This window comes from Indicator indicator, chromosome 18 (assembly GCF_027791375.1).
Source record: "Indicator indicator isolate 239-I01 chromosome 18, UM_Iind_1.1, whole genome shotgun sequence".
Taxonomy (NCBI): domain Eukaryota; kingdom Metazoa; phylum Chordata; class Aves; order Piciformes; family Indicatoridae; genus Indicator; species Indicator indicator.
This window is the reverse complement of record NC_072027.1, coordinates 1,090,700-1,161,096: the sequence shown is the minus strand read 5'-3', so window position 1 is coordinate 1,161,096 and position 70,397 is coordinate 1,090,700. Positions and strand designations below refer to the sequence as shown.

Here is a 70,397-nt window from a genome sequence, read left to right as displayed (position 1 = left end):
GGTGGGGGCAACTCTTGCTAAATGACCACGATGCTCTCTTTTTTTTTCCCCTCTCCAAGTATTGGGGGTGTCCTGATACCTCTGCAAAATGGCTTTGGGAAAAGAACACCCTCAGAAACAGGCTTTTGCAGCCAGAAGGTCAAGGGAGGTTCTCCTTCCACTCTCCTCTGCACTGGTGAGGCCACATCTGGGTCCAGCTCTGAGCTCCCCAGTACAAGACAGACAGGGAACTATTGTAAAGAGTCCAACAGAAGGCCTCAAAGATGCTGAGGGGCCTGGAGCAGCTCCGTAAGGAGCAAAGGCCGTGGGGTTGAGAGCCTAGAGAAGAGCAGCCCCAGAGGGGATCTGAGCAATGCTGAGCAAGAGCTAAAGGGTCGAGGTCATGAGGATGGAGCTCTTTTTGCTGGTGGTCAGCAACAAGACAAGGGACAGCAGGTCCAAGGTAGGACCCAGGAGGTTTCACTTGAACTCAAGGGAAAACATCGGGTGTGAGGATGCTGGAGCCCCTGGAGCAGGCTGCCCAGAGAGGTTGTGGAGTCTCCTCTACAGAGATTCCTTTCCCTCCTTCAAAAATAATGATAACTAAAATAAAACAAACAAAACAAAACAAACAAAAAAAACCCCACCAACCAAAAAAAACCCAAACACAAAACCACAACCCCACCCCCCTAAAATCCTCCTCTCAGAATGCTGAATTTCAGTCTCAGGTCACTGTGCATTTTCTGTTTTGCTGGGAATCAGCACAACAGCAGCTCAGAGCTACCCCTGCTGCCAGCACAGAAGGGTTCTTCAAAGCTCTGCTTTCCTCCTAACGATCCTGCTCAACCCTGCTTAGCTGGTGATATTTGAGGGCACTCCGGGTACAAGCACAGACCATTAATGGTAACAGGATGAGGTTAAAGGCTTTTTGATATCTGCATGCCTGTAACTCCAACCTTCGTTCAGCTATTTCCAGCCCTTCATGCAAATAGAAGCAACATTTGCATTCAGATTGCTCTTACTGCATAGATGTGCTGGGTGATAAATGCAAAGCAGAGTGTCAGGGCAGCACCCATCTGTAGATCAGGTAGATATTGTTTTTTCCCTCCTCAGGTACTGTGGGCAGATGTTCTTTGCCAGGCTTCTTTTTAGGCAGTTGCACTCACTCACCACTGAAAAACAACTGCTCCTTTGGACTGTGAGTCAAACAATGATCTTAATGCTTCCCTGCTGCTCAGGTCTGGAAATCTCCTTCCTTGCTCTCCTTCTGATAGCTTCCTTACCCCAAGGAAAGGTCTCCTCCTTGGTCTTTTCTTCCTGTGTCCTTATGTCCTGAGGAACAAGTGATAGGACAAGAGGAAATGGCCTCAAGTTGCACCACAGGAGGTTTAGGTTGGACATTAGAAGGAACTTCGTCCCTGGAAGGGTTCTCAAACACTGGCACAGGTTGCCCAGGCTGGTGGCAGACTGCCCATCCCTGGAGGGATTTAAAGAGGCAGAGATGTGGTGCTGAGGGACATGGTTAAGCACCAGCCTTGGTAGAGTTAGAGAATGGTTGGACTGGATGATCTCCAAGGTCTTTGCCAACCAAAACAATTCTCTGGTATAGGATCCTTGACCCAAGCAGATGGAAATATCCCCTGGCCTAGGAAGTGAGGTGGGGTCATAATGAGCCTTTTTCTGCCTAGCTGGGTCACAAGACACTCTCTGAAGCACTCCCAGTATCATCCTGCAGACACTTTCACGCTAGTTAGGCTTCATTCAGGGCAGCACTGGCCTGCAGAGTGTGAAAGAGGCCATTTATGCTTCATAATGATGATAATCAGCAGTTGGAGACTGGGAAAAGAAAGGAAAATAAAACCCCACAGACCATTACAGGAAAGAACATTTAACCTTGCCAGGGGGGTGAGGAGGTCAGGCATCTGCTGCTTAGTCTCGCCCTGGATTGCAGGCAGGAATGCACAGCCGCAGAGGTGGAACTCTGCTGGCCATGGGGGCAAGGGATGCTCATAGCCAAAGGGATTTCGGGGTGCCCCAGCTTGCCCCCCACTTGCACAAGACCTATTTTGTTCATGGGTGCAAAGCGGGGTCATTCTGCACAGCCCAAATGCCAGGCAATGAACACCAAGGAGAAAAGTACACCCTGAGAAAGTTTTGGAGATGAAGCTTGAGTAGAGGCCAGCAATGGAATGCTTGTGAAATCCTTCTGAAATAATCCACATTCATCCTGGTTAGTCAGGAAAAAAGCCCAACAAACAGAGCCTTCATCACCAGGTGGTCCCAAACTTCCTAGGCACAGCCTGACAGATATTCCTTTAAAAATGTGTGTTTTGGGAAGCAAGCTACACTTCACCAACTCCAGATCCTTCTCTAACAGCACAGAACCACTGCAAGTACTGAAACTGGGAGAACCAAACCAAGGCAGTGTCCTCCTGTGAGAGCAATGGGGTGGAGAGCTTACAGGGTCAGCTCTCACTCGGCCACATTCCACTGACATAGACACAGTGAGGGAGTCTGCATTTCCCAAAAGCCTGGGATCACAGAATCACAGAATGGGTTGGGTTGGAAGGGACCTTCAAGACCATCCAGTTCCAGCCCCCCTGCCATGGGCAGGGACACCTCCCACCAGCCCAGGTGGCTCAAGGCCTCATCCAACCTGACCTTGAACACCTCCAGGGATGGGACATCCACAGCTTCCCTGAGCAACCTTTTCCAGTGTCTCTCCACCCTCACTGTCAGGAATTTCTTCCTCATCTCCAATCTCAATCTCCCCTCTTCCAGCCCAAAGCCATTGCAGCTCATCCCATCACTGTAAGCCCTTCTAAAAGGTCCCTCCCCAGTTCTCTTGTATGTCCACTTCAAGCATTGGAAGACCACTGTAAGGTCTCCCCAGACCCTTCTATTCTCCAGGCTGAACAGCCCCAACTCTCTCAGCCTGTCCCCACAGGGCAAGCTTTCCAATCCTCTGATGATCTTCATGGGCTCCTCTGGACCTGCTGCAACAGTTTGCTGTCCTTCTTGTGCTGGGGGCAGCAGGTAACCCTGAAGGTTTACCTGCAAGACCTCAGCCATGCATGAGCAAAGGAGCATCTTATTATCAAACCCCCTGAGATCTCACAATGTTTTCCCTTCAGTGCTGCAATTTCAACACCTCCAGCATTTGTTGTAAGCTCTCTCAAACCTTCTCCATGCTCAGCTTATGTTCACCTCCCATCTATTTTTAACAGAAAATAAACTCAGGCTCACGCTGCAGCAGTGCAGTATTTCTCTGGAGTACCATCAGACTGCCTGATCACATCTTTTCCTGGCACTTAGGTCCTTGGTTTATGACTTATTTTGCTATGCTGAGTGCATGGGTGATAGTTTAATGGCTGGAAGTGGTTGCTCTCAAAATAGGGGTGGAGTTGTCATGGTAATACATTGCTAGGAAGATTAAGGCATGCTTAAATGAAGGCATGCATTGAATTCTCAGTTGTTTGAGCTGCTCTTTCCTTGCCATGTTTGGAGAACATCCTATCTAGTGAAGTCCTCTAAGACATCTTACTGGATTCCCCACCAAGCAGTGACTAACCCAGAGCTCTGAGTCGCCCATCGGCCAGCTCTGGGCTCTGGCCAGTCCCGGGGGCAGGGGCTGGCGAGGCAGGGGCTGGCGGGGCAGGGGCTGGCCTCCAGCGCTGCCTGTTTTACAATACCAGGAATTCCTTCCAGCCCCTTTGAACTAAATCCTGAACAGACTCGCACTCCGCCGCGGCATTTGGCTCCAAGATACACAGGAAGGTTGTCAAAAAGCACAGAAAAGTTCAGGCAGCCATGAGAGCTGGGGTCCTAGAGTTTGCTTTTGAGGAGTTTTAGAGGAGTTGGAAGGGATAGGTGGGACCTGAGGAGATCCTCACATTGGAAGTGTTGCCCGGGGGTTGCCTCCACCCGCCCCAAGCAGCAGTTTGTTCGGAGAACATTACCCTGGAGATTCCTATCAGGCTCTGACAAAGGTTTTAGCCCAGCGCCTCGGTGTTTCTGACGAACTGATAGCATTTCTGGCTCCTATCGCCAGAGATCAGCTGCCATCAGCTCGATCTCTGTCATCTGACCAACAGGGATTTTCTCATGCAGCCTCACTGCCAGAGGTGGAGATCCTCAGGGTGGGTGGGAAGAGAGAGGCATCATTTCCCCACAAGCAGCTCCCCGTAACCAGCCCACTCCAGAGTCCTCAGCAGACCGAGTCTGTGCCTCCCCATCTACACAGAGTGACACAAGGACATCACCTCTTCACTTACACCGTGAAAACCTTCCTGTGAAGGGAGCGTTGCTGGCAGTCCCATGCAGGGGCTCCACTCCATGCTGGTGTTTGAAACATGAGCAAAGAGAAACGTTCAGACATTGAAACTCAAGAGAAAAACAATCAAACAAACCAACCCAACAACAGCCACAACAAACTCAAAGTCCAGAGCATGAGCACGTAGAAATACAACCTCCAGAACTGCCTCAAGCAAACAGAAGCCCTGGATTTGTCTGAACATCCTATTGCTGTGCACAAAGCAAACCCACAGCCAGAAGTGCCTGCAAGAAACCCCAATTCCTTGGCAAATCCATGGCCAGGGAGGGATCCCTGCTCACACAGAGGGATCCCTGCTCACTGCAGTCAACACCTTTCTCAAAGCCAGAAAATAAATATTCCCTGCCCTGTACGTGATCCGCAGCTTGCAGCAAAGATGACCCCAAGCACATGGGAAAGGGATCAAAACAAAAGGCACGTGATGGTTCTCGACAGAAACGACCTTAACCATGGAAGGGACAAACACGTGTGGCCTTCAGATCCCTGTGAAACAATACCAGGGCTGCAGCAGGGCTGCAACTGGGAAAAGCAGATGCTGCCCAGTCTGCTGGAGCAGTTTAGCATGCACAGCACATAGCAGGAAATCAGAGTGCTTTCATGTGAGCAGAGAAGAGCTCACTGCAAGCTCATTTCCAGCTAGCATCCATGAACCCCATGACAGAGAGGCTCATCAGGCAGAAATCAGACCAGGATCCTGAGTTCAGTCAGTCCTTATGTCCAGCTTCTTGTGCAGCCAGCTACAGGCAAGACCTGGTTTAAGGTCAAGAGCTGTTGAGCATCATGGAACAGTTGTGCAGCATCTCTTCTTCAGAGACATTCTTACCCCCACTGAGGAGCAGGACACTTCAGCTGCTGCTCATTCCTGGGAAATTAAAAACTCACACAAAGCCTGAGGGTCTCCAAGAAACAGTGGGAGAAGGCAAAGCCCCCCCCGACCACATGTTTTTGATTCCTTCAGTTTAACCCTCAAATCTAGAGCTGCTTCTGCAAATATAAGAAATCACCTCCGGCTTTTAGTAGGTGCCAAATCCATCATCTGACTAGAGAGGCAAATTAGTTTTGGGCCACTGGAGCAGACCAGATGGTTTACTGGAGCCCTCTGGGCACATTGTTCCAGTGCCTCATCACCCCCACAGTGAAGGATGTCATCCTTATATCAAATCTCAACCTACCCTCTTCCAGTTTGAGGCCATCCCCCCTTGTCCCCATGCCTATGTAAAAAGTCCCTCTCCATCTCTCCTGTAGTCTCTTCAGATACTGGAAAGCTGCCATAAGGCTCCCTGGAGCCTTCTTCTCTTCAGACTAAGCAACCCCAACTCTCTCAGCAGCCTCCTAGGGCAGGTGTTCCAGCCCTCTGAGCATCTTTATGGTCCTCCTCTAGACATGCTTGAGCAGGTCCAGGTGGTTTCAAGTCCTCCATTCTCATTCAGCACCAGAGGGTTTGCAATCAAAATTAAGGTGGCAGAGAAGACCAAAGCTTCTCCTTGTGACCAAAGCTTCTCCTCACCTGTCAATATGGAGCACGAGATGGTGAGACTCAGTCCCAGCAAGGAGGTGCAGAGGTGCTGCACCACTGCATCCTCACCCCTGCATCACTCCCAGCCTCCATGCATCTCCCAGGGGATCTTGCTGAGGAACTGCAGTGCCATGTGAGCAGGGCCAGGTGAACATGAAAGGTCAGGCCACAAGTGACCCAGGAAGCAGCTGGGTCGTGCCAAAGGGAGGTGGCTGCAGCCCTGCCTGGGGCAGCCATGGTGCTGTGCAGGGACCTGCAGCAGGTCTGCTGAACCAGAGCCCACATGTGAGATGCAAACATGGTTAGAAAGCAAAGGGAGCCTGTCAGGGTGAAGGAAAAGCAGGTTGTGCCCTGAGGTTCTTCTTCCCCTTTCTAAAACACCCAAAATCTAGCCCCAAGGCCAAAAGACTAAGGACACGGTTTAGTGGGCATGGTGGTGGTGTGTTGATGGTTGGACTTTATGATTGTAGAGGCCTTTTCCAGCCTTAGTGATTCTCTTCTATAGTTCTGTGACATGGGGCTGACCTCTACAAGGACTTTTAAAATATCCTGAGCCTTCTCAGAGTTACCTCAGGGAAGGCTGTCCCAGAAACACCACCCGAGCTCAAAGTCCTCTCCTCATCAGCAACAACAAACATCACTGCTCAGCTAACACAGCCCCGGCACTGGTGTGGAAGCTGCCAGCCAGGGAAACATGCAAAGCAGCCACTTGGAAAACAAAATTCCCCACTTTCTGTGCACGTGGAACAAGCATGATTTATCGGGGAAGGAATTTGCCCTCAGTGTTGATCTCCTTAAAAGAGATGGGAACTAATAAAATAGCTCCAGGCTGCCCCAAAATTAACCACTTGTCATGGGCAGTGACTTTCTGAGCTTTTCCTCTCACCCTCAGCCCAGATTCTGACAGAATTGTTTAGGTTAGAGGAGACTTTTAAGGTCATCAAGTCCAACCATTAACCCAGCGCTGCCAGGTCACCACTAAACCATGGCCCTCAGCACCACACCTGCAAAGCTTTTCAACCTCTCTAGGGATGGGGACTCCAACACTACCCTGGGCAGCCTGTGCCAGGGCTTGACAACCCTTCTGGGGGAGGAAATTTTTCCTGATATCCAACCTCAACCTCTCCTGGTACAGCCACCAACTGGTTTTAACTCCATTCAGCACAATCCTTTGGATCCTTTTTGTCCCAGCATCCCTGTCAAAGCCTCATTAATCCTGTCCTGCAGCAGATCCTGGTGATGTTTCTGCACAGGGCAGAGGCTGGTGTCCCTCTAGGATGGTTGGCAATTCAGTGGGAGAGCTGGCAGCCTGCTGGGGCACAGCCTGCTGGGGCAGGAGAGCCATTCCCAGCTTGGCCCAGGCAGAGAGCTTCCCAGGAGTGGGAAAGGAGAGCAGCTTGGTAGGCAGGGAAGAAGCCATCTGACAGAAATTGTTCACCCAGCCCAACAGCCAGGATTGCCAATATCAGGAAGCAGGATTAGTATCACAATTTGCTGGCACAGATATTGTGGGCTTAATATTGTTTGGGAAGCCTAGGGTGAATTGGTTGGAACCAACCAGCCTCCGAAAGACCTCCCAAACCAAACTGTCTGCCTTCTAGAGGTGCATTTACAAACTCTCCCACACAGCCTGGGACCAAGGCTTGGATCCAGGCCTCAGCCTGGCTCTCATTTACTGGCCAAAACCAACAGAGCAGATTTCTGGGGGTCAGGGCTGGGAAATGTGAGGGAGGTTGTCATCCCCTTGGGCTCCCTAGGCTGGTTTGCTTCCCTGACTGCATCCCAGCTGTAGCTGCCTTTGCATCCCTGTGAAAGGAGGAAGGAAATGAATCCTGCTCATTTTGGAAGAGTTCCTTCCCCTAATGGGCACCCAAGACTGGGCAGAATTTGACCCTAACATCTGTAGCTGTCTGTTACCAAGAAGTGCAATAAAATCTGGAACAGCTAAGGTGGATGGGGCACACCTTGGGCAGGAGTCCTGCTGAAGGCAGCATAGCCATGGGGAAGCTCCAGACAACTAGATGCAGACCCACATCAAGATGTCTTGAGGACCATAGATTCATGGAATGCACTGGGTTGGAAGTGACCTTTAAAAGTCATCTCATCCAACCCTCCTGCAGTAAAACCAGGGACACCTGCAATTAGATCAGGTTTCTTAGAGTCCCATCAAACCTGACCTTGAATGTCTCCACAACCTTCCTGGGCAACCTGTTCCAGTGCTCCACAACCCTCACAGCAAAGAACTTCTTCTTCATGTCCAAAGGATGATCCCAGCAGCAGTGTAAGGATGCTGAGGTACCACAGGATGTAGCAGAGGTGTTATCAAGTCCTTTTCACTCACGTTAATATTCACAGAGGAATCTTTGGTTTAGTCTTTTGCTTAGGAAAAAAACCCAAACCAAACAGGAGTTCCTTGAAGGGTTTAATGGCCCTTTGAAGCCATCACTGTGAAGATTGCTGAATTAAGCTGCCAAAACAGCATTACTGAGCTCCTGGGAAGCCAGGAGAAGGGAAGGTGTATTTAATGCACCTCATTTAACTCCTGCTATTCAGAGCAGTCAGCAGGTGCAGCCCTGAGCCACACTAGATGCTAATGGGGACATTGTGCAGTCATTCAGCCTGTGACTCTCTACAACTGAAGAGAAACAGTCAGGAAAGGAAATACTCTTTCCTCTCTCCCCCCAGATCCCTCCAGAAGCAAAGAGGCTTTTTCAGTCTCTTTGTAAAGATCCACCATTTTCATGTCTCAAGCTACATTCCTCCCCCACTTGCTGTGTGCTTCACTGCAGGCTGGATGCCCCATTCCAGCAAACCACCCTTCATGCCCTGGGGCCTAAATCTAGGGCTAAATATTACCTACTGCAGTGTCAGAGTAAATACTACCAGGTGAGTTCCTGCAATCTCTGCTCTAAAGAGGTGATCATTGCTGTTGTGGCCTCTTGTAGCAGAGCAGCAGAGAGGGACTACATCAAATGGCCATGGAAACAAAACCAGGGTGATGGCAGAGGTGAGACAGGGCAGGGCTGTGTCTGAAGCATGGGCAAGGAGACCTGGCTGAGTCTCTCAACATGCCAGAGGCATCCCCATCTGATCAGTACCCTGCACTTCAGAGCTAGGCTGTGACCTTGAAAACCTCTCCTGCATTGCTTGCTCAGCTGGGGAAGCAGTTTAACACCTCACCCAAAACATGAAATTGTTGCAGCTGAAGAAGTCCTTTAAGATGATCAAGTAACAACAGTCAGCCCAGCACTGTAAAGTCAACCACTAAGCATTGTTCTTCAGCATCACATCTGCACAGCTTTTCAATCCCTCCAGGGATGGGGACTCCACCACTGCCTTGGGCAGCATGGGCCAGGGTTTGACAAACCTTTGGGGGAAGAAATTGTTCCTCATGTCCAACCTAAACATTCCCTGAGGCAACTTGAGGCCATTTCTTCTCATCCTATCACTTGTTACTTGGGAGAACAGATCTACCCCTACCTATCTCCAACCTCCTTTCAGGCAGTTGTGAAGAGCAATGAGGTCTCCCCTCAGCCTCCCTTTTCTCCAGATTAAACAGCCCCAATTCCCTCAGCTGCTCCTCATCAGACTTGTGCTCTAGACCCTTTAGCAGCACATCCCCAGGCACTTTATTCTGCACCTGCCTCAGATTGTGACCATTCCCCTGTCCCCAGCACAGCATCCCCCTCAGTTTGCTCTCTACAGACTCAGCTTCTCACAAGGTGCAAGTCACAGTCTAGCCCACGCTCAAGTCCAGGCTGAATTCCTATTTTTTACATGAAGAAACTGAAAGTTGCACTTGGCCCTTGCCAGGAGGGCAGCAGTGCTAGCAGACCCGCGGTGGCGAGTTGCAAACTCGAGATTTTACCCCTCAGCTGAAGCTGCACAGACAAGCAGCTGACAATCCACTGATGCTGAGAGGAGGATGCTGCAGCATCCCGGACTCAGGCTGGGTGGAAGGGGACCGGTTCTGGTCTTTGCTTCCAAAACTGCTCCATCTGATGGCGAATCGATGTAAAACAGATCCATAACCCTGGAAGTGAGAGCCCGGGTCCGGCAGAGAAGCTGCCCCTTTGCTCTCGCTTTCCAGCACCCAGCTTCTCCGGTAGCATGGCAGCAGGATGCAAACGCTCACAGCCCGCAGCCAGCACACCAAGATGCTCTTATCATAGCAGCTTGAGTGATCAGGAAGGGGACTGCACGAAACTCTTCATCACAGCCACGTCTGGAAGGTGCCCTCCAGACCACCGACTCCTGACCTGCGTGAGACTTGGAAATCAGAGCAATCTCTGTGCCCCCTCCCTGAGCCCAGATCCAGCCTGTGCCCCGTCAGAAGTGCTGTTGGTGAGCCTGAAATTAACAGAACCATCCTTAGGCTTTCTCAAAGGGATATCTTCCCCTTCTAGGCACACAACAGCAGGGGAAAGATGACAGGAGAGCAAGAAAGAGATCTTTCTTGCTTGGCTTTGTGCTTCCTATGAAAAGCATCATGGGGGGGGGGGGGGGGGGGGGGGGGAGGGGAGGCTCTACTCACTGGCCAGGACTCACTCTGCCACTTGCTGTTGGTGCCAAGTGCATGGCAGCCAAGGTCAAGCTCAGCAGCAGAGCCTCACTCTTGTGCTGAGTGCATCCCGACATGAGACAAGGGAGGGAGCTGGCAGAGGTGCAAAGAGGTGCAAAGGGTTATTCTGCTATTTCTCACAGCATGCCTCCAGGCTGCACTAAGAAGAGAGGAAGACACCTTCTGCAAGTGAAGCTGTTTGAAGCAATTTTGCTATTTCCCTGTTTCATTAGACCTTCCTGTTTGACACTGGAGAGGACAATCCTTCCTGGTGTTCTGGCTCTGCACTGCTCAGCAGCCACGTCCCTTTCCCCTTGCTTATCCCCATTCCCAGAGGGGTCTTAGCAGAGCAGTGAAGCCAGCAGCTGAGGGGCACAAGGTCCCCACCCCCTCTGCCCCCCGTTTCCCTCTGTGCTGTGGCTTGCTGGGAAGTAGGCTGGATGGCTCCTGCTTACTAAATCAGATCCAGTGTTCCACAGCACCATTTAAACAACTTCCTCAGGAAATTTCACAGGAGCAGTGGCAGGCATTGATTTCAAGCAGAAAATATCCCAGCAGGAAACTTAAAAAGGAAAGATGTGCTGCAATTATATCTGCTGTGGGCTTGCAAGACAGAGGAAGAGGAGATGTAAACCAAACACATCCACCCCAGCTCTGATGTACAGCCACACTGTAACTAATACAATCAGAGCTTCAGGACACTCCTCTTGCAAGCAGGGGTTTGCAGCCTGAGTGCTCAGGTTCCCATTTGGTTGCTCACATGGTGACAGCAGTGTTGTCACTAAACAGCACAGACCACCTACTCCCATCTCTTCCACAATCCAGGCCATAGAGTCATAGAATGATCTCCAAAGCTCATCCAGTCCAACCCCTCCTGCAGTCAACCCCTCAACTAGATCAGGCTGCCCTGTTGAGCCTCACCTTGAATATCTCCAGGGATGGGGCTTCAACCACTGCCCTAAGCAACCTGCTCCAGTGTTCCACCACCCCCATGGTGCAGAATTTGTTCCTAACAAGCACAAGCCAGGAAATACCTCTGACAGCTTCTGGGTCACCAAAAGGGGCCTGAGATCAAGCCCAGGTTTTTAGTCAATTTCTAGAAATAATAAATGCTTGAACAGAAGAAAAACTGCCTGGCAAATAAAGGCTCTGGGAGGGGCTGAAGCTGCTCCACACTGAATTTCATTTTGCAGGAATATTCCAGAAGTAGATTTTCATCTCCCACTTCTGTCACTTAAAACCTATTTTGACTTTGTCACATACACTCAGGTACAAATGTCACACTTGCTTCTAAGAGGGGAAAACACACCTTGGATTTGACATCTCTCCTCAGAGCAGATTTTACCTGTCATGGCTTGTGAGGGGAAAAGCAAAATAACATAAAAATTAAAATAAATAAAATAAGATTAAAATAAAATAAAAATGAGATAAAATAAAAATGAAGTAAAAATTAAAATAAAATTTAAAATAAATAAAATAAAAACGAGCATTTAAATTAAAATGCAGAATAAAATATAAAACAAAAATTGAAAGAAAATATAAAATAAAATATGAAATAGAAATACAGACAAAGTAAAATACAAAGTAAAATACAAAGTAAAATACAAAGTAAAATACAAAGTAAAATACAAAGTAAAATACAAAGTAAAATAATTTCCACCCTGTTAGCAGAAGGAAATTCAGGCACAACTTTATCACCGGGGTTTGGAGCTCTGCTCTGTGGCTGGGGCGTTGCTGGAGATGCTCCTTCCTCCCCCTTGTTCCACTCCCCTTGTTCCTCCTAACTTGTTCCACTCTGCTCAGCTCAGAGCTGCGGCAGCCCCGAAGCCTCTCCCGCAGGGCTGAGCTGTGCGCGGTGAGCAGCGCAGATATTTATAGCCCCGGGAACAATAGGTGACCTTGGCCCGGGCCGACACTTGGATACCCTGCACCTGCATTGTCCCGCGGCATTCCCACCCCGCTGCCTGCGCTCCCCAAGGCTGCCAAGCCCTTGGACACAGGGTGGGGACATCGCAGAACTCACAAACAAAGCCAGGCTCAAGGCTCAGGGACAACACGTGGAGAGCTGGGCAGAGGTGATCTCTACTCCCCCCTTGCAAACACAGAAGCCTTCCCCCTGACCTCTGTAATGAGAGCGTTTGCTCTGCTATCAGCAACCTCTGCTTCAAAGCAGCCAGAGAGAGACCTTCTGGTGGCCTTCCAGTGCTTATAGAGGCTGATAAGAAAGCTGGGGACAGCCTTTTTATCAGGCCCTGTAGTGACAGGACAAGGAGTGATGGGTTTAAACTAAAAGAGGGAGATTTAGACAGGAGAGAAGGAAGAAATTTGTTAACTGAGAGTGGTGTGGCACTGGCCCTGGTTGCCCAGAGAGGTAGGAGATGCCTTATCCTTGGAATCATTCCAGGCTAGGCTGTGGAGGGCTCTGAGCAACCTGCTCTGGTTGAAGATGTTCCTGCTCATTGCAGTGGGTTTGGACAAGGTGACCTTTAAAAAGGTCCCTTCCAACCCGGATCATTCCGTGGAAGTGTAGAGCAAACTCTTCTTCCTGGCCATTTCCCCCCTTTCTTCCTGGAAAACGAGCTGGTTCCAGTAAGGAAACCACAGAGAGGAGAAGGACACACAGCACTGCCATGACCCCAGAGCCTGGCAGAGCCCCAGCTGGGAGCGTGGTGCAGCCCAGTGGGGTGAGTCTGCTACTCTGCAAGGGAGGGGATGCTGCCAGGCTGGGGGCAGCCTGGTACCTGCAATGAAAGCCTGGATCCCCTCCCACGGGGCTTATCTGCCAGCCCTGGCAGGGCTCGTGGGCTGCAGGCTGGGTGAATCCCCCGGCGTGTTTGCAGAGGCAAAGCGATGTGGTGAGATAAAGCCAAGGCCACTGGCCAGAGTGAGCAGCCAAAAGGGCAAGGAGGAGCTAGAGAGGAGAGGCAGCAGCAGAAATCAGCCCCAAAACAGGGGCTTCCCCTGCTCGCTATGGGGTCACCTGGACAAACCTGCTGGTTCCCAATGCTGCCTGCAGGAAGCAGGTCGGGGGGTGCAGGGAACTGCTGGTCGAGCTGGCCGGAGGTCGAAGCGCTGCTTCAGGCTTGCTTTTGAGCAGAGATCCCCACCAGAGGGACCTCTTGCTCAGAGCTGAGGAAACCAGGCTCCGGCCATCCTTCTGGGCTGGCTGCTGCCCCACTGCTCACTTTCTGCTCCAGAGTGAGCCATGGGCCAGCCAGAGGCAGCTCTCTGGCTGCACTTCCCCTTGGCTTCTCCCTGGTTTAGCACCTGGATCTCCCTGGGTTCAGCTCCTTTAGAGAATTAGCCTGGATTTGCTAGGCAGGGGTGGGAAGGTGATGCAGGCAGCAGCCCATCTCCCTTACCTAGCTGCAGCCCCTCAACACTTGGCCACCACAGTGCCCATGAGGTTATGCTGCTCCCTGGAGTCAGAATTTCCTGCGTGGTGACAGCAAGAAGCAGCAGCCCTCAGCCTGAGCCCAGGATGGGATGGATGTCTCAAGACACCACACTGCTAGGGGAGCACAGCTCTGCTCTCATGCTCTAGGACACGACAGCCTCCTCGCTCCTGCAGCAGCTGCCACTGCTGGGTGAGGAAGGAGGGGCAACAATGACAAAGAGCTTTTGGCTCCACTGCTCAGCCCCTGAGCAGCCACCACTGGGGCATGTCAGCATATTGACAACTTCTGCCTTTCTCCATCCATCCTAAATCAAACCTCCCTGAAAGAAAGCAAACTCATGTGCATAGGCACAGAAGCAAAGAATGGTAGGGAAGGGACCTCTGGACACCATGTAGACCATGCCCACTGCCAGGGTCACCTCAAGCCTTGTGCCACACCATCACAAAACCCATGGGCTGATAACTAGGCAGTGGCAATCCCCTTCCTTTTGCACCTGATTTAGACCAGACACTTGGAATTTGCAGCTTAAATCCAAGGAGGAATCTCACCCCTCACACTAGCACTTCTGTAGGAATTGAATTCAATTCCTTCTGACTTTGGGATTTCCCAACCAGAGTGAGATTATTCTGGTGCATTTGCATAAAAGACCTTGAGAACTGTGTTCCCTGTCTCCCATTAACACCCATTTCATTCTCCTCACCTCAGAGAAGGGACAGAGCACCCACCAAGCCGAGCAGCCACCCACGGTTAACCCCTCCATGGGTGGATGTGAGGCTGCCCAGACCAAGTGGACCTTATCAGAGCAGTTATTTGAGGCTGATTGACTTTCTTCTCCCTCTCATAATAGGATCCTCAGCTGGTACAGAGCCCAGGGCCAGAAGGAACCTGCCAAGGAAGGAGATGTGAGCCCCAGCCACTCTGCTGGAAATTTTTTTCTGTTAAGGCCCCACAACAATTGGATTAGAGGTGAGATTGCCTCCCCAAACCCCCAGAAGAGCAGCAGAAACAGCAAGGGGAGGATCCAGAGGCAGTTTGTGCCAGCACACATCTGCAGTGCGCCCCAAGCAGCCCCACAAGCAGCAGCCAGTGGGTCACATCACAGCAGCCTGCTGGGGGGCCCAGCAGCAGCCACCACCTCCCCTGCATGCTGCCCTGGGCTCTGACCTCAGCCTGGGTTAGCAGAGCAGCCTCAGCGCAGCAATGCTGGGGTGGAATTAATTCCTGACACTGTTTGGAGAAGAGGTTCAGGGGCAAGTAAACACACACAGGCATGAGCAGAAGCCTGAGATTAATCCCAGCTTCCAGCTGGCTTCCTTGGAAAAGCACTGGAATCACTGCTGGAGCATGTCCAGACTTGCCAGTGATGGGTTAATGGTTGGACTTGATGATCTTAAAGGTCTCTTCCAACCATCTCTTCCATGATTCTAACTCAACTCTTGTGCTGTCTAGCCTTAGTTTTCTCCTTTCAGGCACAGGGTGGCATCTCCCAGCACTGCCTGGTGTCCTCCAAACAGCCCATCCTTGCCTAAGCAGTCACTTGGTGCCTGTTCCAGCCTTTGCCTTTCCTGCCTAGCACCAGCCAGGTCCCTCCCAGCCCCACACCTCTCTCAGCAGCACTGTGCAGATGCTGTTTTCAGGGGTGATTAAGCAACTTCTCCCTGCAGTCACCTCCAGGCAGCACCTCACCGACATCTGCTTCCAACCCTCTGTTCCCAGCACCCCAGCCATGGTTCCAGCACAAAGTGAGGGTTCATCATTAGCTTTAAGGATGCTTTAAGGATGATGTGCCTGCCTCCTCCTGCTGCTACTGCTGCTGATTAATGCTCCCCAGCCTTGGAAGAAACAACTCAACCAACCCCAAAGACCTACAAAGAGAAAAATGATTCCCTGTGGCCAAGTTCAGCTCCCACTGAAATGCCTGTAAGTGTTTCCACTGGCTCCAGGGGGAATTGGACCAGTCACTGTCCAGGAGACAACCTATAAATGGATGAGATTTCTGTGTGAGTCATCTATATGTACAGCCAAGCTTAGCTCCTTCCTCCAGTGACTCCTTTGTCTTGTCAGTGCTGTTTGTGTGAGGAGCTCTGTCCTCCTGTCCCTTCAACGGGCATCTGGCATCACACACAGGGTGTTGACCAACATGCTGGGGAGCACAAAGCACCACATCCTGCCTTTCTGCATCAGCATCACTTCATTTGTTCTTTGATGTCAGCATTTCCACCTCCCACAATAAAATTCAGCTCCCTGCATGCTGAAACAGCACAGCACCATGAAACAGGAGGCCTTCAAAAGGGTGCTTTGTAAAGGTGTTTGGTTTGATGGCATTCAAATAAATTCCTGCCCAGGCTCACTTCCCAGGGAGCACAGCCTGGAGCAGTGCTGCTCCCCTGGCATCTCCAGCAGTGCTCTGTGCAGTAGCAGTCAGCTGGCCCTTGCCATCCTCCCTCACAGGTATCTTTATCTAACCAGCAGCAGAAGACATGGAGCCTGGGAAAGGATCTCTGGAAATCATCCTGGAAAGAGGCTTTCAAAGCCATAACCATAAACTCACAGAATCACTTTGGTTGGAGAAAACCTTTAAGATGATCAAGTCCAGCACTGCCAGGTCTCCACTAAGCCATGTCCTCAGCACCACACCTCCAGGGCTTTTCAATCCCTGCAGAGCTGGGGACTCCAGCAGTGCCCTGAGCAGCCTGGTCCAGGGCTTGACAAACCTTTAGGGGAAGAAATTTTCCCTAACATCCAGCCCACACCTCCCCTGGTGCAACCTGGTGTTGTTTCCTCTTGTCCTACCACAGGACCCAGCCATGACCTGAATGAGAAGCAGAGAAGGTTCTACAACACCACCTGTCATAGATCCAGCCAGCAGAAAGGCGTCAGCCAGTAAATTCTGTGGCTGGAGATCCTCAGATGTTTAAAGGAAACACAGAGCATCAGCTGCTAGAAGAGTTTGAGCACACTGAGGCCAAGACAACTCTTCAAGAACACCCAGAGAAAGCAGGCAGCCATGGGAAACCTTCCAGATCCCAACATACCAAGGTCTGCTTCACCAAACTGCCACTCAAGCTGAGCTAAAGGGGTTTGGGAGCACCTGATATGTCTTATGAGGGGATTGCTGAAGACATCAGCAGAGAGAAGAAATGCAGTGAGGAGAGGGAAGCCCTTAAGCAGCAGTGAAGCCTCCCTCTCAGCAGGTGTTGGAGAGAGGGGGACAAACAGAAGCTGTCATTCCTAGAAGGAAACCTGTCCAGAGCCAACAGTTACCCTAAAGGCAGATTTGTACAGCTCAGGCCTGAGGCCAGGCAGCAAGTCCATGTCCCCAGGCTGGCCCTCTGTAAACCTTTCCTGCTAGAAACTGGTGAGACACAGCCAGCTCCACTTTGAGGCACTCTTCTGGGCAGTTTGTGTTTGTTACTGGCATTCAGTGCCCTGCAAATGCCATCATCTCATTTTCCTACCTGTGGAAATGCGCACAAGCACAGAACATCAAAGCCCAAGCCACCTCCCTCCCTGCCCCAAGGCTCCAGGAGGAGCCATGACCTCAAAACCTTGCAGATGCAATGCAGGTGATGACCAGTCCTAGCTCCAGACAGTGTATCAGGATCACATTCAGAAGAGGAAAGAGAAAGAATTGTCTCCTTAGTGGATGTTTTTCCTTCAGGAGACAGGAAAGATGGGTTTGAGTGGCTCCCTCCCCTGCTTGGAACATGTGCAGTGTCCATGGGGACCTGCCCAGCCTTCATTGCCTTCACTACACTCCCACCTTACCTGCCAGGACAGCCCAAGTGTAATCCTAGAAGGTGTTTAAGTCTCACATTTCCATAGGCTGCAGGCAGAGGCTGGCTGCTAACATCTGAGGAGGTCATAAAGTCCTCACCTCAGGCTGCGCAAACAGGCTGTGCCGTGGCTTCGCTGTCACCTCCTGGGATCATCTTCTCTGCACACCCTGGTGCCACTGCCCTGCCCCTCATTTCCCTGTATTACAAATTCAATTGCACTCACTCTGAAAGATTTTTATGGTCTCTGCAGTTGGGAGGCAAAGAAACCACAAACCTAATCTAAGGTTACCTCTGACCGTTGAGCGACAGCTGCTTTCCCGCTCTGCCCCCAAGTCTCATTTGCAACTTCTCCAAATTCCATCTCATTAAATTCATCTATAGCCACAAAAAGGAGACCCCAGATAACTGGGGAAATCTCCTTGCACTTGCATTTTCCTCCTCTGTTTTTAATTGCTTGGCTCCAAAGCCAGCAGAGCTTTCCTTATCAGCTTTTCCACGCTCGCTGTTCATTTTCTTCTCTAATCTGAGCTGCAGACGTCTGGCCCAGCAGGCTTGCCAGAATGTACAGTGGCACCAAGCTCAAGCAAGGATTCCTGCAGCAGCTCAGCAGATTTCAGCCCTGTCAGCATGGTTTTCACATCAGAGGAGCAGGTTGGACAACTCAAATGTCACATAAAAGGTGGGGCTGTGTTTTACCAGAGGAGAGGGCTGGAGGAGCTCAGTCCCTTTGGTATTTCAGCAGCTATAATTCCTTCTCCAAGGCAGGGGAGGGAACTGAAGAAATCTAGAGGCAGAACACTAAAGATCAGGATCTCTCTTCACTTCAGAACTTGGACCAGCACAGGGATGCAGTAATAAGCTTGGTTTGCTCCTTCAGCTCTTACAGAAGGTTTTGGCATCACTGTAACTGGAGCAGAGTACTGATGCATAAGACAGGTCTGCAAAGACTCTTGCAAGCTGAAGAGGAAGCTTGCAGACCTTCAGAAGAGAAATCCATCCTGGAGGCCAACTCCTCAGCTCCTTGTTGATTCTCCAGGTGCCTCATGCAGCCCCAGGAATTCACCCAAGAGTTCTGGGACAAGGCATTTCTCTTAAAATCCTCTCAGCACCCCATTCAGTTCATTAAGTTCATATTTAAGGAAGCTTCCTTTGTCTCTCTCTCTCTGCTTCCTTTCTCCTCCTACAGACTCTTGTTTGAATGTTTGGGGGCAACTAGACCAGGTCCTGCCAATTGACAGTTTCTCAGTTGGTATGGAAGGCTACAGCAAAGGAACATCAGCTGTCAAGAGTCCTTTCTCTCTTTGACCTCAAAGTACATTGTGAGGAACTGCAGAAAACAACCCAAGAGGATCTAGCAGAAACCCAGCACACAGAAGGCAGCAAGAACATAAATTCCTGTAGCCTCCCCCTGGAACAGAAGCACTTCCAACCTGCAATCACTCATGTGGACAAGCAGCTTCAAGAAGACCCTTTAAAGCTAAAGTCCCATTGTTAAAAGCTGAAAGGATTCCTTGCCTTAAGCAAGGTCCAGAGAGAAGTCAGGCAGCCTCTGAAAACCCTCGAGGAGCTCCATTCCTTTGGGCTGCTCTCCTGCAAGAGCAGCCAAAGGCAGCAATGCTGCAGACCTGTGTCTGTCCACACTGGAGCTGGGCTTGTTCCCCACCTTGATGTGCATGGTGCTCCTGAGCTGGTGACAAAGGAAGGACTGCAGAGAATTTTTTTCCACTTCCCAGCCCACACCCATGTTCTTCCCCTGTCCAGCAGAGGAAGAGGAAGGTTACCAAGTCCTGACACTGATACAAATGAAGATCATCTCAGTTACATGGCAATGGACACAGATTTATGCTGGTCCTTAACAGCTGATGAAGAAACAGCTGAAAATGGAGAGAAATGGTGGAGATTTTGGGGAAGGAATTTTAGACCATCAGTGCTGACTCCAGAGGAGGCTGAGTCCCAGAGAGACTAAGACTCCAGTGAGTCTTCACTTCACTACCAGTCATAGCTAGAAATACTGAATTAGGAGCCAGCTGGTGTGTGCATGGCCCATGCCTGGCTTGGGTCTTCATGAGCATTCCAGATGCACAACTGATGGGGAAATAACAAAACCATGTGGAGAGCCACAGGGCCCAGACAAGGACCTGAGATTTTTTGGTTGCAATAGAAAGAGAATATTTTCTGGGTTAAATCAGAGACAAATGCTTTCTTCAAGACCTTAAGGCCATGCTTGGAGTTTAACATGTTGGCTACAACTAAACAGCACATGGCAAGGATCCTAATGAAGGTACTACACTGGCTTTAGCTTTCACCATGAGTTATGGTTCCTCATCACAACACAGTGTAGTTCTCCACCAATTTTTATTGTCATTTTTTCAATTCAGAATTAGTTGGAAAATTGTCAAGTCAAGATGCAAACCATCAGCCACATCCTCTGCTCACTAACACCACATTCAACAGCTTTTGTCTGACATCACTCCAATGACCTCACTGTTTCTCCATCCATTTCTGCTCAGCATCCAAACTCCAATCCCTCTGAACTTCCAACAGTCAGCAAGAAATATAGAGGCTCTGGCAAGAAGAGGGAAGCCTGGGACTTCCTAGAAGGTTGGAAAAAGCTGCCTCAATGTAGAGATCCACTGGGAGCAAAGGGACCAGCAGTGGGAAGGAAGGTGATGCTGGCACAGCCTTGTGCTTGCAAGGTGCAGTCCTCCATTCAGGACCCTCCCAGAAGTGCACAGGAGAGGGATCCTGCAGCCACTGCCTGTCCTTTGAGCCAGCTCTGTTGCCACCACCTTTGCAAAGCCAGGTGAGATGCTCTGCATGTCACACCACAGCCCACACCCAGCCCAGGCTGGTCTCCTCCCTGCTGAAAGGTGATCCCTCTGCAGAAAGGCTGAGGTGGCCTGGGACTGGCAGGTCTTGGGTGAAGGTTCAGTGAAAACCTCTTCAGATTCTGCAGAGCAAAGCACTTGCACTGCTTAGTATGAGACATGGGCTCCTGAGGAAATGCACTGAGATACAGCAGCACATTTAAATCAGCTTTGAAGATGATGAGTGGGCTGCAAAGGAAAACACAGGATCCAATATTCTAGACAATATTATAGCTCAGAAGAACGAACAAAAAAGGCACTAAAGGGAAGGAAATGATTCCTGAAGTCCCTTGGCTGTCTGCGTGCAGCCTGAGCACTGCGAAGCCACTCTGCTCTTCCCAGGACTGAAATATTTCACATGCCTGAAGAAACCTTCTGGAAAGAGGCAAAGAAACCTGCTTACATCTCATTCAGCAAAACAGCCTCTTGCTGGGGGGGGGGGTTCAGAAGGGGACAGAAAAGAGGAAGGGACAATGGGAGACTGTCCCAGGAAAACCAAACAAAATACCCTGACAGGCAGTATTCTGCAGCACCTTCTGGCCCTGCTCTCCTTCTCCAGGAGAAACTTTGGTGCCTGGAAAGAACAACCAGTGCAGAGCAATAGGGATTTCCAAAGAATTCCAGGTCTCTTGCAGCTGTGTGTGGAGCACCCTTTTGATCTCCCTTCCCAAGTGCTTCAAATGAGCATGACCACCAGCAGCTCAAATGGAGGTTCTCCTCCCACCCTGCTCTGCCTTAGTGAGGCCACATCTGGAGTACTGGGTCCAGTTGTGGGCTCCCCAGTTCAAGAGAGACAGAAAACTACTGGAGAGGATCCAGGGGAGGCAACAAAGATGCTGAGGGGCCTGGAGCATCTCTGTGAGGAGGAAAGCCTGAGAGCCCTGGGGCTGTGGAGCAGCCCCCAAGGGGATCTGAGCAATGCTCAGCAAGAGCTGCAGGGTGGGGGGCAAGAGGCTGGGGCCAGACTCTTTTCACTGGTGTCCAGCAGGACAGTGGGCAACAGGCACATACGAGAACCTAGGAGGTTCCACCTAAGCACAAGGAAGAACAACTCTGGTGTGAGGGTGCTGGGGCCCTGGAGCAGGCTGCCCAGAGAGGTTGTGGAGTCTCCTTTGCTGGAGACTGAAAGCTTCTCTGGACATGATCCTGGGCAACCTGTTCTAGGTGAACCTGCTTTAGTGGGGGTGACTCCAACCATCCCTTCTAACCCCTACCATTCTCTGATTCCATGATACTCTCTTTTTGTTCCCCATTAGTTGCTTCACAGTTTGCAGGAGGTGGTTGATATGAAGCAACCAGCAGCATGCCAGAAGCTTCTCCAGAAGGCTGCATTTGGATGTGAGTGCAAGAAGGGAATATCTTTCAGTATTAAAAGGAATTTTTCCATTAATATTTGGATGTCAAGTGAGCACTTCCAGCATGTGGAAGCTACTGCTGGGAAGGGATCTTCATGTGCTAATGAGCAAAGGTTGTCCAGCCCATACAGCCTCCCTGGAGCACACTGCCTGCTGGAGATGGGACAAGTGGAGCTTGACTAAAAATAATATGGCCTCAGCCCAGCCTCTGCTAATGACTCATTTTGATCTGGGAACATTTCTTCAGTGCAGCTGCCTTCAGATCTGAGCACTGACATGCATGGCTGAAGCCTTCAGAGGCGTAGGAGAATCAGACACTGCTTCCAGCATCCCTCCAAGAACAGGGAGTTCAAGTGCTCCAAGCATCAGGGCCCACATACAGACTGCCCCCCCCAAGTGGCACGAGTGCTGGCAATGGCCAAATCTTCTCTACAAACCTTTTCTCCTCAAAGATCCTCCCAAATTCACAGATGTTTGCCACTGAAGTTGCAAGAAGAATAATTACTCAATACTCGGTGTCTCAGGTGCTCGAGTCTGAAGCTGAGGATTTCATCATCTCTCTGCAGTCAGAATCACACAGGGGTAAGCTCAGCTACATTCCAGAGCCTTCCCTGGCACTACCTGGCTGTGCTGGACAAGCAGTGCTCAGAGAGGTGACCACTTTGGGGCAGCTCCTCAGCTGGAGAGGTTTGACACCATCCTCTGAGAAGTGTGACCTCCTGCAATCTGGGAGGCCACCCTCAGGGTGAAGTCTCTGCTTGCTGGGTCTGCTCATCACCAAATGACTGAACAGCTCTGGATGGTTTCTGCTGGTACCAAGCCGCTCCCTGGAGCAGGAATTCTGCATGGAAGAGGATGGAGGGGTGGTGTGCTGGGTGCTTTTCAGAACTGATATGCAGCAGGGTGGATGATGGTACAACCAGGAGAGAAAGAGGGAGGGAGTGGAACAGAGAAGAAAAATATGAAAAACATGAAAGGAGGGACAGGAAGTTGTGCCAAGAGGGGAGAAAAAAAGAAGTAGGCATTTTTGAGGTGGACACAAGGGAAAAGGAATGAACCTGGGTCTAGTCTCCAGAAACACACTGCCAGAACCAGAAGAATGTGGATGAAGCTTGTAGCAAACATAACCCTACTACTACCTTACACAGGTGGCACATTTGCTACACAAGGCTTATGAAACACAAGGCTCTGCTGTGCAGAGTGTAGAGAAAAACCCAATCCTCATTAAATACCAACAGGTGAAAACCAGAAAATCATCAAATCATGGAACTGTTGAGCTTGGAAGAGACCTTTGAGATGCTGAAGTCCAGCTGCTCTCCCAGAGCTCACAATGCCACCACTGCCACTAAGCCACATCCCTCAGCACCACATCCACACAGGTTCTACACACCTCCAGGGGTGGTGACTCCACCACCTCCCTGCAATTCCAGAGGCTTTGCCAGGGTTCAGCTGGCAGCAATGCCAGCCTCTGGAGACCCAAACTGTACAGGGATCTGCATCCCATCAGCACATGGTTGCAGGAGAGGTAACTCTTCACTAATGGACCTCAAGCCAGGGTTTGCAAGGCCACACTAATGTCAGCTTACTACCTGGAGTCATCTTCTCCAGAGAGATTCCAAACCCATGGACATTGTGATCCTGAGCAAGCTGCTGTGGGTGCCCTGCTTTAGCAAGGAGTTGGAACTGGATGATCTCCAGAGGTCCCTTCCAACCCCACCATGCTGGGATGCTGTGATCATCCCAAACACAACACAGAGGCCTTCAGAGTTGAGATGGGGTCTGGAGGGACCAAACCAGAAGCTGTCTCACACCCCCTCTAGGCAAACAGAGTCATCACTGAGAAGGCTGTAAGCAAGTGCTGCTCTCTATCCACATTTGCTGTTGCTTGAGTTGTGGCCCAGTTGAAAATAAGGGAAGGAGAAAATAAAGGCATCCTTCCACAGAGGAGTGGGCTGGGAGGGGGCAGCTCAAGGGTACCTCTAGGAGCAGATCCCTGGAGGTGGACCTCCTTTGGAACAGCAGCACTGCCAGGTGTCCGTGCTTTGGGAGCAGTGTGGCACACACAGGGTGCCAGAAGATGAGTCAGCCCAGTGCCACACTGCAGCTAACAGGGACCTGGCTGCCCAGGCTGCTGCCCACCATGCTCTTGTCTCTGCTCTTGTCTCCAAGCCTGCCACACTGTGCTACAGCCTCTGTCCCTGCATGTATGTGAGCACAGCATCATTCTTTCTCTCAGGCCCAGGTTTAAGAGTCTAATAGGAACTTTGCCTAACCACCAGGGCACACTTTCTAGAGGCTGTCCCACTCCCAGCCTCCCTCAGCCAGACCCTGCAAAAGAGCCTCTCAGCATTGCTGTGCTCCTGCCATTCCCTGTGAGTCACATAGAGCTGGGGACAAAGAGATCAGGATAGGACCTTAGTACTTATTGACAGAATAGAGTTGGGCAGTGCCCATCCAACCTGATGGGCAGAGGCTCAAAATCAATCTGCAGCCCAAAGCCATCCAGCATCACATTCTGGGGAGAGCCAAGCTCCTTCTCTAAACCATATTCTTGTTTTGACCTTGGTGGTAGGCAGCCAAGTTCTCTCATCAATTATGCAGAAAATGGATTTAATTGTTTTCCTTCCCAAAGCAGACTTGTAAATAGAGCTGCCTGCCACAGCAGTGGCCTCCAACCACAGCTCAGTTGCTTTGTCTTCCATCTGCCTGTTTAAGGTGCTGCTGAATCTCTGTGGGCAGAGGAAGACAATGACCATGGAGCCATCTGAGTCTAAACAAGAGTCACAGGACAGCAGACAGTGCAGAGCTGAGAGTACTCCAGCAATGCTGATGCACAAAGGCAGGGAAATCCAGACCTCAGGTCATTGCCTGCTCCTCATCAAGATCCACAGCAAGGTTTGACCAACTGTTGGGTAAGGACTCTGCAAAGCCATGCCCCTGGAGGGAAGGTCTGCGTGGGAGAGCAGACAGCTGAGTCCCCCAGCCCCCCCCTGCTAGATCTGTATCTAAGAGTGCTTCAGAGAGCTCAGACACCTACCCACAGGCAGTGAAATGCCTTAACTGATTCTTCAAGCCTTGCTTGGTGACACTTGGGGCTACTAACCATTAACTAGGAGTGAGACAAACCCTTTCTCTCTGTAAGATGTGCCCCTCCTGCCTGCCTGCACATCTGCAGAGGCTCAGAAGCACATTTCTTCCCCTCTGTCTGGTTTAAATTAGACTCAAACTTGTTCCAGAGAGTAGAACATGGAGAACTCATGACTCATGCTCCATCATGCCTGTTGTGACCTAGGGGAGCCTGGTGCCTCCTAGCAAGCAGGGAAAGGAAGACCTGGTGGTGCTTTAAAGGGTATGGCAGGAAGGTGCTGAAGCCACAGGGAGCTGCCAAGCATCTGCACATCCTGCAGGTGCTCAGGAAGGACCTGCAAGCAGGAGTCAAGCCTCTGAAGCAGGAATGTTAAGGTCTAGGATAGACATTCACTCCCCACAGCAGGATGAGCACACACCTCTGAGCAATCCCAAGGGAAGTTGCTCAAGCCTGGAAGACTGCATCTTGGCAGACCTGGGCACTGAGGGACCCTCAGCATTAAAGGGAGCTGGAGGATTGATTGCCTGGTGGCAAGCAAGACACTCCATTAAACCCCCTGTGATGGAGAACAGTTATCTGGGTACTCTCTGAAGGGCCACACCTTGCCTTTCAGCTGCCACAGGGTTGCTCCAGCTGCTGAAACGTTCAGCTTGGTTTTCCAGGCAGTGTCTGCAGGGACAGCATGAAAAAAAGAGAGAGAGAAGAAATTTCCAAGGGATGTTTCCTCCTGTGCATGGGGAAAGCAGAGGCAGGGGCACTATTGGCAGCACCTGCTTGTGAAGGCAGGAGACTGAACCCTTTCTCTTGTCCTGTGAGCATCATTCCAGGGCCACGAGTGAGAAAGACCAAGCCTGAAAGCAGAGAGATTAGCAGCAACTACAGAGGTGATCAGCAGGATGAGAAGTGGGATTACAGAGGTGAAACTCCTGCAGTTGTCTCCCACAGGGAACTCCAGGTTGTGAGCTGGCAATGAGGAGCACCACATTCCCAAGGAAGCTCTGAGCAGCACCCATCCAGCAACACTCCCTTTCATCCCACACTGGGCTGAGCCCTTCCTTCATCACAGGCTGGTGATCAAATCAGGTGCTCACAGGGCTGCCCACCTGGGTGCTTTATTTCCCAGCCCAAATTAAACCAGAGAGAGCCCACTCAGGTAGAAAAAGCTATGAATAAATTGTCTGCTGAGCTCCACATCTGAGGCTGCAATAAAGCCTCCCACAGATCCTACTGCTACCAGTCACTAAAATTCACAGGAAGCCTTAAAACTTCATTTCCTTCTATAAGCCTTTTGCTTCTTAAAACACACTGCTGGCCACAACCCCCCCAGGCAGTGCAGCTCAGCTTGTGCTCCCCAGCTCATGAGTGCAGGCTTGGCTCTGGTCAGTCGGGGCCAGTGACAGAATAGGGGGCAACAGGTACACAATAGAGCACAGCAGGCTTCACTTGAACTGAAGGAGAAAATTCTTTGCTGTGAGGGTGCTGGAGCCCTGGAGCAGGCTGCCCAGAGAGCTTGTGGAGTCTCCTTCCCTGGAGAGGTTCAAACCTGCCTGGTTGTGTTGCTGTGCAGCCTGCTCTAGGTGTCCCTGGTTCAGCAGGGGGGTTGGACTAGATGGCATGCAGGCATCCCTTCCAACTCCCACCCTGCTGAGATTCTGTGATCACCACACACCATTGACCTGCTGCAGAGCTAAAACCCAAACCAATTCTCAGCACCCAAAAGCTCTTTCCATTGAGGCACGACAGTAAAGAGAGATGACTCAGTGAAGGAGCTCATGAAGGGATCTGTGCATGGGGGCAATGGTGAGGAGAGGGAGTTATTGGTGCAGATTATTCTTCTACAGAAGCAAGACTTTAGGTCTGTACTTTTCCACTTCAACCTGAAGATGCTCGAGCTGCAGAATGCAATCTTAGGACATGCACACTGGGGACACTTGATTTGTTCCATTTCTGTTTCATGATCATTGCCTAGGAAACGATAGGAAGCTTTTATAAACAGCCTGATGATGTCTGAAGAGGAACTGAGTGAATTCACACAGGTCAGAAAGTTGTTTAAAACAGATCATTCCACACAGGTTTAGTGTTGCTTTTTTGGTTGTTGTTTTAGTGCTCCAAAGTATTGCCTCAGTAACAAGTAATGGATGAGCAGAAACAAGAAAATCCTAGAAAAGAGCTTGAGAGGGGGGAACAAAAGAACCCTACAGCCCAAGACATGAAGTGGAAGACAGAGCAGAGGTCCTCACCCTGGGGTGGCTGCACTCCTGGCAGCCTCACCTCTCTCATTGCTCTCCATTCCCCTTCTGAATTAGCTTTTATTTGTCCTTGAAATTACATTAATCAGCAATTAATCAACTTCATTACATTAATCAACAGCTTAAAATGCAAGTCCCTCAAGACTGATAGCTCCCTCCAGAGCAGGTCCAACATGTGTATCATCACTGAAAGCTCCCCAAGGGCCCTCTCCCACTGAGCCAGCTCCTTTTCCTTGCTCTGTGCCACTCTGCAGCCATGCTGCTTACCACAGCTCCTCACCATGCTGAGGGCTGGGAAGGACCTCTGGAGATCATCCAGCTGACAACCCCTGCTCAAAGCAGGGTCACCCAGAGCAGCTTACCCAGGATGGCAATGCCCAGGGGGGATTTGAAGTCCTCCAGAGATCAACTGCCTTCAGAGCCTCCACTGGACTCTCTCCAGCAGTTCCCTGGTTCTCTTGAACTGTGGAGCCCAGAACTTGGCACAACACTTCAGAGGTGCATTCACCAGGGCAGAGTAAAGGGGGAGGAGAGCCTGCCTCAACCTGCTGGCCATGCTCTCCTTAGTGCCCCCTAGGAGCCCATTGGCATTCCTGGCCCCGAGGGCACCTTGCTGGCTTCTCGTCCCCCAGCACTCCCAGGTCCTTCTCCACGGAGCTGCTACCCAGCAGGTCCCCCCTCACCTGTCCTGCTGCAGGAGGTTGTTCCTCCCTAGGAGCAGGACCCTGCACTTCCCTTGGTGAACTTCATGAGGCTCCCTCTGCCCAGCTCTCAGCCTGCCTAGGTCAAAGAAAATCACCCAAGACTTGAAGCCATCCCAAAGTTCTCTCAGGACAGGGAACAGTGGGAGCCTGTTGCTATTGAGGCATTTTGTGTTAATGCTGCTCTTAGCTACAGTTTACTTTTCCCACTTAGAAACGTGGAAAAAGTTTGTTCAGCTTAAAATTTCCTTTTTGGCATCAGCAGCTGCTGGCTGTAGTGTTTATAAATATTTCAGCAGACATTTCTGGGGGGAATCTGGTTGCAATTACAGGGTGAGCACACCACAGCCCTGCAGTCCCTCACTCACCAGCAGGATCTGTGCTGCCTGAGGTGACCCAGGGGAGAAGGGTGGCTGCTCTGTGAGCATCAGCAGCCAGCAGCCTAACTTAGGGGGTCTGGTTTTGAACATGAAATCACTTGCTTGTGGTTTCCAAATATAGTAGCTCAGGAGGAACGTTTGGTCAGCAGGCTTGGGACCACCTACTCTAAGCATTACTCATTGTGCTTCTCTCACTCCCCAATGCCCTTCAGCATCCCCAGGCTGTGCAGTGCACAAAAAGGCTTCTCCATGCTGAGCAGCTCTCCCTGCCCCTCAGCCCCATGCATCCCAGAATTTTGTGCTCTCCTGTCCTCTGGGTCCTCAACTGAGAGACCTCTGTAGCCTCACAGGCATTTCAGAACAGCTTTGGAGCAGAGGTTGTTTTTTGGTGCTGTTTTCCTGCCACATTTCAGGGTGACACAGAAGCAGAGAATTGTTTTGGTTGGAAGAGACACACAGAGTCCAACCATTAACCCAGCACTGCCAGGTCACCACTAAACCATGGCCCTCAGCAGGCTTTTAAATCCTTCCAGGAATGGTGACTCCACCACTTCCCTGGACAGCCTGTTCCAGGCCCTCACACTGTTTTTTGGGAAGAAACTGCTCCTTACGTCCAACCTAACCCTCCCCTGGTGCAACCTGAGGCTCTTTGCTCTTGTCCTACCCCTTGTTACTTGGAAGAAGAGACCAGCCCCTGCCTGGCTCCAGCCTCCTTTCAGGGAGCTGCAGAGAGCCAAAAGGTCTCCCCTGAGCCTCCTTTCCTCCAGGCTGAACAACCCTTCAGCTGCTCAGCAGCAAGAGTGCAAGGCAGGAGCAGCCCAAAAGAAGAAAGCCATAACCAATCCTGCAGCCAAAAGCCCTGCTGGGAGAAGTGCCTTCCAGTTCCTCATTTGTTGGGTTTGTGTAAAAGGAGGCAAAAAGTGCTGAGCACAGAGCTGCAGAGCCTCACCCCCAGCCTGCTTCCGGCCCTGCACAGCACCAGGAGCAGCACTTCCTGAGCCCCAAGTGCTGGCAGCTGCTGCTGCCCTGCAGCTCTTCTGCTGCTGCTCCTGGGCTGCTTCTGCCTTGCGTGACCACTCTGCAGCTCTGCTTTGTTTATTCCACTTTGTCCTGCTTGTTAGTTACAAGCTAAGGAAGGGCCCCAGCCACTTCTGCTGCTTTCATGTCTTGCTGCTGCCAGTGCAGGGCCGTGGGGTGATGGATGGGGGCTGCTCCTGCCAGCCCCGGGAGTGAAAACTGCACAGTCAGGTCCCTTTAGCTTGAGCACAGGGATGGAGCTACCCTTGCCAGGGACCAGGCTGTCAATGGTCCTGTCTGAGCATTTTGGGGTCTGCATGGTAGGAAGGGGGAGGATGTTACCTCTCCAGGAGTAGGGCCAGAGACAGACTCAGTAGCACTCACTGTCCAGCCAGACCCACAGCCTCAACTCCGAGATGCTCACCATGAGGCAGTTCTAAGCTTGAGGTCCCATCACCACACGAACCTTGTTGGTGCCCAAAGCCACAAACAGCACTGCCAGAAGAGCACACAGCCTGCTGGGCTGGGGGGTTGGGCTGCCTACACCTCACAGCAGGTGGATGTGTCTTCAGAGCACTGTCACAAAACCAGCCTTAGTCACAAAGTCACTGTCACCATCGTGCTCCATCTCTCCCCAGAGCCATCCTCTGGCTCTTGGGGGAGCTTGGCAGCCCCACAAGTGCTGCTTGTCCAAGGATAGTGTTGTAGCACTTGGGGTCCTGTGGGATTTCCACCCCACAGTCACTGACCCCAGCTGTGACAGAGAGAGCTGGAAGAGCTACACAGCAGCACTGGTGGAAGTCCTGAAACCTATGAATTCATCCTCCCGCCTCCACAAAACCAAGACTGCCCTCGGAAGGGGGAATTCCACAAACAGCTCCAGGTTTCCCACAGCTCTTTCCTGAACAGGAGATCAAGATCCTCTCCCAGCAGCAACAGTCAGACCATAACCAGATTTGCATTTGTCAGGTGCTAGGGCTTGATGCGTGAGTTGGTTGTGACAAAAATGCAGGTGTGGCTTCAGAAGTCAAATGGAGTCCCACTAGAAAGAGACTGAAGAGAGAAAGAAAAGGCAGGTGGCAAGCCAAAAGGCTAAGAGGCACCCAAGCTCTCTGAGAGTCTGCAGAAAAACCAAGAGCAGCAGGAAAGAGCCAGGCCTGGGCCAATCCATGACAGTTCTGCAGAGAATTTTCAGTGGATCATGACCTGCAGCATCCAGCAAGCCCTCCCTGCCACCTGCTTTCCCAGGAGGTGGTAAGTGAGCCTTAGGAAAGTTATTGTACCCTAGCAGGAGGATGCCCTCATACAGTGCAGTTCTACAGTGAATCACAGAACCACTGAGGTTGGAAAAGACCTCTAAGGATATCCAGTCCAACTACCAGCACCACCCCCCCACCCCCACTAAACCATGTCCCAGTGAGCCACAGAGTGTGAACATCTCCAGGGATGGGGACTCCACCACCTCCCTGGGCAGCCTGTGCCAATCCCTGACTACTCTGGCAGCAAAGAAATTTTTCCTACCATCCAGTCATGTCTCACTGTACCCTTGACCCTCTTCTGCTCTTGCACCAAATGACTTCTTCTAGGAAAAGTGCTGAGCTTGGCACTTGTTCAGTCAATCAGACCAAGACCTCACCACAATAAGGCATCGCTCCTGGTTGGAAAGAAAGCCCTTTGAAGTGTTTTGCTGGGGGGAGTGTACAGCTCTCTTGAAAGCATCTCAAATGTGGCACTGAAAAGGACTCAAAGAAAACTAGAATTACAATAAAGAAAGGCAAGGTTTCCTGAGCCAGAGCTGGAGGGTCTGAGGGGTCCCTCAAGCCATCTTTCACCAGCACTGATATTCTTCCTTTTCCTTTTTGCTTCTCCTGAGGCAACAGCAAAGAGTGCAGTGGCTGCCCAGCAAACCTCCAGCAGAAGCAGGTTTGTGGTGCAGCAGGGCAGCAGGGAGTACAGCCTCCTCCAGCAGTGGCATGTGGGTGGCTTCAGCTCTGACTGTCAGGGGGCAGCCCCTGCAGCACATCTGGCTGCGATGCTTTGGCTTCCTTCAAGCCTCTGCCTGGCTTCTGACACACACAAAGGCTTTTGCCTTTCCATCTTTCATGGAATGGAGCCCAGGGACCTGCCCTCAGCACCCCCCAGCCCCAGCACATGGGCCAGGTCAGCTCCAGAACTCTTTGGGAAGCCAAGCAGGCAGTGCTGTGGGATTCCCAGGATGCAGGAGGAGCACATGTTTTCCATTCCCAGCACAAGGCACAGCCCTGCTTTGTCTCTTGCTTTAGATGCATTTGCAGAAGGCCACTGGAAAGAAGAATTTTCTAGAAGAAAAACTGCACTGGCTCTTGCCTCCAGATGTAAATGTGCAAAGGCACCAGGTTGAGCTTCCCCACAGGCACTATTTCACATTCCTTTGCCTCTCCAGCCCTTCAGGGACACTGCTTTCTTTTCCCTGCTCCAGCTCAGCAGAGCACTGGTGCTCAGCCAGCACAGGAGCCACCCAGCAGTGCCAGCCCAGGCATGGCCACTGGGCAGAAGCAGCAGGATTGCAGGGCTCAGCAGAGCCCACACCTAAGAGCTGTATTTTTCCTAAATGGATTCCTGCATACATTGAACTGGAGCCACTGCCAGTGAAGGAATCCTTCCTCTAAAAGGGGAAACAAGGGCAGCTGCACATTCTTGCTGGGACTCAGCAGAAAAACACTCCTGACTCCAAAGGAGGGAGCAAGCAGGAGTCTCCTCCAAAAGGCTCTCACTGACTCTCAGATTATACAATCACAGAATTGTTTTGGTTGGAAGAGACCTTGAAGGTCCCCAAGCCCAACCCTTAACCCACACTGCCAGCTCACCACTGAACCATGGCCCTCAGCACCACATCCCCACTGCTTTGAACCCCCTCCAGGGATGGGGACTGCACCACTGCCCTGGGCAGGCTGTGCCAGGCCTTGACAACCCTTTGGGGGGAAGAAAGCTTTCCAAATACCCAACCTAACCCTCCCCTGCTGCAACCTGAGGCCATTTTCCCTTGTCTTCTCACTTGTTACTTGGAAGAAGAGACCAAACCCCCACCTCCCTCCAGGGAGCTGTAGAGAGCAATGAGGTCTCCCCTCAGCCTCCTCTTCTCCACACTAAACACCCCTAGGTCCCTCAGCTGCTCCTCTCCAGCCCTGCTCTCCAGACTCTTCCCCAGCTTCATTGCCCTTCTCCGGACCTGCTTCAGCCCTCAATGTCCTTCCTGGAGTGAGGGGCTCAAAGCTGAACTCAGCAGTCAAAGTGCAGCCTCAGCAGTGCTGAGCACAGGGACAGGACCACCTGCCTGCTCCTGCTGCCCTCACCATGGCTGGTTCAGGCCAGGCTGCTGGTGGGCACCTGAAGGGAGTTCCTGCAGTGGACAGCAGCAGTTTGAGCTCAGAGTGGCACACACCCACTCCAGGTTTCAGGTGGAAATCCTCCGACACAAGACACCCAAACCCCACTGGTGCAAGATGGTCATGTGCTGAATCCTGCCCCCCATCAGGATGATCCTAAACACTGCTCAGACCAAGGCTGCCCCAGGGATGCTGCAGCAGCAGACCCTCAGCCAGCAGTGCTGCTGTCTGGAGACTCCTGGAGCTATGGTGTGAGCTGGGAACACAGGGGAGCCCCAGCTCCTGCATCCCACCACAGCCATCAGCTGGGACATCCCTCTGGTCCCCACACCCAGCTGGGCTCGTGGGAGCTCTCTGCCCCTCAGCCAGCACTTCCCCAGGGCAGTTATGTTTCTTCTCAGCACCAGAAACTTCCTTCTTCCTTTCACTTCCACCTTTTGTCACATTAAACAAAAATAATAAAGAATTACTTAGAAAATGGCAAGTTTTGGATTCCCATCGTCTCAGCACTCCTCATTTCCCCATCTTCCAGCTGCTCTCCTCTTGCTTCCTCCCTTTGCACCCCTTGAAGGCTGAAGCAGTAAGAACTCACTCCCCTGGCTGCCAGCACCATCCCTCACTTCACAGGGGAGAACACCCAGCAGGGAAAACCCCCCAGAGTGTCCTGAATCAAAGCACAAGATGCAGTCTCTGCTGATCAGCTGCAGCAGCTGAACCACTGCTGATGATCTGAACCATCTGGGTAACCTCCCTGGGCACAGCAGGGTGAGAAACCAGCTTGGAGCAGGGAATGAAGTCAGCTCAAGAGCTTCAACCAACATGAACTCTCATCTGGAGATACAGAAGTCCTGGGGGGCTTCCAAGCAGAGAATCCATGAGAAAGCACCCTGGAATGGCTTCCCAGGATGTGGGATCCCAGGGAAATTATAGAGGTAACACAACATCCACAGCACTGCAGGCAGCTGCTGCTGGCACCCCAAGGCAGCCAAGGGTGGAGCAGGTGGCAGGAGAAGCAAGGGAAGGGTCACTGGGAAGGGCCAGGGAAGATGAGCAAGGGGAGAGACCAGAAAGGGAATTGGATTAAAAGAACAACACCTCTCTGCTCAAAACTCTGCTGATGTCCCCCTCAAACCAAGCCCAGCAAAGTCCACATGCAACCCCCTGAGGAGATCCTCACTGCAGCACCACCAGCCCCAATGCCTGCCCAGGAACCACACACTGGGAACCACACAGTGGGAACCAGAGCTGTGCTCCCCGGAGATGAGAGCTGCTCACTCAGCAGGTTGGCCTTCTTCTGGCTACTAAGCAGATCTAAGCAAGGTTTCCCCTGGTTCTATCTACTCCACTGGCTTCATATTGCAAAAAGACAATCAATTAGCCACCAGCCAGACACTAAGAAGGGACCAGGCAGAGGCAGCCCCTCAGATGCAGAGCAGGTCTACCTTCCCCCTTCCCAAGCCATGAAAAACTTTCTGTCACTTACCCATGAAGCATCAGAGGGGGCAGAAGCAGCAAAGCAAAACCAACAAAATAAAACAAAACAAAACAGCCCCCCCAAAAAAGGAAAAAAACCCACAAAGAGCACTGGCAAACAAAAAAGACCAAACGCTGCCCTTGCAGTTCCATTTGCTACTACTGAGCAAGAGGCAAACCAGTCCTCCTTCCTTCTCTCTCAGGCATTTGTAGGAGTAATTAATTATTCTAATTACAAAACTCTGAGCCCCTCCTTCCTGTCAGCTGCTTGGCCTCCTCTTCCTTGGGCTGCTGGCCACAGGTGGCTCAAAGGTTTCCCCACCACCACTCCAGCCTCAGCTAAGAGGACTGCATAATGCCAGCAGGACAAGATGAGATGGGAAGCTGGGGAAGGGCACTAAAAGAAGAGCTGAGCTCCTTTCCCCCAGTGGAGTTATGCAGATGGCTTCACAGCAGATGGAATTCCAGTTTAGGCTCCCAATGGAAGAAAAGTGAAGTTTTTCCCTCAGCCAGAGCAGCCAAAACAGCTTCAGGTTTTGCATCCTGCACTTGGTGCCTGTTTTCTTTTTTATTTCCTCATCATGCTGGGTTTCACCAAGGTAACTACAGGCCAGGAAGGGACTGGAAAGCTCCACTGAGGTGAAGCAGTGCTGGCAGCATCCCAGCATGGAGTGCTGAGCTCCAGCTATCACTGGAGGCGGCAGAAGAGGCAGTGAGAGGGATGTGCATGGCTGCCCTGGGCTCACTGGCTGCTTGTGAAGGCATCAGGGAGTGCTGAGAGGCCAGGATCAGAGAGGGGAAATGCTTTGCCATTCCAACTCTGCTGTTAGCCCTGGGAGTAGTGATCCAGGCCAGCCTGTCTCCTTGGCAGTGCTGCATGGGGCCAGTCACACTGAGAGAGCCCCCAGAGAAGCAGTCACACCACTCCTCACATTTGTATTTCTGACTTTATTTTCAATTCTTCTTTTATTATAAAACCCCCCAACCGTTATTAAAAAGGAATCACTGACTGGAAGGCTTCAGCCAGGGAGAACTCTGCTGTCAATCTCATGACAAAACCAAAACCCAACCACATCAACAGGAGAGACCAGTTCAGACCATAGCTTATCATGATGGAGTTTCTTCTGTCTCAACAGAGAGGCTTTTGGGAAAGGCCTTCAATTCAGGATGTCATGGAGGACTTGTAAAACCCAGGGGGAAAAGGAAGCACATGCTTGTTTAAAAATAAAACAAAACAAAAAACCAGGACAAAAAGAAAAAAAAAAAAAGAAATTGCTTGGGTTAATGAATTTAATAAATTTACTTCCTCCAAAGCAATTTACCCAGGAGTGCTCAGAAAGCTGAGCAGACACAATTCCTGCCAAGGCATTCTGGCCAAAATGTCCCAGTTCTGGCCCTGCTTTGGAGGGGGTTTTCAGGGAGATTCCTGCTCTGGGAGCCTGGGGTTTGTAGTGCCCCTGGGTACCACTGGAAGCCTGGCAAAGTGGCTTGAGTTCAGCTCCTTTTGGTCTCCCCAGGGGGAACAGCACCAAGCTGAGCTCCTGAACCAGAGTGGGTTGTAGCACCTGCCCTCACAGGGACACAGCACCTGTCCCAACCACTGGGAATGGAAAAAAAGCCAAATTAGTGACTACTTAAAAAAAAAAAGAAAAGAAAAAAGAAAAGCCAAAGAACCCCCTCCCCCCCAACCCCTGTCCTCAGCCTGGGAGCATTAGGGTCACCCCCAATGAAGCTGGCTTTGAACTCTATACATATATATATATGGCTTTTCACTCTTCCTGACCACCTCCTTGGAAACAAAAATAACCTTCAGGGTGATATTTGGCTTTTAAAAACGACTTTGTCCCTCTCTGCCAGCCAGAGAGGAGGGGCTGGAGATGGTGACTGTGGCTGCTGGCGAGGTGGCTCAGAACCCTCCTGAATTCTTCATCCTGGCTAGCAGCCGGGAGTAGACAGGAGCTGCCAAGGAGAGGATTGAGTCAGGTGGGACACAGGCACACAGGACCTCCCTGCCCCCTCCCCTCCACCTGTGTTACACCTTGCCTGCAGCAAGACAACCAGGGACAGACAATGGGGATTACAAACAAGCCAGAGAGGTTTTACCTAGTCGAGGATTCCTCTGAGAAACCTGCAGGGAAGGAGAAGAGGAGGCTGGGATGAACACAGCAAGGCTCTGGCAGCAGTAGGGGCAGTTTGCATCTTGCTCTACCAATCCCTAATCTCAAACAGGAATGGATGAAGGTTTCATTGTTGGAGGCTGGCAGTGCCAGGGTGAGAGCCACAGTGTCTGCAGGCTCCAGGTTGCAGACTGCTCCATAGTTTAAATCACGAAATCATGCAAGAAGAGAGGATGGCTCATCCAGTCATGGAGTGCTTGGGCTGGGAAGGGCCCTGAAGATCAGCTAGTTCCAGCCCCCTGCCATGAGCAGGGACACCTTCCAATAGGCCATCTTTGAATCCTTCCAGGGTTGGAGCCTCCACAGCTTCTCTGGGCAACCTGTGCCAGTGCCTCACCACCCTCATGGGGAGGAGTTCCTTCCTAAGGGCTGATCTAAATCCTGTTTCTCCCAATTTGAAGCCATCACCCCTTGTCCTGTCACCACACCCCCTTGCAGGAATTGTCTTCCCACAGAACAGATATCTCACCCTCTTGGGGAGCTGAAGCTTTCCCAGTCACTGGCACCAAAATGCATTTTCAGTAGCTCTACAGTGAGAGGCTTTTGTCCTTTACCTTGGATAAGGCAGATGCCTGTTTGAAGATCTCTAGGGCAGGGTCTGCAGGCTCATCCCCTCTTTCTTGTGGCCTTGAAGCTAAGGGTGGGACACAGATAGCATTGAGATCCTCTCCCAAGCACACAAGCTGCTGCCTTCCATTGCCTTGGGCTGACAATCCCAACCCCCTTCAGCAGCCAGCAGGGACTGCCAGATGCTGCTGCTCCCTCCCCAGGCAACTCTGCTGGAACATGGCCCTAGGACATTTCCAGCCATGGACTCACCCTGTGGCTGTAGGACAGAGTTGATGGCATAAATCACCCCATTTGTGGCCATGATGTCACTTTCAGCCACAGGCTCCTTGTTGATATGGATGATGTTGTTTTTCTGGCCAGGGAAAGGAGAAAACAGCAGAGAATGAGAAACTTTTGTCACCAGAGGTTTGCAGTGCTCTCAGCAAAGCCCTCCCTTGGCATTCACTCACTCACTGGGTGCCACAGCTCTTGTCATTCCCCTTGCCTATTAAGGCCAATATAAAGCCTGAGCAGATTCCTCTGGAGTGCCTTTGGAGCCTGGACCTTCTCAGTGCACAGGCTGGGAATGCTGTCCTGTGACAGCCACCACCTCTGTGCTCACACCAAGGAGGGCTGTGGCAGTGGCATCACAGAATCAGAGAATCACCCAGGCTAGAAGGGACCTCTGAAGCTCATCCAGTCCAACCTCTCTGCACTCAGCAGGGACATTCTCAACCAGATCAGGTCACCCTGAGCCCTGTTGAGCCTCACCTTGAAGACCTCCAGGGATGGGGCCTCAACCACCTCCCTGGGCAACCTGTTCCAGTGCTCAACCACCCTCATGGTAAAGAACCTTTTCCTAACACCCAGTCTAGATCTACTCTAATTTCAAAGCATGGAGAGGGGAGATCAGGACTGGGCATGGGAAGAGCCTAGCATGCAGGTTGGCCAACACAGTGCCCTTGCAAACCCTGGCATTGCCATCTTTGTCCTGCATTTTCTTCCTCATGCACAGAGTGGGTCTTGAGTTTATTTTCTGAGAGTTATTTTTTTACCCTCAATAGAGGATTGGCCATTTTCTTAATGTAGTGCAGAGTTTTGAAATGAAATTATTCACCTAAACAAATCCTGCTGTGTGAAGGGAGCCCATGCAGGGCTCATTTTGGTTCCACTGGAAGAGATGTGTTAGCTGAACAAGTGATTCAGTTAATTTATTTATGCTTTTCTCCCCCCAACTCCCCATGGCTCAAGGTTCAATTTATAACAGCTCCTGGAAATCATTTACAATTGCTCTTCTGGGGAGACACTTGAAGCAAACCACATTTCAGAACTGCCAGCTTGCTGCATTGAACACATGACACTAGTCCCTCTGCTTCAGCCCAGGAAGCCTTGGAAGGGGCTCCCACACCCCCCAGCTGAGCACAGACACACTTTGATTATGGACAGCTAAGCAGAGAGCAGAGCCCTGCTGGCCACAGCAGCCCAGCCAAGGTCACTCACTCACCATACTGACTTCCAGTTTGTCTCCCTGCATGGACTTCAGCCTCACAAGGGCACCAACTGCACCACTCACCAGGATCTCATCAGCCACATGGAACTTGAGGAGGTTGGCAAGCTCCTTGGCATTACCTGGGGGAAGGAAACATTTCCCTGTGCCAAGCAGCAGCAGCACTTGCTGCCCATATTTCATGTGCTGGACTGAAATTGCATGGAAAAACCCCACCCTGATTTCCTGACAGTGCAAGGAACCAAGGGAAAACTGAAAAGCCTGGGCAGAAGCTCCTTGGCTGGAGCTGGTTAGGACATTGAGGCCATTCCTGTCAGGCAGGGCAGGGCTCCAGGGAGGGACACTCCCCCAGTGCCCCACCTTGCTGCGTACCAAACCTGCCCTACACATGAAATTCCTCTCTCTTGGGCTTCGAGTCCCTCATTCTCTCCCTGTCCTCACCATGGACCTGCTTCTGTTCTGCTTTCACATCCTAAGGAAGCCTGGGCCAGGGTGGGGCAAGAGCCCTGTGAAATCAGCAGCAGACAGAGCACTTTGCCAAAAGCAATGCTTCCAGCAGTGCCAGTGCCACTTGGTTGCAGCTGCAGCACTGCTGGGTGGGAAGGGGAGAAGAGCAGGAGACATACCACACAGAATCCCAGCATGGGGGAGCTGGGAAGGACCTCTGGAGATCATCTTGTCCAACCTCTCTGCTAGAGCAGGATCATCCAGAGTAAATCACCCAGGAGCACACCCAGGAGGGTTTGGAATGCCTCCAGAGAAGGAGACTCCACAACATCTCTGGGCAGCCTGCTCCAGGCCTCTGCCACTTTTTTCCTTATGTTTATATCGAACCTCCTGTGCTTCACTTTGTGTGCACTGCCCCTGGTCCTGTGGCTGAACACAACTGAGCAGAGCCTGGCTCCATCCTGCTGACACTCACCCTTTGGAGTGCTGGCCTGATCTGCTCCCCACCAAGGCTCTGCTCATCTAGCCAGGCTTTGGCACAGACTTTAAGAAGAGAAGCTGCTTCTCCCTCACCATCTATTTCCAGAAGAGGCAGTGCCATGCCCAGCACAGTCCAGCATCCCTCCTCCACCTTCTTTAGAGGATGCAGTGGCAGTGGCAAACCCCACAGCCAGAGCAAGGGCACAAGGTGGCCTCCAGCTACAAGCCCTTCAGCAAGGGAGGAATTCTCTTTCAGTGCTCAAATCTGAACCCGCTGAGAGCTTTTTTTTTTATCTTTTTCCATTACATTTCTCTTGAGGGTGGCCACGACTCAGCCTGCATGTCCTCACCATCATGATTCACTTTTTTTTTTTTCAGTCAGGAGAGTAAACTAAATATTTGTGTGGAAAAAAAAAACAAACAACCAAGAGGAACATCTGAAACGTCCACATCTGGGATGCTTCATCCCCACAGTCGTTTACAAGAGCTGCAAACCAGCTCTGCAGTGTTTATGTCTGAAGCAGCAGCCTGTGTGTGCAGCCTGATATCCCCAGTTCCTCAGCCCTGCACTTAAAAGGGCAAGCAGCTACCATGGGCAGGATGATGTCAGTGTTTGGTTGGGCTCTGATGACATGAGGACTCTGCAACTCCAATACCTGACATGGTTTCCACCCACAGCCAGTGTCCAGCATGAACAAAAGCAAAGCTCATGCTGCTTCTGCAGAAGACTGGCTGAACATTCCCAGCTCTCTTTTCACAGCCAGCCTGCAGGTCTGTGCTTTCCAGAATATTGCTCTTCATCTGTGCTGGGCTGGAATATTCATGGAATCACAGTCACACAATGGCAGCAGTTGGAAGGGACCTTTGGAGATGGAGACCAACCTCCCTGCTAAAGCAGGATCACCTAGGACAGGTCAGACAGATGGGTCCTGAAAGTCTCTAGAGAAGGAGACTGCACAGCCTCTCTGGGCAGCCTGCTCCAGGGCTCTGCCACCTTCAGAGTAAAGCTTTTCCCCATGTTGAGGTGGAACCTCCTGGGTTCCAGTTTGTATCCATTGCTCCTTGTCCTGCCACAGGACACCACTGAAAAGAGCCTGGCCCCTGTATCTCAACAGGTTGTGTTCTCAGGGTCAGACTGGGCTTCCTGCTCTGGCCATGCACACACAGGTGGAGCAACAGCTCCATCCTTTTCCTGCTTGGATTTTCTACAGTGTAACTTGAGGCTGAATGTGGACCATGTTTGCTGTTTGCCAGACTTCCTTGAGACACCCTGCCCCTGTGTGCTTGACAACCACATCCTCACTTCTCTCATCCCTGAGGAAGGCAGAGATCCCATGGGTTCCTCTGAAGACACCTGAGTTACCTTGCTGACAGGAGCCAGCACAGCCAAGTTAAAGCCATGGCAAGTGTGTAGCACACACCACAGACATCTTCCAAGCACGAGGGAAGTATAAACCCATGGCCAGGCTTTGTGTGAGAGTTCAGTGCACCACAGAACCCCAGCATGGTGGGGGGTGGAAGGGACTCCTGAAGATCATCCAGTCCAGACTCCCTGCCAGAGCAGCTCACACAGGAACTGCTCAGCCTCAGCCATGCACGCAGCAGACAGGGCCAAGGACTGAGACGTGGCAGGGAAGCTTGGCCACTCCTGCCCACAGCACAGCACCAGCACCATGCAGCTGTTCACCCCAGCAACACTCACCCATCAGCTTGTTCAGCTCCCCCTGGGGCATGGCTCGGAAGGCTTCGTTGGTTGGAGCAAACACCGTGAAGGTCCCTGGCCTGTTCAGGTTCTCTGTCAGACCTGCAGACTGGATGGCAGCCACCAGGGTGCTGCAAAGCAAGCAGACAGGGGAAGCTTCACCAGAAACAGCTTGGCTTGGGCTCTGAGCACACTGCATGTTCTGTGCAGAGCAAGACAAAGCTATGAGGGAAGCTACCATTGCAGAAGCCTGCTGGGCTCCAGCACATCAATCAACCACAAAGGTCATTAAGTGGGGAATGAGCCTGTGAGGTCCAACCAGAACACGTCAGAAATGGCAAAGGAACCTGGGAATGTTGACTCCTTAGAGTCCAAATGGTAGTGAGGAGACAGAGAGGTCTGGCCACAGTGCCAAGGCAGAATCTTTCTGTATGAAGGGAGACCACACACTCTTGGCTCACAATTCCTTCAAGGGTTCTTTGAAGTCTCACTCCTTATAATTTAGGGATCAGAGCATGGTTTTGATGCTCTTCCTATGCTAACAAAATGATATATAGTCATGACAACCACCCACAGGAAACAGAAACTGCAGCTCTCCTGCTCCTAGCTCTCACTGAGGAAGAGCAGGAAGGTCACCTGAAGCGATGGTCTGCCTTGAGGACATCCATCACGGAGCCAGACGGGGGGGTCAGCATTTTGTCCACGCTGAACAGGGTCCCAAACCTTCCTCTCTTGTCGTGGGCAGCAATGCAGGCGTTCTCAATGCAAAGGTTCTGCCAACAGAGTGCAGAGAAAAAGGCTTTGTTGGCACCTGCTTCACAAAAGAGGTCTCTGTCCCCCCCAGCACTTTGTGTCACAGACACCCAGAACCAGGCAGCTGCCTCCGCCTGCTGTGGGCACTTACGTTTCGGTACACAAACACTCTCAGCTCCTTGTCCCCCAGGGTCTGGAGCCTCTGTCCGTGGTAGAGGTATTTAGAGGAGAGCTGGTCTTTAACAATGTGGTTCAGAAGCAAGTTCTTCATGTTGCTGTCAACAACAGGAAGCCCATCTGCAACAAAAGGTATGGGAAGCAGCAGTGAGGGACTTAGGATGATCTCTGGGACACCAAAACCTGTCCCAGTACAGAGCACCTCCTACACCCCTTAACTGTACAGCTGAATGCCACTGCCTGTGGCTGGGACAGAGGATCAGAGCATGGTTTGGGTTGGAAGGGACCTCCAAAGCTCATCCAGTCCAACCCCCTCTGCAGTCACCAGACACATCCCCAACTAGATCAGGTTGCCCAGAGCCCTATCAAGCCTCACCTTGAATATCTCTAGGGATGGGACCTCAACCACCTCCCTGGGCAACCTGTTCCAGTGTTCCACTGCCCTCTGAGAGAGGGTTTGCACCCTGTGCACTGAAACTTGCCTGTTTGAGGTTGCTCTGTGGCCCCCACTGAAGGAAGGAAGGGACTCACTCCCCAGTTTACCTTTGAAGACATCATTCACTGGGGCAAGGAGGGTCACTCTCTCACTGCCAGTGAGATGAGAAGTGAGACCAGCTTGTCTGAAGAACTCTGTGGACTTGGAAACTTCAGATTCTTGTGCCAGCTCAAACAGAGTCTTAGCTGAAAAGAAATGCAGCACGTAGTAACCTTGCTGTAAAGGCAACCCACCACACATCCACAGCCTTTCCCTCCAGCACTGCCTTGGCTAACAGCCCACAGAAAGGGCACAGGAAGAAACGTGCAGAGAGGCAGCAGTACCTGAGTCTGGGATCAGCAGCTCATTGACAAAGTGCACGACACCGTTGGTGGCCAGGACATCCTTGTTGGCAATGATTGGCCTCCCATTGAGGGTCAGCTCTTCCCCACTGCAGCCCACGTCCAGAGTGGTTCCTTCCAGGGTCTCCATGGTCAGCCCAGCAATGATGGCCTCAGCACACATGGCTGACTTCAGGATGTGATGGTTCAGCAGGTCTGTAAGAGAGGTCTGAGTGAGCTAGGAGGTTACTGTAGCCTTTAGGGATCCTGGACAATGCTGAGGGCATCCCAAAAAAGGCAGAGTCACCTGGAATTGTGCTGATTTTAATTCAGCAGCCTGTGAAAGGGAGCACCTAAAAAGAGTAATTTTCATGCCCCTTTGCCAACTCCAGAAGTTTTTTGTGTGGTTATTTTGATTAGATGTCAGTTTTCTTGCACCCTACTGGACTGCTAGAAATCATCATGACCTACAAGAGAGCTGAAAGGGCTGCTTCAGCTCCCTCCTCCCTCTCTGGATTCCACTCCCTCTCCCATGTCTGCACATTTGCCCTGTCTGCATCCAGAGCAGTCTAGGCTGTTCAGGTTAAAAAAGGTGGACTCAAATCTGTTTAGTGTAGTTGATGACAGAGTGCATCAAGGAGCCATTCAGATGTCCTTGAGAAGGAATTCAGAAGAATTGAAAAATACTCTTGAGTGTCTCAGTGGGCTCAGTAAACAAGCACTCACCCCTCAGGGCTTCTGGATCCCCCAGGATCCTGTTCAGTGTTTCCCGTGGGATCTTCTCGAAGGCCTCGTTGGTTGGAGCCAGGAGTGTGTACTGGCCTTCACTTTCCAGCAGGCTGTTGAGGTCAGAAGCAGCCACAGCAGCCTGCAGAGAAACAAGGAGAGAGGGCAAAACACATTCAGCCAAAGCACAAAGGTCAGCAGCTTCGTCCAGACACACACCAAGGACCAGATTTATTAAGGCTTCTCTAATTTCAGAGGAGTCACCAAAACTCCTGAATGGCTTCTTTCAGCACTTTGCTGCCTTCATACATCTGACCCAGCTCCACAGTTCTCTTGTGCTCCAGAAATTTGCCCACAAGAGCCTTTCTTGGTATGACTGAGGGCTAGTTTGAATACCCTGATATGCTTGGAAAGGGTCATGGCAGGTCCAGTGAGTAACTCAGACCAGAGCCCACAGCTGGCCAGCTGCACTTTGTAAGTCCTTAACTCAGCCAAATAGCAAGGCCAATAAACTGATACTCAACAGATGGGAACTGCCAACATCTCCTAAGGCTAAGACTGGCATGGAAGAGAGAGGAGACAGCTTACATCTCTCTAGTGATGTAAGCACCCAGCAGTGGCAGGGTGACAGTTATGAACCCCTGTCTTGCTTCTCTTCTAAGGCAAAAGAACCCAACACTGGGATTTTACCAGTGGCCTTAGAGCCACAGCACCAAGGCACTTGGCAAGAGCATCTCACTGGGAGTGGGATGATCTCTAAGGAGCCTTGGAGGACTCACCCGAAGGGTCTCCAGGCTGTCCTCAGTCTCAATGACCTGCTGGATGGTGTTTGTGGTGGTGGCAATGACCTTGTCGATGACGTGCACCACGCCGTTGGTGGCATGGTGGTCAGCTTTCAGCAGCCGCGCACAGTTCACCGTCACGATCTGCAGGGGCAGAGAGCCAGGAGGTGTGGGGAGCAGCCACACAAGGGACAGCAGCCTCTGCTGGGGGCCCGCTTCAAAGGCAGCCAGCACCACAATGCTGAATCAGCAGGAGCAGAATCATAGAATCAGTCAGGGTTGGAAGGGACCACAAGGCTCAGCCAGTTCCAACCCCCCTGCCATGGGCAGGGACACCTCACACTGGATCAGGCTGGCCAGAGCCTCATCCAGCCTGGCCTTAAACACCTCCAGGGATGGGGCCTCAACCACCTCCCTGGACAACCCATTCCAGGCTCTCACCACTCTCATGGGGAAGAACTTCTTCCTCACATCCAGCCTGAATCTCCCCACTTCCAGCTTTGTTCCATTCCCCCCAGTCCTGTCACTCCCTGACACCCTAAAAAGTCCCTCCCCAGCTTTCTTGTAGCCCCCTTCAGATACTGGAAGGCCACAATAAGGTCACCTTGGAGCCTTCTCTTCTCCAGACTGAACAGCCCCAACTCTTTCAGTCTGTCCTCACAGGAGAGGCGTGGTTTCCTTGTAAGAAGCCACAAAGAGTGAGGATGCTCCCTCAAGAATGGCTGAAACGTTGCTTGCTCAAAGGGCTCTGGAAACTGTCAGTGTTTTTTTCTACTCTGCACCAGCAAGACTGAAAAACAGGAGAAAGACTAAGCAGCACAGAATCATGAAATGATGGGGGTTGGAAGGAACCTCTGGAGATCATCCAGTCCAACCCCACTGCCAGAGCAGGATTGCTCAGAGCAGGCTGCACAAGACAATATCCAGGTGGGTTTGGAATGACTCCAGAGATGGAGACTCCATCACCTCTCTGGGCATCCTGTTCCAGTGCTCTACCACCCTCAAAGTAAAGAAGTTCCTCCTCATGCTTAGATGGAACTTCCTATGCTCAAGTTTGTGCCCATTATCCCTTCTCACTCAGCACCACTGAAAAAAGCCTGACCCCAGCCTCCTGACACCCACCCTCAAGGTATCCATAAACATTGAGAAGATCCCCCCTCAGCCTTCTCTTCTCCAGGCTGAAAAGCCCTGAGTCCCTCAGCCTTTTCTTCATACTAGGAATGTTCTAGTCCCCTAATCATCTTTGTAGCCCTTTGCTGTACTCTCTCAAGCAGTTCCCTGTTTCTCTTAGAACTGGGGAGCCCAGAACTGGGCACAGTACTCCAGATGAGGCCTCACCAGGGCAGAGCAGAAGGGAAGAACCTCCCTTGACCTGCTTGCCACACTCTTCTTGATGCATCCCAGGAGACCACTGTTCTCCTTGCCCACAAGGGCACCAACACTTGGGCAAGATATAGAGAAATGTGGGCAGCTTCCTTGCCACACCATGACAGAACCATCTCCCTCAGGAATATCCCTTCCAAGATCCTTCTAATCATGAATCCTACATCAAGAGCTGTCAGCCTAAGCACTGGAGAGTGTTGGAGGTCCAAGGAGAGAGCAGAAGGTGGAAGGCAGCAGAGAAGCAAGCCCAGTGTGGGTAGGTTAACAGAGCTGCCTTACCCCGTTGGGGTAGTGGTGGATCTGGATAGGCAGGTCCTGGTACATGGAGTTGAGCGTGGTGCCATGCTTCAGGTCATCTGTCAGGACCCTTTTGTTCACCATGTGGTAGCGGAGGGCGTTCAGCAGCTCAATGTTAACGTTGCTGACCAGGGAATCCAGAGTTTCCTGAAAAGCAGGAAAAGGCAATTTCAGCACTGAAGGAGGCAATCAAGGCAGTTGTTAGAGAGAGTCAGGAGCTCTGCCTGCACCCAGGCTGCTTCCAAGGCCTGTGTGAAGTGATGCACTCAGCCTAAGCCATCTGTGTGAATGAAGAACTGAAATTTCATCAGGCTTTATCTTTTGCCTTGCAGCAGCCCTGGCACCACTCAGCCTTGGCAGACAAAGGGATGATGGCAGCGTGGGATCACTGCATCAGAGGCAACAAAAGGCATCACTCAGGGCCAAGGGACATGACACCAGGAGACCTTCCTCAACAGCATCCTCCCTGCAAGGGGCTCTGCTGGTGCAGGTTTGGGCTAGCAGCTTGATGGTGGAGATAGCCAAAAAGATGCCCCCTCCCTGTCCCAGTAGTTAGAATCATGGAATCATAGAATGCCAGGTTGAAAGGGACCCCAGGGACCCTCTGGTCCAACCTTTCTAGGTAATAACATAGCTCAAATGAGATGGCCCAGCAGCCTGTCAAGCTGAGTCTTAAGCCTGCCCAATGTCCATGTTAGTTGTCCCTGCTTGTTTGAGGACAAGTGATTTAGATGTGGGATGCAGCTGGATAAGGGTTGTACAGTTAGGACTCATCCCTGTCCAGAGATGCTCCATGAGGACTGGAGTTCCATCAGGACAGTGGTGAGAGTGTCAGGAGTGGAAGATAATGTAGGTGTAACTGAGCAGAGGGGCACAGTGATGCAGAAAGGCTGCAAGTTTACAGAGGCTCCAGCTGGGACTGGCCGCTTGTGTAAATTATGAAGGACAACCAGAGTGGTAAAGTAAGAGTTAACCAGAAAAGCCCAGAGGGAGGAAGAGCCTCTTGCTGAAGGTCTTACTGCAGTCTCTAGTAGTAAGAAGCAGAGAAAACTGAGGGAGGAGATTTTTACATCCCTCTGCTGCAGAGAGCATCCACAGCTCTCTGGGGCTGGGTCCTTCAGAAACAGTTCTGGAGCTGCTGGAGCAGTGCACGGATTCCCACCTCACAAACTCTCAGTCCTTCCCACACCAGCACTGTGACTGTTCTACGAGGGTAGGGCTGGATCCAGCCCCCCTGCAGAGCTGGATCTCTGCTAGAGCAAGCCAGAGAAGAGGAGGAAGAGGAGGAATGCTGCCTTACAGCAGACAGGGAGGCCCAGGCTTCATTGCTGGGGGCAAAAATCGTGAAGCTTCCAGGTCCTTCGATCTCTGGCCTGAGGTTCGACCGGTCAGAGTAGAGCTGCGTGGTGGCAGAGCCAACAACCCCCAGGGTCTCATAGATGTTGGAAAGTGGCAGAGCTGCAAGAAGAGAAGGGTTACAACCCCAGCACAGCCTCCAGCCCTCCCACACTGTGCTGAACCACAGCACTGCTGCTGCTGAGCACCCCTGGGGACACAAAGTGTGTCAGGGGACACCTTTCTGGTCATTACAGGATGATAGAATGGCTTGGGTTGGAAGGGACATTAAAGCTCATCCAGTTCCAACCCCCTGCTGTGGGCAGGGACACCTCCCACTAGCCCAGGCTGCTCAAAGCTTCATCCTGGTCTTAAACACTTTCAGGGATGAGGCATTCACAATTTCTCTGGGCAACCCCTTCCAGTGTCTCACCACCCTCACAGTAAAGAACTTCTCCCTGATGTCCAACCTAAATCTGCCCTGCTCTAGTTTCAAACCATTGCCCCCATCCTGCCACCACAGGCCCTTATAAACATCCTCTCCAGCTTTCCTGCAGCCCCTTCAGGTACTGGAAGGCTGCTAGAAGGTCTCCCCAGAGCCTTCTTTTCTCCAACCTGAACAGCCCCAACTTGCTCAGCCTGTCCTCGTAGCAGAGGTGCTCCAGCTCTCTGACCGTCTTTGTGGCCCTCCTCTGGACCTTCTGCAACAAATAATCACAGTCTGACAGCTCCAGCCTCAGTTACAGCAGCACAGCCCAGTATCTGCTGCATTTCTGCAGGTTTAGATGGAGCTGCTCTGTACTTACAGGGAGGTGAGGCAAAAACATTCATTGCTTTCACCCCACCCTTCCTTGCTTTCAAGGTTTTCAGAGCTCAGAGCTGGCAGCTCACCACTGTTCTTGGTTTCCATTGAGCCATCCATGTGGCTAAGTGGGCAGCATCAAACTTTTGCAGAAGGAAGTGTTGAGAAAGCAAAAGCAGAAGATGTCCCAGCTCTCACCCCCGCCCATGGCTGCCTGCATTTTCTCCTCAATGCACTTTTGCTCAACTCTTGCCTGCCAAAAGAAAGCTGAGCAGGGACTGGCAGAGCTGCCTGCTCCTCCAGCACCCCTTTTCTGCTGCCTTCCCAATACAGCTAGATGACTGGTTGGGATGAGCAGCTCCCCCTGGCCCTCCCATGCCTGCTGAAGTTTCATTCTATCCCTGGTTTTACATTGCCTGGGATCTTCTGCATTGTTGGAGCAGCTCTGGCACTCAGCTGGTGCTCTGCCCAGGCCTCTCTCCACTCATTCATGGCAATACTCTGCACAAATTGCAGAAATCAGATCCACTTTGAGTACATTTCTAACTTTGCTAGGCAGCTGTGTCACTTGAGGAAGCCAGGGGGAAAAAAAAGTAGTCCAAGATGTTTTTACCAGCTGGGCAGCCTTTTTCTCCAGGAACCTTTTCATATCCCGGGCAGCACTCGTAGCTGATTACTCTGGAACAAGAGAGGGACACAGCAGATTAACTGATGGCAGCTCCCTGCTTTCTCTCTGTTCTCCACACTTCTGTGTCCATCCATATTTGGTGATGTTCCTCAGCAGGCTCTCCCTCCCTCAGAAACAGAGAGCTGAACAAAAGACAAAGCAGAGTTTTTATCTCCCCCAGGGTGGCACCTTGCCAGCTGCTCTGCTGCTCTGCTCTGTCCTTCCCAAGCCCACCCTTCCCAGGAGGATGGACAAGCTCTGCATAGAGCTGGGCTCACAGTCCCAGCAGACAACCTGCTGCAAGTGCTGCTTCATGTGGGCAACTTTCCCCCAGGATCTGGGGATCTCCTCAGCTGCCTGCAGCTGTCACATGTCATCTTTGTTTGGGCAGGAGGCTGCTGCAGCTCCCCTTCAGCTGCTTCCTCACACCAGCCAAGCACTGCACATTTCATAGAGTCACATAGGAAGGGACCTTAAAGATCATCCAGTTCCAACCCCCCTGCCATGGGCAGGGACACGTCCACTGCACCAGGGTGCTCAGAGCCTCATCCTCTTTACTGGACGTGGAGGGTAACATTGTAACTAAGGGTGAGGAGAAGGCTGAGATTCTAAATACCTTCTTTGCCTCCATTTTCAACAGTAAGGCAGGAGGACTTCAGGATAACTGGCCTCCTGAGCTGGTTGATGGGGTCAAGGAGCAGTGTTGTACTCCTGAAATCCATGTGGAATTAGTTCGAGACTTGTTGAGTCACTTGGATATTCACAAGTCCATGGGACCTGATGGGATTCATCCTAGGGTGCTGAAAGAGCTGGCAGATGAGCTGGCCAAGCCTCTCTCCATCATTTTCCACCAGTCCTGGCTCACTGGAGAGGTCCCAGAAGACTGGAAACTGGCCAATGTGACACCCATCCACAAGAAGGGATGGACAGAAGAACCTGGGAACTACAGGCCTGTCAGCCTGACCTCAGTGCCAGGGAAAATCCTGGAGCAGATTGTCTTGGGGGCAATCACTGCACACCTGAAGGATGGCCAAGGAATCAGGCCCAGCCAACATGGATTTAGGAAGGGCAGGTCCTGCCTCACCAACCTGATCTCCTTCTATGCTCAGGAGACCAGCCTGGTGGACGTGGGAAAGGCTGTGGATGTAGTCTACCTGGACTTCAGCAAGGCCTTTGACACTGTCCCCCACAGCAAACTCCTGGCCAAGCTGGCAGCCTGTGGCTTGGACAGCAGCACTCTGCGCTGGGTTAGGAACTGGCTGGAGGGCCGAGCCCAGAGAGTGGTGGTGAATGGTGCCACATCCAGCTGGCAGCCTGTCACTAGTGGTGTCCCCCAGGGATCAGTGCTGGGCCCCATCCTGTTCAATATCTTTATTGATGATCTGGATGAGGGGATTGAGTCCATCATCAGTAAATTTGCAGATGACACCAAGCTGGGAGCAGGTGTTGATCTGTTAGAAGGTAGAAGGGCTCTGCAGAGGGACCTTGCCAGGCTGGACAGATGGGCAGAGTCCAACAGGATGGCATTCAACAAGTCCAAGTGCCAGGTGCTGCACTTTGGCCACAACAACCCCATGCAGAGCTACAGGCTGGGGTCAGAGTGGCTGGAGAGCAGCCAGGTGGAAAGGGACCTGGGGGTACTGGTTGACAGCAGCTGAACAGGAGCCAGCAGTGTGCCCAGGTGGCCAAGAGAGCCAATGGCATCCTGGCCTGCATCAGGCATAGTTTGGCCAGCAGGAGCAGGGAGGTCATTGTACCCCTGTACACAGCACTGGTTAGGCCACACCTTGAGTACTGTGTCCAGTTCTGGGCCCCTCAGTTTAGGAAAGATGTTGAATTGCTGGAGCATGTCCAGAGAAGGGCAACGAGGCTGGGGAGAGGCCTTGAGCACAAGCCCTATGAGGAGAGGCTGAGGGAGCTGGGACTGTTTAGCCTGGAGAAGAGGAGGCTCAGGGGAGACCTCATTGCTGTCTACAACTACCTGAAGGGAGGTTGTAGCCAGGAGGGGGTTGGTCTCTTCTCCCAGGCAACCAGCACCAGAACAAGAGGACACAGTCTCAAGCTGCGCCAGGGGAGGTTTAGGCTGGAGGTGAGGAGAAAGTTCTTCACAGAGAGAGTGGTTGGCCATTGGAATGGGCTGCCCAGGGAGGTGGTGGAGTCACCATCCCTGGAGGTGTTCAAGAGGGGATTGGACGTGGCACTTGGTGCCATGGTTTAGATAGTCATGAGGTGTAGGGTGACAGGTTGGACTTGATGATCTTTGAGGTCTCTTCCAGCCTTCTTGATTCTATGATCCAGCCTGGTCTTAAACACTTCCAGGGATGAAGTATCCACAGTTTCTCTGGGCACCCCTTCCAGTGTCTCACCACCCTCACAGTGAAGAACTTTTTCTAATGTCTGATCTAAACCTATCCTGCTCTAGTTTCAAACCATTGCCCTTTGTCCTATCACCCCAGGCCCTTATAAAAAGTCCCACTCCAGCTTTCCTGTAGATCCTCTTTAGGTACTGGAAGGCCACAATAAGGTCTCCCTGGAGCCTTCTTTTCTCCACATCATTACACCTCATTCTTGACCACCATCAGAAGGTATTTGCTTACTTATAGCAAAATCCACAGCACCAACCTGAAGGGCATGGAGCATCCCTGGGCTTGGATGCAGAGGCACATGGGATAGGCCCTGCAAGGACAAACTTGTCCAGTGGTGGCAGGTCCAGCCATGGGCACACTGCAGCACATCCATCCTTGCTGGCACTGGGTACCTCCATGGGAACACCCTCAGGGCAGCAGGGTGGATGTGGCAGTGCTGAGTTAACTTGGACTCAGTGACCTTAAAGCTCCTTCCAACCTCAGGGATTTTATGGTTTCCTTCTGGTTGGCAGCCACCATTTGCAGCTCCATGGGGAATAAAAGCAATCTGCTTCTCCAGGCTGGCCAGTTGATGGCACACATGCTGATATTAACAGGGGTGGGGGAAAAAAGGGAAGGAAGAGACAAAAAATCATCTAGAAGCTTCCCATGTGTTGTCACAGGGAGTTCTTTCACCTCTTGCTCTTGTGCTAGGTGTGAAAGGAGCAAGGCCATCTGGCTGATGGGGCAAGGCAGAAAGGGGAGAGCTGCTCCTCCTAGAGCCAGGTCTTTCCTCTGGGCTCCCAGTTGGATGTGAGGTGGGCAGGATGCTGTGTGCCTGAGCCTCAGCTCCCTCATGCAAAGAGAGAGGAAAATCCTCCAGCTGCAGAGATTTGTCATCATTTGAACACTGCTAACAAACAGTGGAAATGCCTGGGGTTTAAGAGGGAATTCTTCAGGGTAATTAAGAGCCAGTAAGTGAAACAAATACCTGCTTTGCTGGGACAGAGGCAAATAAATTCTGTGTCAGGGTTTCCTAAGAGAATTACAAAGCAAACCCAGACTGATTGTCTAGACATTATATATTCCATGTGGGAAAGAGTTTGCCTCTTCCTTTGACTCCTGGAGATCTTAACACCCTGCTGCTCTGCTCTCCCCAGCCCCCGTGTCTCATGGTCATTAGAAACACTTTCTCCCCCCCCCCTTCCTTCCCCTACCTCCAGTTTTCCCTTTTTTTAAACCCAGTCTAGACAGTTCCCTTGGTTCAGACCTGTAATCAAAGATGAAGAGCTGATTGAAGAGAAATCACTCCAAAGTTCAGCATAAATAATTCCTGAGTGCTGATGTAGGCTCCAAAAGGCTCATTTAGAGACTGGCCAGAGATGAATGAGCTGTGACTGAGGGGCAGGATGCTGATGCTCACAGCCTGCAGCTCAGGGATGCCCAGGAGCCTGCCAGAGGGGAAGGGCACTGGGAAGGGAGGGAGGCACCACACTCTCTGCTTTGCATGGCTTTCATGGGCATCTCCAGCTCCACCCCACGAGGGATGCACCAAGGGTAGCAATGGGGCCAGCTCCACTCCTGCAGGGGCACCTTCAAGCCCCCAGTCTCACTTGCCCACTGAAGGTGTCCTCCCAGTGTCAGCTGGGATGCATTTTGCATGCCAGCATTTCGAGCTGAGTGCCAGAAAAGCTCCCAGGTGAATACAGGGGTGCTCAGCCAAGTGTTTGCACCCACACAGCTGAGAGCCAAAGTCCAGCTCCAGCCCCTTGCTGTTGTTAAAATCCAGCTCCAGCCACTTGCCTTCCCATGGCTGGTGGGCCTGGGGGAAGCACAAGAGCATCCAGCACACCCAAAGGCACATCAGCACCATTCAAGGGGTCACCTGGAGACCAGCACAGGGCATCCTCCCAGCTGGTCCTGCAGCTACTCCAGCCCTCAGGAAGGAGCAGCACAACCATGGCTAAAGCTCTGCCTCACTCATAGGACTGATAGCTCAATGCTGTGGCACCCTACACATCCACATGGGAGGAAGGCTGCTCCCTTGGCAGGGCCTCCAGCTGGGTCAGAGCCACAGTCTGCAGCCCAGGAAGGACAACATGGCCAGGGGCAAACAGCTCATAGGAGAAAAAACTGAGCAGCTGCCAGCCACTGCACCAGACAGAATGATGGTAGGGGATGGAAGGGACCTCTGCTTTGGCAGGATCCCCTAGGGCAGGCCACACAGCAACACCTCCAGGTGGGTTTTGAAAGTCTCCAGAGAAGGAGACTGCACAACTTCTCCTGGCAGCCTGCTCCAGGGCTCTGTCACTCACAGTAAGGGAGCTTTTCCTCACGCTGAGGTGGAACCTCCTGTGTTGCAGTTCGTGCCATGACAGGTTCTGCATAAAAGCCTTTTGGAACTGCTAAGTCCATCCCCACTGCTAGTGTCACAGAATCACAGAATCAACCAGTTTGGAAAAGACCTCAGAGATCATCAAGCCCAACCCATCACCTGACACCAGCTGACAACTAAGCCATGGCTCTCAGTGCCACATCCAGCAGCTGCAGGCCCCTTCCCTGGAGCAGGGTGGCTGGCAGCAATGTGGCTTCAACAAGCAATGCCCTCCTACAAGGAGCATTTGTCACCCACTCTGCAAGTCCTCTGAGCACAGCTTCCTGCCCTCCTCACTGAGCCATTTCAAGCCCAATCTGCAGCTTTCCAGCCCTTGGTTTTGAAACATTCCACTGAAATGCCTCTCTGGGTCTGGCTGCAGAAGCAAGCTCCCTGCCTTTTCTTAGCCATTGTCTGACTGCTGCTGCATTCTTAGGACCCAAAATTAAATTTTAAATGCATTTTTCAAGGTAATAAAAATAAGCTTAGGCATATAGTAGTGAATAAAGATCCATTTGTAATCATTTCCTGTAATAAAACCCATATGTTTTGGGTTTGTAAAATAAGTGCCAGAGAGGCATTTTTTTTTCCCCTGAACTGAGGAAAGTGCATCTGACAAGAAGTTCATTTAAAAGGGGGGAGGGGAAGTAATGGATTAAGGGGTGACTTACTGCCACTAGTTATCCCTCCATAAATTATCAACCCCCCAGTTTCTGCAGGCTGTCTTTTCATTCCCAAGACAAAAAGGTGCCTGGGGATGCATTCAACTGCTACCCCAGTTCTAGGAGAATGAGTCCAGTGCTTAAGGGGAGGTAGAAAAATGTAAAACCCCCACAGGCAGAGTGATGAGAATATACTAAACAAACTATTTCTTTGGCTCTGGAATAACTAACAGTGGGAAATGACCTAATTACCAAAACAATCTTGTTTCAGTCCTCATTAAAATCAAAGCAGTGTCAGACTCTTTGCCAACTGTCTTATCTCACTTAATCAGCAGTGATAAAAAAATGTACATAAAGCTTCTATTTAATTTCTCCTTAACTCCCTATTTCAGCAAAGAGAAGAAAAACAAGGGGAGGGAAAGCAGATAAAGAGGGAACAGTCTTCTGGTGACAGGAGTTGAAATTTCTGTCACAGAATCACAGAACACATCAGGCTGGAAGGGACCCTCGAAGGTCATCTTGCCCAGCTCCCCTTCAGTGAGCAGGGACAGCTCCAACTAGATCAGGGTGCTCAGGGCTCCATCAGGTTTGACCCTGAATGACCACCATGCACCTCCAGCCCCAGCAGAGCACTCCAACTCTGTGGAAGATCATAGAATCACCCAAGTTAGAAGGGACCTCCCAAGGTCACCTACTCCAACCCCCCTGCAGTCAGCAGGGGCATCCTTCACTTAGATCAGTTCACCCAGAGCCCTGCTGAGCCTCACCTTGAATAGCTCCAGGGCTGGGGCTTCCACCACCTCTCAGGGCAGCCTGTTCCAGTGCTCCACCACCATCATGGCCAAGATGCTGCTCAAGAGGCAAGCCTGCAAAGCCTCCCCCACCCCTTTCTGCTTTACTGCATTGACTGTTTCTGGTAAGAGCTCTGGAGCACCTCAGAGGGGCTGCTACACCCCGGGGTGCCTGTGAGTGCTTTCAGCCTGTGAGCAGTGGCCAAGGAGCGATGCACCTGGAGACAAGACTTGAGATGACTTTCCCTGCTGCTCCAGTTGCTCTGCACCTACTGATGCAGGATGTGATCATCCAAGAAGGAATGAAGTCATGCTACAGATTTGCAGCAGTTTTCCTGCCTTCCTCACTCAGGGCTGAATTTCTGTGCTCTGAGTTAGCTCTGCAGGAGCTCAGCTTTTCTTCTGTGCAGTACCTGGTGAGGAGGTCACCTCCCTCCTTACTACCTGCTTGAAACAGTGTTCAGAGGAGGAAAGAAAATCAAAGAAGTCCAAACTGCCTGCCTAGAGCCAGGGGTTTGCACCTGGGCACAGTCCTGTGCAGCCTGCCATAGGTGAACCTGCTCTGGCAGGGCCTTGGACTGGCTGATCTCCAGAGGTCCCTGCCAGCCTCTGCCATTCTGGGCAATTAGCAGCCAGGCCTAATGTGAAGCAGGTGAAAGAGGCCAAGCACCTCCTAAGCCAGGACTGTTCTCACAGGTGGGAAAATCTTTGTAGAGGAGGAGAGAAATGGCCATGCTCAGCCAGCTCCATGATCCTCCCTGGGCATCTTCCCTTGGCAAGAGGAGGACCAAGCTTCAGGAGATGTCTTTTGACTACAGATCCCAAGCAGAGGCTGGATCCATCTGGATGCAGTGATGAACATGCCAAATCCTGCCTCTTTCCTAGATTTAAAGGCATCTGGTATTGGTAAAACCTCTCAAAACAGGCCAGTTTCAAGGGTTTGTGCTGAGCACCACTACCTGTGCCCACTGATGAGCTGAGCACAGCATAGCTTCAGGCCCCTGGCACTGGTTTAGCAATCTGAGGAGCAGAGGATAATGCACCATGTCCTTTATGGCCCAAACACCTCCTGATTGCTTCCGTACAGCATCCAGTGGGAACCGTCCCCAGCAAGCATTTGTAATCAGAGCTATCTGGGGGTCCTCTGGAAAATCTGAGTCAAAGCTAATGCCTTTTGTTGTGCACAAGCACTGCTGAAGGGGAAAGGCTCACGAGTGACTATGGGGAGAGCAGAAGACAGCAAGAGGCATTGTGGAGATGCTGCAAAGGGCAGTGAGCCACTCCCTGTGTGCTGGAGCAGGATCTCCTGGGCTCACAGGCAGGCTGGTGCTCTGGGTGCTTTCTCCTCAGTAGTGCATCACTGGATCAGACACTGGGTAAAAGCAGAGACAAGGAGGTTAGAAGGGATCACCCCATCTCCTCCTGGGCAGTCAGGAAGCACTGCCAGATGCCAGCTGTTCCTCCTCCTTCTGCAGAGCAGTGGACGAGTTTCTCTCTGCCAAACACAGCTGCACCCCTGGGCTACGTGGGGTGAGGTTTTCATGTGCTCCAGAGCTGAAGGAATCTGTGGCCCTTCAGTGACTGTTACAGCAAAGCTATCCCACATCCACAGCTGAGTCATGGGGGGGGGCGGGTTTGGAGACCTGCTAAACTGCTCTGTTATCAGAAGAGGCGCTGATGATACCATATTGTCATGCATCAGCCTTGCCCATTTGATGTCAAAAAAGCCACTCCTTCGCCAGGAACAGAGCCTGAACTCTAATCACCCAAATGAAGTCTCCTCAGACTTGGTGGCTTTGTAGAATTAAGGGTGGGGTGTGTTGTGCTTTACAATATTCCTCTGTGCTTGTTCCTTTTTTCTTTTGGCTGTAAGGACGATTGGACACCAGGGACAGCACTACACATGCTGACTGTGTGGTACATCCTGCAGTAGAGCCTCCTGAAGTGCAGAATTGTTCTCTTCCAGATGAATTCATGAGCAGCAGGTTGAAAGGTCAAAATCTGTGCACAGCCACAACTCCTGGTTTGTCTCCCTCCTCACCATACCAACACCAGACACACACACAACTGCTGGTGGCTAGCCAGCATATCTAAACCAGTGAAGGCAACCAAGATAAAAGCTTATCACAGCTCCAGATCTCAGCCTGCTGCCCACTGCAGAAACAGGAGTTACTTGTTCTGCAGTAAAGAACAGCAAGTTCTTTGAGATCTAATCACAACTGACACTGGAGTGTGGCACAAACACAGGAGATAAATTTCTGCTTTGTGCTCCTCTTGACCTCGCAGATCCAGGCCCTAGACCTGGCTCACAGCTCTGCTCCCCACAGCCAGCACCTCTGCACTGATACTGGGATAAAGAGGGGAGTCCTGAGAAAGTGGGGGGCAGCAGATGTGTCTGAAAGCCCAGTTTGGTTTACACCAAGGAAAAAGATTCTCTGCTCCTGCTCTAGAGCCTGGCAGCCAGTCAAGCAGAGCATACTCTCAATTATCTGCTGACTGCATCTCTCAAAAGAATGTCCCCAGGCTGCTTACACAGACACTTCATGCAGCAGCTACTTGAGGATTATTGTTTGCAATCCTAAACGTGGAACTGCTCTGCAACTCTAATTAACTTTCCTGGTGGAGTCTTCAGAGAGCCCTGGCTAAAACTGACACCTCTTGCCCTGTATTTCTCTTTTCCCTTCCAAAGCAAACTCATGCAGATGAATTTTACGTTCTCTCCAATATCCATCAGCTCTGGGTTGCTTTTTATTTCTTTTTTCATTTTTTTATTTTAGCTGGGCAGCACTGAGCCTAGCATGGAGAGAGAGACACAGCTAAGTGCTAGAAAACATCTGGCAGACACTTCATCAGAGTGCTGAGAGCTCTGCAAGTATAGATAGAAATGCAATTAGAATAAACCATCGGGGGCTGTATGTGTGTGGGACTTTCCAGTCTTAACATCTAAGTGCCTGAGGATCTCCACTGCCAGTTGAGAGAATCACAAATATTGCTTAGGGAGTAAAAGGCTAAAACACTTCTTAGGGAGTAAAGAGCTAAAACAATTCTTAGGGAGTAAAGAGCTAAAACAATTCTTAACCCATATGCACACGAAGCTCACACCCTGGACTGTGATGCTGCACCATGTTTGTCACACAGAGCGTGGGATGACAGGTGCTGGAAGTCACCTCTTAAGATCATCCAATCCAACCCCCCTGCCAGAGCAGGTTTACCTAGAGCAGGTTGCACAGGATGGCATCCAGGTGGGTTTGCAGTGACTCCAGGGATAGAGACTCCACAACCACCCTGGACAGCCTGTTCCAGGGCTCCACCACCCTCAAAGTAAAGTTTCTGCTCATGTTTAGATGGAACTACCTGCATTCAGTTGGTGCCCACTGCCTCTTGTCCTGTCACTGGACACCACTGAAAGACTGCCCCCCACCCAGACCCACCTCCACAGCAGGGTCTCCAGGGATGTCCTGGCTGGCACTTGGGTACTTACGTTGATTTCCCACAGATCTTCCTCTGGTACCACTGCTTGCAGTTGGTGAAGTATTTCCTGTTTGTGCCAATCAGCTTCTGCACTGCACACACGTTGGGGCTACAGGAGAAAGCAGAAGAGGGTCTGGTAAGCTTCCCACCTCTCAGTGTTGATCCCCAGCTCAGAGCCAGACCCCATCTGACAGCACCCTAACCTTGAGAGCTGCAGGTCAGCTTGCCCAACCTGAGTACACAGCATGCAGGGACTGTCCCCTTGAACCTGGCACTGGTGTGGCTGCAGCTTGAGTGCTGGGCTCTGTTCTGGGCCAGGCTCTGCCCCCTCTGGTTTCAACACACCAGACATGGCAGCACAGACTGACACTGGCTCTGTCAGCCCACAAGGTACCTTCCCAACCAGCTCCTTCCCAACCAGAGGAGCAGATGGTTGGCATGACAAACGTGAGTAGGTGCACTGAGAGCTGAGTGCAGCCTTTCAGCTTTCTAAGAAGTGGTATCAAAGATGTGGTCAAGCAGGAGCTGGGGGTTTACTTGCTGCTGGTCTGGCCAGCACAGCATTTCCCTGATCAGCCTGGCTCACCAGCAGTGTGATTTGTGTCCAGCAGCCCCGACCACAGATTTGGGCAGTGCATAATCAATGCATGAGCAATGATTTATGGCTTTGTGTTGCAAGACCATTGGCTGCCTCTGGGTTTCAGCCAGAGGTGTTGCAGATTCCCAGGCAAGATGAGGCTGCTCAGTCCAACTGAGACTAGGTTCCCAACGCCAACACCATAGAATTATTTTGGTTGGAAAAAAAACCTTTCAGATCATCAAACCCAACTGTTAACCCAGCACTGCCAGGTCACCACTAAACCATGGCCCTCAGCATCAGGTTGTGGCAGCAGCACCAGAAGTATGCAGAGTACTGGCTGCCAGGAAAACAAATAATTAAACAAAACACAGAACTCATCACTTTAACCCATCAGAAGCACTCTGCATCATCCAAGGCAGAGTCTTCATTTGCACAAAAGAAGCTCAGGAAGGGGTCTGGAGGTGCTGGTGTAAAGGTCTTCTTGTTGATTTGTTTAGAACAACAGCAGCAGCCTGTTTCACACTGGGTTTGACCAAGACACTGCCCACTTGCCTATCAAAATTAACAAAAGCAGAGTTTGCAGCTCGATCACCAAGTCCTCCTGTGGCCATCCTTACTTTTCACCAGCGTCCCACATTCATCTCCAAAATGGGCCAGCCTGTCCATCATTAGCATGAATTAAAGGTCTCCTATATGTCGGCTAACTCCAGCGCCAGCCTCAGCAGGAGCCTGGCTTGCCTTCAATGAGCCTTTGTTGATGTGGCTGCCCCAGGGCTCTGTGGAGGCAAGATCCGACCCTGCTGTGGCCCTGGCACCTTCATCCTGCCCCGAGGGATAAAGTGAGGACCTGTGCTCACCGTTTGCCTCCTCACTGCCACATCCAGTAATGATAGTTTTTTTTCTATGTATAAAGTGAAGGACAAGTAGAAAGAATCATCCGCCGGGGGGGTGGGGGGGGGGGGGGGGGGGGTGAAGTTAGCAATCAGAAAGCCAAACGTTCAGCTGGTGCAAACTGGCCCAGGCTCAGCCTGCTCCACGCCAAATCCTCCCTTAGAGAGACGTTTGTGCTCTGACTCAGCCCACCTCGGCTACCCTGGGCCCGCCGCGCCAAAATCTGCTTCCAATTACATCGAAATTCCAAACCCTGCCTCGATTTCAGCGTCTGGCTGACGGCAGTGGACAATCCCTCTAATATTCATCCTGACAAGCCTGGCTACTGCAGGACTTGTTTGATCATTTCCCCTGTATCCCCAGGAGCAGCCTGCCAAGGAAGCCCTTGCGGCACAGCGTCGAACCTGGAGCTGCCTTTCTCCCTCCTCCCGACCTAGGACCGCAGCTCTGCGGGACTGCTGCTCCCTCCTTGACTTATGGGGAGGGGAATCCTTCCCAGTTTTACCTCGGGGTGGAGAAATCCACCCCCCTCCCGCCCCCCCTTGGGCAGTGTTATCAATGATTCCCACAGGAAGGCTGTAGTAGCAGCTCCCCGCAGTGCCTGTTCTGGTCCTTTGCCCAGTCTGGCTTAAAATGAATTTGTCAACACTCTCCCCTCTCCTCGTTGGAGTTCATCACCTCTGCCATGCCGTTCCCAGCCAGCCGCGCTGACTCAAGGATAAAACTGCCTATTGTTCCCTTTCAGCTGAAGCCTTCCACTTGGCAGGCAGCAGCTGGGAGCTGCTGGGGCAGGGGCTGCCCTTTGGGAAGGGGCAGGGAAGTGCAGCATCCAGCGCATGGCCCCAGCTACCTGCCCTGACGGCACTCATGAAGCTCCCCAGCATGGCATAGTGCCCGCAAAGCCAGGTAGGTTTGGGAAGTGCACTCCTAGGTTTTCATCTTCAAATGCTAGTGTTTCTTGCACACCTCTCAGCTGCTCTCTCTGATTTGAGCTGATTCACTTAAAAAAAAAATAATTAAGATATACAAGGCTTGCTGCAGAGCCAAGCCCTGCCGCTCAGCTCGCCCTCGGCTCAATAGGAGCATTGATGATGTGGGGGGATGCTTGCAGCAGAGAGAGTGGCAGCCCTGGTGGTACATCCCTCCTGAGCTCCCCCCTGCAAGCCAAACAACCCTCCTCACATCCAAAAGCTTCGGGGCTGCTTTTGTGCCGCTGTATCTCTCTGGCAGGTCATTAATCAACGGTCAAAAATCCAGTTATGTTCGGAAATTAGCTCGGTATAAATCACTCCATCAGAAAGGGACCAGTGAGCCGTGTGGCCGTGGTCAGCCACGCTGGGTCCATCCCGACGGAACTTCCCCTCCTCTGGAAGCCCTGGCATACTGATTCCTTGCATCTCCCGAAGATCCCAGGCACTGGGCCACACTCACGTCTGCCCCTGTGCGTCTGTGGATTGTACAGGGAGTAACAACAGGCTTCTCTCTGCAGAGGAATGCACTGATTCACACCAGGACTGCCCCAGTTTACCCACCCGGAGCGAACTCCTGCCTCAAGGCTCCCGGCAGAACCGGGTATTTACTTAGTGTCAGCCCAAGCCCCGAGCAGGACTCTCAGTATTTGTACATCTGTCGCTGCAATTCGCTCATTTTTCAGATTTTACAAACAGGCATCAGCTCAGAATTGCCTGCAGGACTCTGTACCTGATCAGACATAAACAGCAAACCCCTTTTCGTAAAGCCTGACCTGGATCCCTGCCAGATAACGTATCAAATGGCAGCATTTAAGGCTTGGGGCTTTAAGAGCATTTCACAACTCTGCCCTCAGCAATACGTTTAACTGAAAGCTGCAGCTCAATCAGTGTCACCACCCTGAGAGGCAGAAGCCAGCAGAAAGGGCTGGCACCTTTTCACCCTTCCTAATTCCCAGTAAGTTTTAACAACAGTGGGAATAACTGAGCACTGGGTTGGTTTTCTGCTTATCAATGTCCACACTTTGTCCTTCCAGCAAGAGATGGTCCTCATGCTTTTTTCTATTTTTTCCTTTCCTTTTCCCCCATTTTCTTCCCCCCCTTAACAGGAAAAGGCTGATAAAAACTCATGGAATGGTCTAAAATTACATCAGAAGTATTAAGCATCCTGAAAGAAAGGAGGGAAGTCATGAAAAGCGGAAAGAAAAAAGTTGTTTGAGGATGGAAGAAAAAAAGTTATTCGGGGATGAAAGAAAAAGTTATTTGAGGATGAAATAAAAAAGTTTGAGGAAGAAAGAAAAAAAGTTATTCGGGGATGAAAGAGAATCACAGAATAATAGGTTTTGATTGGAAGAGACCTTTAAGGTCATCGAGTCCCACTTTCAGCAAAAAAAAATAGTCGGGGATGAAATAAAAAAGTTATTTGAGGAAGAAAGAAAAATGTTGTTTGGAGGTGGAAGTAAAAAATGTTATTCGAGGAAGAAAAATAAAATCGTAATCCCAGGCAGAAGGCCCAAAACGTCACCCGAGGAAGCCAGGACCCAGCCGGAGCCCCCCGTGTGCTCTGCACCACTCCTGGGCTCGGCGGCGGCTCCGCACCCGCACAAAGACCCCGACGGCGGTTCCCAGAGATGGGCGAGACAGCCACCGAGCTGCCCCCTCTGCCGGGGCCACTCTTTCCTACCAGGATTTGTGCGAAAGTAGGGGGAGAAAGTGTTTAGTCCCCCTTCCCCTCCCGTTCGTCCCCTGTGCGGGGCGGAGAGCCGCTTACCCGTGCTGCCGGCCGCGGAGCCGGCTGTGCTGCAGGACCTGCTGGTACGGGGATTTGGCGGCGGCGGCCAGGCCCAGCGCCAGGGCCAGCAGCAGCAGCGGCGGGGAAGCCATGGCCTGGAAAGCCACGGGAAGCGACGGGACAGGCCGGCGGCGGCCGCGCATCTCGTTAAATGCGGCGGCGGCGCGGGGGCGGGGAGCGGCGGGGCGGCCCCGCGTGGGGAGAGAGGAGCCGCCGCCCGGCCCGGCCCGGCCCGGCGCGGCCCGGCAGGGAGGGAGGGGAGGGAGGAGAGGGAGGAGAGAAGGAGCCGCTGCCCCGGGAACGACATCCATCCATCTGCCCACCCATCCACCGTCCATTCGTCCACCCATCCATGCATCCATCCCTCCGCACGGACAGGAAGGGGCCAGGGATGTTCTCCATGCTCCCTTCCAGCTCAGTATTTCACCCACGATCGCTTTCTCTCCTTATGGATTTTTGTTTCTCCGTGCCCCCATGGTAAGCATACGGCTCTGGAGTGAAACCCAGGGTGGGGGTTTGCAGCGAGCTACCTGCCACCCCATGGCTCTGAAGGGTCACAGACACAAAGGGGGACAGTGGGACAGGCCCGCAGAAGCCAGTCCTGGCATCACAGCCATCCTGTCAGCTCCCATCATAGGATCATAGGATGTTAGGGGTTGGAAGGGACCTTCAAAGATCACCGAGTCCAACCCCCCCCTTCCAGAGCACGACCATAGGATCCAGCACAAGATGCACAGAAACCCATCCAGATGGGGCTTGAAAGTCTCCAGAGAAGGAGACTTCACAACCTCTCTGGGCAGCCTATGTTCCAGTGCTCTATGATCCCCACAGAAGCCTCCCTTCCAGCCAAGGGCAGAGAGTTGTGTTTGGAACTTGTAAAGATAATGGCAGCAGAGATGTCAAACCCTTACTGAAAGCTGTCACTGTGTTCATCACCATGGGACTACAAGACAGAAAGAAGCTGTGCAGAAGTCCTGGAGAGGCCAAACGTGCAAATGACAAGTAACTGAGATCCCCTGTGCAATGCCATGTACAAAGGGACACCAAGACTCAAGTCATCTGGCCTCTAGTTTCCCCAACTTGACTCTTGGGAGGAGTTCAATTGGACTTGATGATCTCAAAGGTCTCTTCCAAACTCAACAGTCCTATGGTTCTATGGATTTGCTCTAACTGAACTGACACCAAACTTGAAAGGCTCCTAAACCATAGCATTGTATAGAATGATAGAATCATTCAGGTTGAAAAAGACCTTTAAGATCCTTGAGTCCAATCTTCCAGGGAAGCAGAAGGGGTACTGTGTGGCCACTCATGCTGAAGGACAGACTTCTGCAATGAAGCTTTACAGACTGGCCAGGGAAGCTGCTCAGCAAAGGGTGGGAATTGAATAGTGTCCAGTCTGCATCCACTGAGCCAAACAGAAGAGTTTAGCAACAATAAACACTTTGAATTTACAAAGATTCTTTCCCCCCCACCCCAGTAAATAAATCTAAAGAGTGTAAACAGCATTAAAGCTTCTTGCATCATATACACAAACCCAGTCCTCAGCTGAGCTTCCTCTCCTCCAGCAGTGCCTCATTGCTACCTCCACCTCAGCAGGTCAGCTCTGAAGCCTTACCAGCCTAAACCACCAGAAATAAACGTTTCAGGTCTTCCTAAGAAAAAGCTGAGGTTTTGAACCCTCTTAAGTATTACCCAACCCAATTCTTTCTCAACTGCACCTCTCTAAAATGTAGGTAATTTGATGAGGGCCTCCACTGCTCTGCTTAAAAGGCAGCAGAAAGGGGTGACTTGTTTCCCCAGCTCTGGGAAAAGATTTAGGGCTGTGAAGCCTGCTCTGATGGATGTGCATTTTTCCAGGCCAGAGTTAGACTCTGCAGCCCCAGAAGGGAACAAGCCTTAAAAATTCACTCTTCCTCTACCAGCTATCATAATTTATTGCCAGGGAAAGGCTTAAAGCTCGTAAAAAATGAAATAAAAAGAGGAGAGAGATCACAGCAAAGGCAGTGCCAACTGCTGAGTCCTCTGAAAGCAGCAGCTGGTTGCAATTTCTCTGCAAAGAATGGTGAAGATCCCATATGGTGGCAGGGCCAATCACCTGGGCATGAGCTCCTGCCTTGTTTCCCCTGTGCTAGACTGACAGCTGGTTTGTAGACCTCTGAGCTTCTCTTCTGATCAGCCCCAAGGAGCAGGAACCCCAGATCCTCAGAAGAACATCTTCCCCCATGAGGACAGGGCTGCCTGTCCTGGGCTGAGCTCACCAGGTTCACCCTGCTATGACCTTTCAGAACGAGGGTTGATGTCCTCGAGACACCAAACCCTGCACTGCAGTCAGCAGAAGTTTGTTGAACCCAAAATGCTGGACATGAACTTGGCAAAGAATTTTCCCAGGGAAGTGTTTTCCTGGAGCATGAGCAAACAGCAGCTGTGAGGAGTTAGGGCTGAGAGTGGGGAGGGATGAGGCAGCTCCAGCACCTTTCTGTGCCCAGCACTGCCATGCATCCAGGGGCCCCTGAGTAACACACTGCTTCTCCTGCTCCAGGAAGTCTGGGGTGATTATGTGGAGATGCACAGAGCAGGGCAGGGGCAGGACAGGAGAGCACTGGGTGGGCAGAGCTTTTGCCATTTGTGGGGCAGAGAGCTCCCAGGGAAAAGCATCTGCTGCAAACCCTGTGGGCAACTTCACTGTTTTTTACCTACCACTGCCGGTTTCCTTCCTCCTTATCCCTCCCTCCAGTCCTCGTTCTTCTCCAGTGCATCCTTATTCATCACTCCCTTCCAGTGGGACTCTCTGTACTGACTGAGCTTTCAGTTAGCTTCTGTGAATCTGTCTGAGAGCAGTTCCTCTGCTGTGAAGCAATGTTCAGCTCCCCCAGGCCATCAGACTGTGACAAACCCACTGTGAACCACCACTGCTTTGCTCTGCACTTATTTTAACCTCTGCTTGCAGAGGGATGTTTGGTTTGATGTGAGATCCAGGGGCAGGGGGCTCTCTGCACAGCCATACAAACACCCTCAAAGCAACCACACAGGAAATTGCCCTGGTACAGGCAGACACTTCTGTGAGCATCTCAGAGCAAGCAGCAGTTAACAGCTGCTCCACCAAAAAGGGAGGAATGGCAAGAGATGCCCTCAGCCAAGGCAAGGAAATCCTCAGCAATAATAAACATCCATGATTTAAAAAGCTTTTCCTCTATAAACAAATCTGAAGGGTGAAATTATTGAATCATTAAGAGCATAGTTTCTTTTCTTTGTTCTGTGAGCTGCCCAGAAATGCCAGAGGAGAACATCCAGAGAAATTCCACCTTTCCAACTCTCTAGCAACACTTTCAGGAGAAATAATCAACAGAACAGAATCATAAGGGGATTTGGATTTCATAGAATCATAGAATAGTTTGGGTTGAAGGGACCTTTAAAGGTCATCTAGTGCCATTCCCCTGCCATATTCAGCTTCTCCTGTCCTCATAACAGTCTAAGCAATAATCCTGATGATAAAAAATGCTGGTGACATTTGGTAAAAGCCACAGCCCTGCAAGGGACTGGATCTCTTCTTTCATTTGGAGCCCTAGTTAATGCTGATTTCAGGTTGGATTTTACTTTTTTTTTCACCAGACTAACCTCTGCTCTCATTTGCACAGACTCAGAGCCAAAAGCACTTTCAAACTCAGCATCTTTTAAACTCAGCAGAATTTATTCAGGGGGATAAATAAATGAATCTTCATTCATTTTATGTGGCAGCACCCCAGCAACTCCAGCATAAAAAGGGGCTGAAAGAAAAAAAATGACCCAAACAGGTGGAACCAGAATCAAAGAATCATTTTGTATGGAAAGAGACCTTCAAGATCGTCAAGTGCAAGCATTAACTCTGCCAGGTCCCCACTAAACCATGTCCCTCACACCACATCTACACAGCTTTCCCTGGTAACAGCAGCACTGACAGCCTGGCTTGGGCAGGGAGTAGCCAAATGACCTTAACCAAGAGCCAATTAATAGCCTGTTAATAAACTGCACAAAGTACATCCCATCCCATCCCATCCCATCCCACACTGCTGCTTGGTTATCCTTTTTCACTACCAATACTAATGTCAAGAGATAAGAAATCCCTCCTGTGTCCATTGAGGTCCTCCCTGAACCACTTCTTCACCCTAAATGCTCCTGCCCCTGCCTTTTGGGTCTCCTTCCCATGTGCTCTGAACTAACCATGTGGCAGATGCTCCTTCACACCCTGCTCTTGCTTCCACAGAGCAGTCCCAGGAAATGTCCCCAGTCAGGATCACACAATCCTCTGTTTCCCTTTGCAGACAGCTCCAGCTGATGTGTCCAGAGCTTGCTGGAAAAGGAAGGGAACTAATCCTGCTTGCCTCAGCCACACACAGCAGGGAATACACAGGGTTTGTGCTCCTGCTCCATTCAAAACCATGTCCAGAAGGCCCTGGGTATGTGTAAAGTGCTGTCAGTATAGACAGCAAAGGCTGGGTCAGCACCTGGGATCACAGCAGCAGAGGGAGCTGGCTCTGAACCCTCAGAAGAACCTGTCCAGCCCTTTAGAGATGACAAGTGGTAGAAATCCAGAATAAAATAAAAATCAGGGTAAGGTTTGGGGGAAGAAGAATGGGGAAGAAGAGAAAGAAGCAATGTGAGCTCCCAGCCCAGCCCCAGCCTGTCCTGAACTGAGCCCCAGCAGTGTGGGCAGCAGGGGCAGGGAGAGGATTCTGCCCCTTTGCTCCACTTGGCTGAGCCCCTCCCTGCAGTGCTGGGGCAGCTCAGGAGCCCTCAGCACAGACAGGGACCTGGTGGAGCAGGGCCAGAGGAGGCCACAGCAATGCTGGCAGGGCTGGAAGCCCTCTGCTGTGAGCCAGGCTGAGAGTTGGGGTTGTGCAGCCTGGAGAGGAGAAGGCTTCAGGGAGAGACCTTCTGGTGGCCTTTCAGTGCTCAAAGGGCTGATCAGAAATCTGGGGACAGACTTTTGAGCAGGGTCTGTTGTGACAGGACAAGGGGGAAGGGATTTAAGCTAAAAGAGGGAGATTTAGACTGCATAGAAGGAAGACTTTTTTTATGGTGGGGCTGGTGAGACCCTGGCCCAGGTTGCCCAGCGAAGTGGGAGATGCCCTGTGCCTGGAACCATTCCAGGTGAGGCTGTCTGGGGCTCTGAGCAACCTGCTCCAGCTGGAGATGTCCCTGCTGAGCGCAGGGAGGGTTGGACTGGATGCTAAGCTGCCTGGCCACAACCATCTCTGCAGGGTGGCTGCCCTGAGTGAGCTTCAAGCTTTCCAAGGCACCCTGCCATCCTGTCCTCAGGGCCTTGGGAAGTGCTAGCCAAGAAGGCAATTACACACAATTTTCTGCTTCCTGGGAATATATCATCGTGATGGAAGCATTGTGTGCTTTATCTCCTCTGCTACAAACAAAACAATTCTCTTACCTCATCCTAAGAGCTTGTTATTATCTTCCCACAGCAGATGCTCTGAGATAAATCATTTTAAGAACACCTCTCCCTCACTGCTTCTCTCCTGTTCACTGACAGGCACACACACAAGATAAACCCCTTGAAACCCCCCTCATCTGGTTTCTATTTCCCTTTCCTTCCCCCCCCAGCCCATCTTGCAGATACCTGATACAGTAAAATTGGAGAGCAGGAAGGCATAAGAAGTATCAACTCCACTTTCAGGGAATAATTCAGTGTCACTCAGTCACATCACCTATATATGAAGAAGGAAAAAAAAAGAGAGAGAAAACGGCTCCCATGAGGCCTTTCTAGCTCTTGCATGCTCTCATTTCAGTCCTTATCCTGCAATTTATCTTCTTATTTTCAGCAAACCAGCAACAGAGCAGAAAACCCCTAAGAAATCTTACTCAGACAGCTCTTGCTGGGAGTATTCATTTCCACACAGAGCTGCACAAGCCATGGAAAACTCTGTGCCATCACTGGAGAGCAAAGCCCTCCACAAGCAGAGCCTACAGGCCTGCAAATGGATGAAAGCAAAGCTTTTTCTGGCCTGCTTTGACTGATTTAAAGGCCTGATAGGAGCCCAGCCCCAGTGCAGTAATTTGCTGGGGTTGGCTGCAGGCCACTTGGTAACGCAGGAAAAGAGCAAACCTTGGAACATCCTGAGCCAAATTACAACAGGCTGTTATTTTGGGATGCTAAGCTTTGAAAGCTGAATTCATTTAGGTTATTATGATCTATTGGAACTTCCTAAAAAAAAAAAAAAAAAAAAAAAAAAAAAAATGCCAACCAACAGAAAAAAAACAAAAAAAACCCCACCAAACCAAAAAACCCCAAACCAAGACACTCATTAACTGCAGTTAAGTGGAACAGGCAGAAGAAACCATCCATTGCCTGCCAAAAAGAGACACAAACTACATGATGTCAGTAGACCACCTCATAACTGGGCATGTGCAGCCAGAAGGCTGCTTCTGGTAGCCTACAGACTTTGGGTGAAGTTCAGCTCACTGAAAGCAGGACAAAACCCTTGACTTCAAGATCAATGTCAAGAAGTCTCTCTGTGGCTCAGCACAACCATTTCTTCAGCAAGATTAGAAGGGCTTGAGGCATCTCTCAAAAAGAAAGGCTGAGAGCCCTGGGGCTGTAGAGCCTGGAAAAGAGCAGACTGAGAGGGGATCTGCTCACTGCTGATCAATAGGTACAAGGTGGGGAGCAAGAGGATGGGCTCAGACTCTTCAGTGGTGTACAGTGATAGGACAAGGGGCAGTGGGCACAAACATATAAGCATGAGGAAAAACCTTCCTGTGAGGGTGCCAGGCTGCCCAGAGAGCTGTGGACTCTGCTCCTCTAGAGACATTCCAGACTCACCTGGACACTGCAATCCTGGGCAAGCTGCTGTGGGTGCCCTGCTTCAGCAGGGGGGTTGGACTGGATGATCTGCAGAGGTCCCTTCCAACACCTCCACGTTGGCATTCTGAGAAGATTTGGACATGCTGCACCCAAGGTGGCCATCAGCTAATGATCAGGGGCCCTCTGCACCACCATCTCTCAATGCATTTCACATGGTCTTAATGAAGCAAAGGAAAAGAGGCTTTGGAGCATGAAAGCGCAGGCATGTTCCCTGCTGTCTGCTTTCCAACACTCCATATCCAAATCCCTCAAGCAGACCCAAGGGTTTATCCCAAATACTGTTGCAGTGGGGAGCATATTAAAAATACTGAGAATCATAAAGCTCTGGGAAGCCAGGAAACTGTGGGAGAGCAGAGTGTTTCTGAAGGCTGCAATGCCTTCTCTGATCCATAGCCTCAGCAGCAGGAAGGGAGAGCACCTCTGAGAGGAGAAAGAGCCTTAAATGACAGTAATGATTTAAAAAGTAGTGGTGGCTGTTTCACACAGGAGCTGCACATCACACATGCCCCAGCTCTGCAAAGCTACACGAGCTGGACAGGCTGCCCAGGGCAGTGGTGGAGTCCCCAGCCCTGGAGGGACTGAAAACCCTGGAGATGTGATACTGAGGGATGTGGTTTAGTGGTGATCTGGCAGTGCTGGGTTAATGGTTGGACTGGTTAATGGATGGGTTAACGGACTGGATGATCTTCAGGTCCTCTTCCAATTAAAACAATTCTATGATCCTATTATTCTAAGTGTTGGATTTCATATTTTTTTCCCTGCTTACTCCATTTTCAGACACCAAGGTGCAGCAGGTACCTACCAAAGCACAGGACAGGAGACCACACAAGCAGCAATAAATCTTACGAAAAGAAGGTGTTAGTAAGGAAATGTTGCCATTTTTAATGAAGGGAGGACAAACTTTGATGACAATAGAAGGATAGCTCACAGGACACCCAGCCATGACTTGTGCCAGGCCACCACAGAGAGCCACAGCCCTCTACCCACCAGGCATCAGACCAAGCACTCA

The 70,397-nt window shown here is 51.3% G+C and overlaps 1 protein-coding gene across 1 annotated transcript; it reads right to left on the bottom strand.

Annotated features, from left to right (window-relative positions):
- Positions 1–35,967: 35,967 nt before the first annotated feature.
- On the bottom strand, positions 35,968–62,627 carry TGFBI (transforming growth factor beta induced). The gene is made up of 17 exons (XM_054389097.1): positions 62,515–62,627; positions 58,315–58,413; positions 48,608–48,672; positions 47,158–47,315; positions 45,840–46,004; positions 44,175–44,321; positions 43,396–43,537; positions 42,673–42,885; positions 42,397–42,534; positions 41,828–41,973; positions 41,560–41,696; positions 40,924–41,054; positions 38,292–38,416; positions 37,058–37,160; positions 36,793–36,872; positions 36,165–36,189; positions 35,968–36,020 (listed from the first exon to the last, which is right to left on the bottom strand). Exons 1-17 carry the CDS (start codon positions 62,625–62,627, stop codon positions 35,968–35,970), a joined length of 2,040 nt encoding a protein of 679 aa, XP_054245072.1.
- Positions 62,628–70,397: the final 7,770 nt, after the last annotated feature.

What these genes read in the sequence shown, in the direction of transcription:
- TGFBI (XM_054389097.1), bottom strand. Translation starts at nt 62,627, where the DNA reads ATGGCTTCCCCGCCGCTGCTGCTGCTGGCCCTGGCGCTGGGCCTGGCC. An exon ending in TCCACCACTACCCCAACGGG is followed by an intron (nt 44,322 to 45,839) that starts GTAAGGCAGCTC and finishes CTGCCCCTGCAG; the next exon opens with ATCGTGACGGTGAACTGTGC. An exon ending in GAGTGTTTGTGTACCGAAAC is followed by an intron (nt 41,697 to 41,827) that starts GTAAGTGCCCAC and finishes CTCTGTTGGCAG; the next exon opens with AACCTTTGCATTGAGAACGC.